Source organism: Dermacentor variabilis, chromosome 10, assembly GCF_050947875.1.
Source record: "Dermacentor variabilis isolate Ectoservices chromosome 10, ASM5094787v1, whole genome shotgun sequence".
In the NCBI taxonomy this organism is placed as follows: domain Eukaryota; kingdom Metazoa; phylum Arthropoda; class Arachnida; order Ixodida; family Ixodidae; genus Dermacentor; species Dermacentor variabilis.
Window position 1 is genome coordinate 52,496,284 of NC_134577.1, and position 60,948 is coordinate 52,557,231.

Genomic DNA, 60,948 nt, shown 5'->3' on the forward strand with positions numbered 1-60,948 from the left:
CATGGGCTATAGGCTTGGCATTTTTTCAATTTTGAGGGGAAAATTATTCTTCGCCTAATCGTTCATTTATCGCGTTAGACGGCTTCTGCGTGTCCCCGGGGACTCGTATATGCGAGAACCAGCGCCTTAGAGACACTTTATTTTTTGCCGGAAAAATGATATTTTCATGGGCTATAGGCTTGGCATTTTTTCAATTTTGAGGGGAAAATTATTCTTCGCCTAATGGTTCATTTATCGCGTTAGACGGCTTCTGCCTGTCCCCGGGGACTCGTATATGCGAGAACCAGCGCCTTAGAGACACTTTATTTTTTGCCGGAAAAATGATATTTTCATGGGCTATAGGCTTGGCATTTTTTCAATTTTGAGGGGAAAATTATTCTTTGCCTAATCGTTCATTTATCGCGTTAGACGGCTTCTGCGTGTCCCCGGGGACTCGTATATGCGAGAACCAGCGCCTTAGAGACACTTTATTTTTTGCCGGAAAAATGATATTTTCATGGGCTATAGGCTTGGCATTTTTTCAATTTTGAGGGGAAAATTATTCTTCGCCTAATCGTTCATTTATCGCGTTAGACGGCTTCTGCGTGTCCCCGGGGACTCGTATATGCGAGAACCAGCGCCTTAGAGACACTTTATTTTTTGCCGGAAAAATGATATTTTCATGGGCTATAGGCTTGGCATTTTTTCAATTTTGAGGAGAAAATTATTCTTCGCCTAATCGTTCATTTATCGCGTTAGACGGCTTCTGCGTGTCCCCGGGGACTCGTATATGCGAGAACCAGCGCCTTAGAGACACTTTATTTTTTGCCGGAAAAATGATATTTTCATGGGCTATAGGCTTGGCATTTTTTCAATTTTGAGGGGAAAATTATTCTTTGCCTAATCGTTCATTTATCGCGTTAGACGGCTTCTGCGTGTCCCCGGGGACTCGTATATGCGAGAACCAGCGCCTTAGAGACACTTTATTTTTTGCCGGAAAAATGATATTTTCATGGCTATAGGCTTGGCATTTTTTCAATTTTGAGGGGAAAATTATTCTTCGCCTAATCTTTCATTTATCGCGTTAGACGGCTTCTGCGTGTCCCCGGGGACTCGTATATGCGAGAACCAGCGCCTTAGAGACACTTTATTTTTTGCCGGAAAAATGATATTTTCATGGGCTATAGGCTTGGCATTTTTTCAATTTTGAGGGGAAAATTATTCTTCGCCTAATGGTTCATTTATCGCGTTAGACGGCTTCTGCCTGTCCCCGGGGACTCGTATATGCGAGAACCAGCGCCTGAGAGACACTTTATTTTTTGCCGGAAAAATGATATTTTCATGGGCTATAGGCTTGGCATTTTTTCAATTTTGAGGGGAAAATTATTCTTTGCCTAATCGTTCATTTATCGCGTTAGACGGCTTCTGCGTGTCCCCGGGGACTCGTATATGCGAGAACCAGCGCCTTAGAGACACTTTATTTCTTGCCGGAAAAATGATATTTTCATGCGCTATAGGCTTGGCATTTTTTCAATATTGAGGGGAAAATTATTCTTCGCCTAATCGTTCATTTATCGCGTTAGACGGCTTTTGCGTGTCCCTGTGGACTCGTATATGCGAGAACCAGCGCCTTAGAGACACTTTATTTTTTGCCGGAAAAATATTTTCATGGGCTATAGGCTTGGCATTTTTTCAATTTTGAGGGGAAAATTATTCTTCGCCTAATCGTTCATTTATCGCGTTAGACGGCTTCTGCGTGTCCCCGGGGACTCGTATATGCGAGAACCAGCGCCTTAGAGACACTTAATTTTTTGCCGGAAAAATGATATTTTCATGGGCTATAGGCTTGGCATTTTTTCAATTTTGAGGGGAAAATTATTCTTCGCCTAATGGTTCATTTATCGCGTTAGACGGCTTCTGCGTGTCCCCGGGGACTCGTATATGCGAGAACCAGCGCCTTAGAGACACTTTATTTTTTGCCGGAAAAATGATATTTTCATGGGCTATAGGCTTGGCATTTTTTCAATTTTGAGGGGAAAATTATTCTTCGCCTAATCGTTCATTTATGGCGTTAGACGTCTTCTGCGGGTCCCCGGGGACTCGTATATGCGAGAACCAGCGCCTTAGAGACACTTTATTTTTTCCGGAAAAATGATATTTTCATGGGTATAAACTTGGCATTTTTTCAATTTTGAGGGGAAAATTATTCTTTGCCTAATCGTTCATTTATCGCGTTAGACGGCTTCTGCGTGTCCCCGGGGACTCGTATATGCGAGAACCAGCGCCTTAGAGACACTTTATTTTTTGCCGGAAAAATGATATTTTCATGGGCTATAGGCTTGGCATTTTTTCAATTTTGAGGGGAAAATTATTCTTCGCCTAATCGTTCATTTATCGCGTTAGACGGCTTCTGCGTGTCCCCGGGGACTCGTATATGCGAGAACCAGCGCCTTAGAGACACTTTATTTTTTGCCGGAAAAATGATATTTTCATGGGCTATAGGCTTGGCATTTTTTCAATTTTGAGGGGAAAATTATTCTTCGCCTAATCGTTCATTTATCGCGTTAGACGGCTTCTGCGTGTCCCCGGGGACTCGTATATGCGAGAACCAGTGCCTTAGAGAAACATTATTTCTTGCCGGAAAAATGATATTTTCATGGGCTATAGGCTTGGCATTTTTTCAATTTTGAGGGGAAAATTATTCTTCGCCTAATCGTTCATTTATCGCGTTAGACGGCTTCTGCGTGTCCCCGGGGACTCGTATATGCGAGAACCAGCGCCTTAGAGACACCTTATTTTTTGCCGGAAAAATGATATTTTCATGGGCTTGGCATTTTTTCAATTTTGAGGGGAAAATTATTCGCCTAATCGTTCATTTATCGCGTTAGACGGCTTCTGCGTGTCCCCGGGGACTCGTATATGCGAGAACCAGCGCCTTAGAGACACTTTATTTTTTGCCGGAAAAATGATATTTTCATGGGCTATCGGCTTGGCATTTTTTCTATTTTGAGGGGAAAATTGTTATTCGCCTAATCGTTCATTTATCGCGTTAGACGGCTTCTGCGTGTCCCCGGGGACTCGTATATGCAAGAACCAGCGCCTTAGAGACACTTTGTTTTTTGCCGGAAAAATGATATTTTCATGGGCTATAGGCTTGGCATTTTTTCAATTTTGAGGGGAAAATTATTCTTTGCCTAATCGTTCATTTATCGCGTTAGACGGCTTCTGCGTGTCCCCGGGGACTCGTATATGCGAGAACCAGCGCCTTAGAGACACTTTATTTTTTGCCGGAAAAATGATATTTTCATGGGCTATCGGCTTGGCATTTTTTCAATTTTGAGGGGAAAGTTATTCTTCGCCTAATCGTTCATTTATCCCGCTAGACGGCTTCTGCGTGTCCCCGGGGACTCGTATATGCAAGAACCAGCGCCTTAGAGACATTTATTTTTTTGCCGGAAAAATGATATTTTCATGGGCTATAGGCTTGGCATTTTTTCAATTTTGAGGGGAAAATTATTCTTCGCCTAATCGTTCATTTATCGCGTTAGACGGCTTCTGCGTGTCCCCGGGGACTCGTATATGCGAGAACCAGCGCCTTAGAGACACTTTATTTTTTGCCGGAAAAATGATATTTTCATGGGCTATATAGGCTTGGCATTTTTTCAATTTTGAGGGGAAAATTATTCTTCGCCTAATCGTTCATTTATCGCGTTAGACGGCTTCTGCGTGTCCCCGGGGACTCGTATATGCAAGAACCAGCGCCTTAGAGACATTTATTTTTTTGCCGGAAAAATGATATTTTCATGGGCTATAGGCTTGGCATTTTTTCAATTTTGAGGGGAAAATTATTCTTCGCCTAATCGTTCATTTATCGCGTTAGACGGCTTCTGCGTGTCCCCGGGGACTCGTATGTGCGAGAACCAGCGCCTTAGAGACACTTTATTTTTTGCCGGAAAAATGATATTGTCATGGGCTATAGGCTTGGCATTTTTTCAATTTTGAGGGGAAAATTGTTCTTCGCCTAATCGTTCATTTATCGCGTTAGACGGCTTCTGCGTGTCCCCGGGGACTCGTATATGCGAAGAACCAGCGCCTTAGAGACACTTTATTTTTTGCCGGAAAAATGATATTTTCATGGGCTATAGGCTTACCATTTTTTCAATTTACGGGCAAAATTATTCTTCGCGTAATCGTTCATTTATCGCGTTAGACGGCTTCTGCGTGTCCCCGGGGACTCGCATATGCAAGAACCAGCGCCTTAGAGACATTTATTTTTTGCCGGAAAAATGATATTTTCATGGGCTATCGGCTTGGCATTTTTTCAATTTTGAGGGGAAAATTATTCTTCGCCTAATCGTTCATTTATCGCGTTAGACGGCTTCTGCGTGTCCCCGGGGACTCGTATATGCGAGAACCAGCGCCTTAGAGACACTTTATTTTTTGCCGGAAAAATGATATTGTCATGGGCTATAGGCTTGGCATTTTTTCAATTTTGAGGGGAAAATTGTTCTTCGCCTAATCGTTCATTTATCGCGTTAGACGGCTTCTGCGTGTCCCCGGGGACTCGTATATGCGAAGAACCAGCGCCTTAGAGACACTTTATTTTTTGCCGGAAAAATGATATTTTCATGGGCTATAGGCTTACCATTTTTTCAATTTACGGGCAAAATTATTCTTCGCGTAATCGTTCATTTATCGCGTTAGACGGCTTCTGCGTGTCCCCGGGGACTCGCATATGCAAGAACCAGCGCCTTAGAGACATTTATTTTTTGCCGGAAAAATGATATTTTCATGGGCTATCGGCTTGGCATTTTTTCAATTTTGAGGGGAAAATTATTCTTCGCCTAATGGTTCATTTATCGCGTTAGACGGCTTCTGCGTGTCCCCGGGGACTCGTATATGCAAGAACCAGCGCCTTAGAGACACTTTATTTTTTTGCCGGAAAAATGATATTTTCATGGGCTATAGGCTTGGCATTTTTTCAATTTTGAGGGGAAAATTATTCTTCGCCTAATCGTTCATTTATCGCGTTAGACGGCTTCTGCGTGTCCCCGGGGACTCGTATATGCGAGAACCAGCGCCTTAGAGACACTTTATTTTTTGCCGGAAAAATGATATTGTCATGGGCTATAGGCTTGGCATTTTTTCAATTTTGAGGGGAAATTGTTCTTCGCCTAATCGTTCATTTATCGCGTTAGACGGCTTCTGCGTGTCCCCGGGGACTCGTATATGCGAAGAACCAGCGCCTTAGAGACACTTTATTTTTTGCCGGAAAAATGATATTTTCATGGGCTATAGGCTTACCATTTTTTCAATTTACGGGCAAAATTATTCTTCGCGTAATCGTTCATTTATCGCGTTAGACGGCTTCTGCGTGTCCCCGTGGACTCCTATATGCGAAGAACCAACGCCCTAGAGGCACTTTATTTTTTAACGGAAAAATGATATTTTCATGGGCTATAGGCTTGCCATTTTTCAATTTTGAGGGGAAAATTATTCTTCGCCTCATCGTTCATTTATCGCGTTAGACGGCTTCTGCGTGTCGCCGGGGACTCGTATATGCGAGAACCAGCGCCTTAGAGACACTTTATTTTTTGCCGGAAAAATGATATTTTCATGGGCTATAGGCTTGGCATTTTTTCAATTTTGAGGGGAAAATTATTCTTCGCCTAATCGTTCATTTATCGCTTTAGACGGCTTCTGCGTGTCCCCGGGGACTCGTATATGCGAAGAACCAGCGCCCTAGAGGCACTTTATTTTTTGCCGGATAAATGATATTTTCATGGGCTATAGGCCTGGCATTTTTTCAATTTTGAGGGGAAAATTATTCTTCGCCTAATCGTTCATTTATCGCGTTAGACGGCTTCTGCGTGTCCCCGGGGACTCGTATATGCGAGAACCAGCGCCTTAGAGACACTTTATTTTTTGCCGGAAAAATGATATTTTCATGGGCTATAGGCTTGGCATTTTTTCAATTTTGAGGGCAAAATTATTCTTCGCCTAATCGTTCATTTATCGCGTTAGACGGCTTCTGCGTGTCCCCGGGGACTCGTATATGCGAGAACCAGCGCCTTAGAGACACTTTATTTTTTGCCGCAAAAATGATATTTTCATGGGCTATAGGCTTGGCGTTTTTTCAATTTTGAGGGGAAAATTATTCTTTGCCTAATCGTTCATTTATCGCGTTAGACGGCTTCTGCGTGTCCCCGGGGACTCGTATATGCGAGAACCAGCGCCTTAGAGACACTTTATTTTTTGCCGGAAAAATGATATTTTCATGGGCTATAGGCTTGGCATTTTTTCAATTTTGAGGGGAAAATTATTCTTTGCCTAATCGTTCATTTATCGCGTTAGACGGCTTCTGCGTGTCCCCGGGGACTCGTATATGCGAGAACCAGCGCCTTAGAGACACTTTATTTTTTGCCGGAAAAATGATATTTTCATGGGCTATAGGCTTGGCATTTTTTCAATTTTGAGGGCAAAATTATTCTTCGCCTAATCGTTCATTTATCGCGTTAGACGGCTTCTGCGTGTCCCCGGGGACTCGTATATGCGAGAACCAGCGCCTTAGAGACACTTTATTTTTTGCCGGAAAAATGATATTTTCATGGGCTATAGGCTTGGCATTTTTTCAATTTTGAGGGCAAAATTATTCTTCGCCTAATCGTTCATTTATCGCGTTAGACGGCTTCTGCGCGTCCCCGGGGACTCGTATATGCGAGAACCAGCGCCTTAGAGACACTTTATTTTTTGCCGCAAAAATGATATTTTCATGGGCTATAGGCTTGGCGTTTTTTCAATTTTGAGGGGAAAATTATTCTTTGCCTAATCGTTCATTTATCGCGTTAGACGGCTTCTGCGTGTCCCCGGGGACTCGTATATGCGAGAACCAGCGCCTTAGAGACACTTTATTTTTTGCCGCAAAAATGATATTTTCATGGGCTATAGGCTTGGCGTTTTTTCAATTTTGAGGGGAAAATTATTCTTTGCCTAATCGTTCATTTATCGCGTTAGACGGCTTCTGCGTGTCCCCGGGGACTCGTATATGCGAGAACCAGCGCCTTAGAGACACTTTATTTTTTGCCGGAAAAATGATATTTTCATGGGCTATAGGCTTGGCATTTTTTCAATTTTGAGGGGAAAATTATTCTTTGCCTAATCGTTCATTTATCGCGTTAGACGGCTTCTGCGTGTCCCCGGGGACTCGTATATGCGAGAACCAGCGCCTTAGAGACACTTTATTTTTTGCCGGAAAAATGATATTTTCATGGGCTATAGGCTTGGCATTTTTTCAATTTTGAGGGGAAAATTATTCTTTGCCTAATCGTTCATTTATCGCGTTAGACGGCTTCTGCGTGTCCCCGGGGACTCGTATATGCGAGAACCAGCGCCTTAGAGACACTTTATTTTTTGCCGGAAAAATGATATTTTCATGGGCTATAGGCTTGGCATTTTTTCAATTTTGAGGGCAAAATTATTCTTCGCCTAATCGTTCATTTATCGCGTTAGACGGCTTCTGCGTGTCCCCGGGGACTCGTATATGCGAGAACCAGCGCCTTAGAGACACTTTATTTTTTGCCGGAAAAATGATATTTTCATGGGCTATAGGCTTGGCATTTTTTCAATTTTGAGGGCAAAATTATTCTTCGCCTAATCGTTCATTTATCGCGTTAGACGGCTTCTGCGTGTCCCCGGGGACTCGTATATGCGAGAACCAGCGCCTTAGAGACACTTTATTTTTTGCCGCAAAAATGATATTTTCATGGGCTATAGGCTTGGCGTTTTTTCAATTTTGAGGGGAAAATTATTCTTTGCCTAATCGTTCATTTATCGCGTTAGACGGCTTCTGCGTGTCCCCGGGGACTCGTATATGCGAGAACCAGCGCCTTAGAGACACTTTATTTTTTGCCGGAAAAATGATATTTTCATGGGCTATAGGCTTGGCATTTTTTCAATTTTGAGGGGAAAATTATTCTTTGCCTAATCGTTCATTTATCGCGTTAGACGGCTTCTGCGTGTCCCCGGGGACTCGTATATGCGAGAACCAGCGCCTTAGAGACACTTTATTTTTTGCCGGAAAAATGATATTTTCATGGGCTATAGGCTTGGCATTTTTTCAATTTTGAGGGGAAAATTATTCTTCGCCTAATCGTTCATTTATCGCGTTAGACGGCTTCTGCGTGTCCCCGGGGACTCGTATATGCGAGAACCAGCGCCTTAGAGACACTTTTTTTTTTGCCGGAAAAATGATATTTTCATGGGCTATAGGCTTGGCATTTTTTCAATTTTGAGGGGAAAATTATTCTTCGCCTAATCGTTCATTTATCGCGTTAGACGGCTTCTGCGTGTCCCCGGGGACTCGTATATGCGAGAACCAGCGCCTTAGAGACACTTTATTTTTTGCCGGAAAAATGATATTTTCATGCGCTATAGGCTTGGCATTTTTTCAATTTTGAGGGGAAAATTATTCTTTGCCTAATCGTTCATTTATCGCGTTAGACGGCTTCTGCGTGTCCCCGGGGACTCGTATATGCGAGAACCAGCGCCTTAGAGACACTTTATTTTTTGCCGGAAAAATGATATTTTCATGGGCTATAGGCTTGGCATTTTTTCAATTTTGAGGGGAAAATTATTCTTTGCCTAATCGTTCATTTATCGCGTTAGACGGCTTCTGCGTGTCCCCGGGGACTCGTATATGCGAGAACCAGCGCCTTAGAGACACTTTATTTTTTGCCGGAAAAATGATATTTTCATGGGCTATATTTTTTCAATTTTGAGGGGAAAATTATTCTTTGCCTAATCGTTCATTTATCGCGTTAGACGGCTTCTGCGTGTCCCCGGGGACTCGTATATGCGAGAACCAGCGCCTTAGAGACACTTTATTTTTTGCCGGAAAAATGATATTTTCATGGGCTATAGGCTTGGCATTTTTTCAATTTTGAGGGGAAAATTATTCTTCGCCTAATCGTTCATTTATCGCGTTAGACGGCTTCTGCGTGTCCCCGGGGACTCGTATATGCGAGAACCAGCGCCTTAGAGACACTTTGTTTTTTGCCGGAAAAATGATATTTTCATGGGCTATAGGCTTGGCATTTTTTCAATTTTGAGGGGAAAATTATTCTTTGCCTAATCGTTCATTTATCGCGTTAGACGGTTTCTGCGTGTCCCCGGGGACTCGTATATGCGAGAACCAGCGCCTTAGAGACACTTTATTTTTTGCCGGAAGAATTATATTTTCATGGGCTATAGGCTTGGCATTTTTTCAATTTTGAGGGGAAAATTATTCTTCGCCTAATCGTTCATTTATCGCGTTAGACGGCTTCTGCGTGTCCCCGGGGACTCGTATATGCGAGAACCAGCACCTTAGAGACACTTTATTTTTTGCCGGATAAATGATATTTTCATGGGCTATAGGCTTGGCATTTCTTCAATTTTGAGGGGAAAATTATTCTTCGCCTAATCGTTCATTTATCGCGTTAGACGGCTTCTGCGTGTCCCCGGGGACTCGTATATGCGAGAACCAGCGCCTTAGAGACACTTTATTTTTTGCCGGAAAAATGATATTTTCATGGGCTATAGGCTTGGCATTTTTTCAATTTTGAGGGGAAAATTATTCTTCGCCTAATCGTTCATTTATCGCGTTAGACGGCTTCTGCGTGTCCCCGGGGACTCGTATATGCGAGAACCAGCGCCTTAGAGACACTTTATTTTTTGCCGGAAAAATGATATTTTCATGGGCTATATAGGCTTGGCATTTTTTCAATTTTGAGGGGAAAATAATTCTTCGCCTAATCGTTCATTTATCGCATTAGACGGCTTCTGCGTGTCCCCGGGGACTCGTATATGCGAGAACCAGCGCCTTAGAGACACTTTATTTTTTGCCGGAAAAATGATATTTTCATGGGCTATAGGCTTGGCATTTTTTCAATTTTGAGGGGAAAATTATTCTTCGCCTAATGGTTCATTTATCGCGTTAGACGGCTTCTGCCTGTCCCCGGGGACTCGTATGTGCGAGAACCAGCGCCTTAGAGACACTTTATTTTTTGCCGGAAAAATGATATTTTCATGGGCTATAGGCTTGGCATTTTTTCAATTTTGAGGGGAAAATTATTCTTCGCCTAATCGTTCGTTTATCGCGTTAGACGGCTTCTGCGTGTCCCCGGGGACTCGTATATGCGAGAACCAGCGCCTTAGAGACACTTTATTTTTTGCCGGAAAAATGATATTTTCATGGCTATAGGCTTGGCATTTTTTCAATTTTGAGGGGAAAATTATTCTTCGCCTAATCGTTCATTTATCGCGTTAGACGGCTTCTGCGTGTCCCCGGGGACTCGTATATGCGAGAACCAGCGCCTTAGAGACACTTTATTTTTTGCCGGAAAAATGATATTTTCATGGGCTATAGGCTTGGCATTTTTTCAATTTTGAGGGGAAAATTATTCTTCGCCTAATCGTTCATTTATCGCGTTAGACGGCTTCTGCGTGTCCCCGGGGACTCGTATATGCGAGAACCAGCGCCTTAGAGACACTTTATTTTTTGCCGGAAAAATGATATTTTCATGGGCTTGGCATTTTTTCAATTTTGAGGGGAAAATTATTCTTCGCCTAATGGTTCATTTATCGCGTTAGACGGCTTCTGCCTGTCTCCGGGGACTCGTATATGCGAGAACCAGCGCCTTAGAGACACTTTACTTTTTGCCGGAAAAATGATATTTTCATGGGCTTGGCATTTTTTCAATTTTGAGGGGAAAATTATTCTTCGCCTAATGGTTCATTTATCGCGTTAGACGGCTTCTGCCTGTCCCCGGGGACTCGTATATGCGAGAACCAGCGCCTTAGAGACACTATTTTTTGCCGGAAAAATGATATTTTCATGGGCTATAGGCTTGGCATTTTTTCAATTTTGAGGGGAAAATTATTCTTCGCCTAATCGTTCATTTATCGCGTTAGACGGCTTCTGCGTGTCCCCGGGGACTCGTATATGCGAGAACCAGCGCCTTAGAGACAGTTTATTTTATGCCGGAAAAATGATATTTTCATGGGCTATAGGCTTGGCATTTTTTCAATTTTGAGGGGAAAATTATTCTTCGCCTAATCGTTCATTTATCGCGTTAGACGGCTTCTGCGTGTCCCCGGGGACTCGTATATGCGAGAACCAGCGCCTTAGAGACACTTTATTTTTTGCCGGAAAAATGATATTTTCATGGCTATAGGCTTGGCATTTTTTCAATTTTGAGGGGAAAATTATTCTTCGCCTAATCGTTCATTTATCGCGTTAGACGGCTTCTGCGTGTCCCCGGGGACTCGTATATGCGAGAACCAGCGCCTTAGAGACACTTTATTTTTTGCCGGAAAAATGATATTTTCATGGGCTATAGGCTTGGCATTTTTTCAATTTTGAGGGGAAAATTATTCTTCGCCTAATCGTTCATTTATCGCGTTAGACGGCTTCTGCGTGTCCCCGGGGACTCGTATATGCGAGAACCAGCGCCTTAGAGACACTTTATTTTTTGCCGGAAAAATGATATTTTCATGGGCTTGGCATTTTTTCAATTTTGAGGGGAGAATTATTCTTCGCCTAATGGTTCATTTATCGCGTTAGACGGCTTCTGCCTGTCCCCGGGGACTCGTATATGCGAGAACCAGCGCCTTAGAGACACTTTACTTTTTGCCGGAAAAATGATATTTTCATGGGCTTGGCATTTTTTCAATTTTGAGGGGAAAATTATTCTTCGCCTAATGGTTCATTTATCGCGTTAGACGGCTTCTGCCTGTCCCCGGGGACTCGTATATGCGAGAACCAGCGCCTTAGAGACACTTTATTTTTTGCCGGAAAAATGATATTTTCATGGGCTATAAGGCTTGGCATTTTTTCAATTTTGAGGGGAAAATTATTCTTCGCCTAATCGTTCATTTATCGCGTTAGACGGCTTCTGCGTGTCCCCGGGGACTCGTATATGCGAGAACCAGCGCCTTAGAGACACTTTATTTTTTGCCGGAAAAATGATATTTTCATGGGCTATAGGCTTGGCATTTTTTCAATTTTGAGGGGAAAATTATTCTTCGCCTAATCGTTCATTTATGCGTTAGACGGCTTCTGCGTGTCCCCGGGGACTCGTATATGCGAGAACCAGCGCCTTAGAGACACTTTATTTTTTGCCGGAAAAATGATATTTTCATGGGCTATAGGCTTGGCATTTTTTCAATTTTGAGGGGAAAATTATTCTTCGCCTAATCCTTCATTTATCGCGTTAGACGGCTTCTGCGTGTCCCCGGGGACTCGTATATGCGAGAACCAGCGCCTTAGAGACACTTTATTTTTTGCCGGAAAAATGATATTTTCATGGGCTATAGGCTTGGCATTTTTTCAATTTTGAGGGGAAAATTATTCTTCGCCTAATCGTTCATTTATGCGTTAGACGGCTTCTGCGTGTCCCCGGGGACTCGTATATGCGAGAACCAGCGCCTTAGAGACACTTTATTTTTTGCCGGAAAAATGATATTTTCATGGGCTATAGGCTTGGCATTTTTTCAATTTTGAGGGGAAAATTATTCTTCGCCTAATCGTTCATTTATCGCGTTAGACGGCTTCTGCGTGTCCCCGGGGACTCGTATATGCGAGAACCAGCGCCTGAGAGACACTTTATTTTTTGCCGGAAAAATGATATTTTCATGGGCTATAGGCTTGGCATTTTTTCAATTTTGAGGGGAAAATTATTCTTCGCCTAATGGTTCATTTATGCGTTAGACGGCTTCTGCGTGTCCCCGGGGACTCGTATATGCGAGAACCAGCGCCTTAGAGACACTTTATTTTTTGCCGGAAAAATGATATTTTCATGGGCTATAGGCTTGGCATTTTTTCAATTTTGAGGGGAAAATTATTCTTCGCCTAATGGTTCATTTATCGCGTTAGACGGCTTCTGCCTGTCCCCGGGGACTCGTATATGCGAGAACCAGCGCCTGAGAGACACTTTATTTTTTGCCGGAAAAATGATATTTTCATGGGCTATAGGCTTGGCATTTTTTCAATTTTGAGGGGAAAATTATTCTTCGCCTAATCGTTCATTTATCGCGTTAGACGGCTTCTGCGTGTCCCCGGGGACTCGTATATGCGAGAACCAGCGCCTTAGAGACACTTTATTTTTTGCCGGAAAAATGATATTTTCATGGGCTATAGGCTTGGCATTTTTTCAATTTTGAGGGGAAAATTATTCTTCGCCTAATGGTTCATTTATCGCGTTAGACGGCTTCTGCCTGTCCCCGGGGACTCGTATATGCGAGAACCAGCGCCTTAGAGACACTTTATTTTTTGCCGGAAAAATGATATTTTCATGGGCTTGGCATTTTTTCAATTTTGAGGGGAAAATTATTCTTCGCCTAATGGTTCATTTATCGCGTTAGACGGCTTCTGCCTGTCCCCGGGGACTCGTATATGCGAGAACCAGCGCCTTAGAGACACTTTATTGTTTGCCGGACAAATGATATTTTCATGGGCTATAGGCTTGGCATTTTTTCAATTTTGAGGGGAAAATTATTCTTCGCCTAATCGTTCATTTATCGCGTTAGACGGCTTCTGCGTGTCCCCGGGGACTCGTATATGCGAGAACCAGCGCCTTAGAGACACTTTATTTTTTGCCGGAAAAATGATATTTTCATGGGCTTGGCATTTTTTCAATTTTGAGGGGAAAATTATTCTTCGCCTAATGGTTCATTTATCGCGTTAGACGGCTTCTGCCTGTCCCCGGGGACTCGTATATGCGAGAACCAGCGCCTTAGAGACACTTTATTTTTTGCCGGAAAAATGATATTTTGATGGGCTTGGCATTTTTTCAATCTTGAGGGGAAAATTATTCTTCGCCTAATGGTTCATTTATCGCGTTAGACGGCTTCTGCCTGTCCCCGGGGACTCGTATGTGCGAGAACCAGCGCCTTAGAGACACTTTATTTTTTGCCGGAAAAATGATATTTTCATGGGCTATAGGCTTGGCATTTTTTCAATTTTGAGGGGAAAATTATTCTACGCCTAATCGTTCATTTATCGCGTTAGACGGCTTCTGCGTGTCCCCGGGGACTCGTATATGCGAGAACCAGCGCCTTAGAGACACTTTATTTTTTGCCGGAAAAATGATATTTTCATGGCTATAGGCTTGGCATTTTTTCAATTTTGAGGGGAAAATAATTCTTCGCCTAATCGTTCATTTATCGCGTTAGACGGCTTCTGCGTGTCCCCGGGGACTCGTATATGCGAGAACCAGCGCCTTAGAGACACTTTATTTTTTGCCGGAAAAATGATATTTTCATGGGCTATAGGCTTGGCATTTTTTCAATTTTGAGGGGAAAATTATTCTTCGCCTAATCGTTCATTTATCGCGTTAGACGGCTTCTGCGTGTCCCCGGGGACTCGTATATGCGAGAACCAGCGCCTTAGAGACACTTTATTTTTTGCCGGAAAAATGATATTTTCATGGGCTTGGCATTTTTTCAATTTTGAGGGGAAAATTATTCTTCGCCTAATGGTTCATTTATCGCGTTAGACGGCTTCTGCCTGTCCCCGGGGACTCGTATATGCGAGAACCAGCGCCTTAGAGACACTTTATTTTTTGCCGGAAAAATGATATTTTCATGGGCTATAGGCTTGGCATTTTTTCAATTTTGAGGGGAAAATTATTCTTCGCCTAATGGTTCATTTATCGCGTTAGACGGCTTCTGCCTGTCCCCGGGGACTCGTATATGCGAGAACCAGCGCCTTAGAGACACTTTATTGTTTGCCGGACAAATGATATTTTCATGGGCTATAGGCTTGGCATTTTTTCAATTTTGAGGGGAAAATTATTCTTCGCCTAATCGTTCATTTATCGCGTTAGACGGCTTCTGCGTGTCCCCGGGGACTCGTATATGCGAGAACCAGCGCCTTAGAGACACTTTATTTTTTGCCGGAAAAATGATATTTTCATGGGCTTGGCATTTTTTCAATTTTGAGGGGAAAATTATTCTTCGCCTAATGGTTCATTTATCGCGTTAGACGGCTTCTGCCTGTCCCCGGGGACTCGTATATGCGAGAACCAGCGCCTTAGAGACACTTTATTTTTTGCCGGAAAAATGATATTTTGATGGGCTTGGCATTTTTTCAATCTTGAGGGGAAAATTATTCTTCGCCTAATGGTTCATTTATCGCGTTAGACGGCTTCTGCCTGTCCCCGGGGACTCGTATGTGCGAGAACCAGCGCCTTAGAGACACTTTATTTTTTGCCGGAAAAATGATATTTTCATGGGCTATAGGCTTGGCATTTTTTCAATTTTGAGGGGAAAATTATTCTACGCCTAATCGTTCATTTATCGCGTTAGACGGCTTCTGCGTGTCCCCGGGGACTCGTATATGCGAGAACCAGCGCCTTAGAGACACTTTATTTTTTGCCGGAAAAATGATATTTTCATGGCTATAGGCTTGGCATTTTTTCAATTTTGAGGGGAAAATAATTCTTCGCCTAATCGTTCATTTATCGCGTTAGACGGCTTCTGCGTGTCCCCGGGGACTCGTATATGCGAGAACCAGCGCCTTAGAGACACTTTATTTTTTGCCGGAAAAATGATATTTTCATGGGCTATAGGCTTGGCATTTTTTCAATTTTGAGGGGAAAATTATTCTTCGCCTAATCGTTCATTTATCGCGTTAGACGGCTTCTGCGTGTCCCCGGGGACTCGTATATGCGAGAACCAGCGCCTTAGAGACACTTTATTTTTTGCCGGAAAAATGATATTTTCATGGGCTTGGCATTTTTTCAATTTTGAGGGGAAAATTATTCTTCGCCTAATGGTTCATTTATCGCGTTAGACGGCTTCTGCCTGTCCCCGGGGACTCGTATATGCGAGAACCAGCGCCTTAGAGACACTTTATTTTTTGCCGGAAAAATGATATTTTCATGGGCTATAGGCTTGGCATTTTTTCAATTTTGAGGGGAAAATTATTCTTCGCCTAATGGTTCATTTATCGCGTTAGACGGCTTCTGCCTGTCCCCGGGGACTCGTATATGCGAGAACCAGCGCCTTAGAGACACTTTATTTTTTGCCGGAAAAATGATATTTTCATGGGCTATAGGCTTGGCATTTTTTCAATTTTGAGGGGAAAATTATTCTTCGCCTAATCGTTCATTTATCGCGTTAGACGGCTTCTGCGTGTCCCCGGGGACTCGTATATGCGAGAACCAGCGCCTTAGAGACAGTTTATTTTTTGCCGGAAAAATGATATTTTCATGGGCTATAGGCTTGGCATTTTTTCAATTTTGAGGGGAAAATTATTCTTCGCCTAATCGTTCATTTATCGCGTTAGACGGCTTCTGCGTGTCCCCGGGGACTCGTATATGCGAGAACCAGCGCCTTAGAGACACTTTATTTTTTGCCGGAAAAATGATATTTTCATGGGCTATAGGCTTGGCATTTTTTCAATTTTGAGGGGAAAATTATTCTTCGCCTAATCGTTCATTTATCGCGTTAGACGGCTTCTGCGTGTCCCCGGGGACTCGTATATGCGAGAACCAGCGCCTTAGAGACACTTTATTTTTTGCCGGAAAAATGATATTTTCATGGGCTATAGGCTTGGCATTTTTTCAATTTTGAGGGGAAAATTATTCTTCGCCTAATCGTTCATTTATCGCGTTAGACGGCTTCTGCGTGTCCCCGGGGACTCGTATATGCGAGAACCAGCGCCTTAGAGACACTTTATTTTTTGCCGGAAAAATGATATTTTCATGGCTATAGGCTTGGCATTTTTTCAATTTTGAGGGGAAAATTATTCTTCGCCTAATCGTTCATTTATCGCGTTAGACGGCTTCTGCGTGTCCCCGGGGACTCGTATATGCGAGAACCAGCGCCTTAGAGACACTTTATTTTTTGCCGGAAAAATGATATTTTCATGGGCTATAGGCTTGGCATTTTTTCAATTTTGAGGGGAAAATTATTCTTCGCCTAATCGTTCATTTATCGCGTTAGACGGCTTCTGCGTGTCCCCGGGGACTCGTATATGCGAGAACCAGCGCCTTAGAGACACTTTATTTTTTGCCGGAAAAATGATATTTTCATGGGCTTGGCATTTTTTCAATTTTGAGGGGAGAATTATTCTTCGCCTAATGGTTCATTTATCGCGTTAGACGGCTTCTGCCTGTCCCCGGGGACTCGTATATGCGAGAACCAGCGCCTTAGAGACACTTTACTTTTTGCCGGAAAAATGATATTTTCATGGGCTTGGCATTTTTTCAATTTTGAGGGGAAAATTATTCTTCGCCTAATGGTTCATTTATCGCGTTAGACGGCTTCTGCCTGTCCCCGGGGACTCGTATATGCGAGAACCAGCGCCTTAGAGACACTTTATTTTTTGCCGGAAAAATGATATTTTCATGGGCTATAGGCTTGGCATTTTTTCAATTTTGAGGGGAAAATTATTCTTCGCCTAATCGTTCATTTATCGCGTTAGACGGCTTCTGCGTGTCCCCGGGGACTCGTATATGCGAGAACCAGCGCCTTAGAGACACTTTATTTTTTGCCGGAAAAATGATATTTTCATGGGCTATAGGCTTGGCATTTTTTCAATTTTGAGGGGAAAATTATTCTTCGCCTAATCGTTCATTTATGCGTTAGACGGCTTCTGGGTGTCCCCGGGGACTCGTATATGCGAGAACCAGCGCCTTAGAGACACTTTATTTTTTGCCGGAAAAATGATATTTTCATGGGCTATAGGCTTGGCATTTTTTCAATTTTGAGGGGAAAATTATTCTTCGCCTAATCGTTCATTTATCGCGTTAGACGGCTTCTGCGTGTCCCCGGGGACTCGTATATGCGAGAACCAGCGCCTTAGAGACACTTTATTTTTTGCCGGAAAAATGATATTTTCATGGGCTATAGGCTTGGCATTTTTTCAATTTTGAGGGGAAAATTATTCTTCGCCTAATGGTTCATTTATCGCGTTAGACGGCTTCTGCCTGTCCCCGGGGACTCGTATATGCGAGAACCAGCGCCTGAGAGACACTATTTTTTGCCGGAAATATGATATTTTCATGGGCTATAGGCTTGGCATTTTTTCAATTTTGAGGGGAAAATTATTCTTCGCCTAATCGTTCATTTATCGCGTTAGACGGCTTCTGCGTGTCCCCGGGGATTCGTATATGCGAGAACCAGCGCCTTAGAGACACTTTATTTTTTGCCGGAAAAATATTTTCATGGCTTGGCATTTTTTCAATTTTGAGGGGAAAATTATTCTTCGCCTAATGGTTCATTTATCGCGTTAGACGGCTTCTGCCTGTCCCCGGGGACTCGTATATGCGAGAACCAGCGCCTTAGAGACACTTTATTTTTTGCCGGAAAAATGATATTTTCATGGGCTTGGCATTTTTTCAATTTTGAGGGGAAAATTATTCTTCGCCTAATGGTTCATTTATCGCGTTAGACGGCTTCTGCCTGTCCCCGGGGACTCGTATATGCGAGAACCAGCGCCTTAGAGACACTTTATTGTTTGCCGGAAAAATGATATTTTCATGGGCTATAGGCTTGGCATTTTTTCAATTTTGAGGGGAAAATTATTCTTCGCCTAATCGTTCATTTATCGCGTTAGACGGCTTCTGCGTGTCCCCGGGGACTCGTATATGCGAGAACCAGCGCCTTAGAGACACTTTATTTTTTGCCGGAAAAATGATATTTTCATGGGCTTGGCATTTTTTCAATTTTGAGGGGAAAATTATTCTTCGCCTAATGGTTCATTTATCGCGTTAGACGGCTTCTGCCTGTCCCCGGGGACTCGTATATGCGAGAACCAGCGCCTTAGAGACACTTTATTTTTTGCCGGAAAAATGATATTTTCATGGGCTTGGCATTTTTTCAATTTTGAGGGGAAAATTATTCTTCGCCTAATGGTTCATTTATCGCGTTAGACGGCTTCTGCCTGTCCCCGGGGACTCGTATATGCGAGAACCAGCGCCTTAGAGACACTTTATTTTTTGCCGGAAAAATGATATTTTCATGGGCTATAGGCTTGGCATTTTTTCAATTTTGAGGGGAAAATTATTCTTCGCCTAATCGTTCATTTATCGCGTTAGACGGCTTCTGCGTGTCCCCGGGGACTCGTATATGCGAGAACCAGCGCCTTAGAGACACTTTATTTTTTGCCGGAAAAATGATATTTTCATGGGCTATAGGCTTGGCATTTTTTCAATTTTGAGGGGAAAATTATTCTTCGCCTAATCGTTCATTTATCGCGTTAGACGGCTTCTGCGTGTCCCCGGGGACTCGTATATGCGAGAACCAGCGCCTTAGAGACACTTTATTTTTTGCCGGAAAAATGATATTTTCATGGGCTTGGCATTTTTTCAATTTTGAGGGGAGAATTATTCTTCGCCTAATGGTTCATTTATCGCGTTAGACGGCTTCTGCCTGTCCCCGGGGACTCGTATATGCGAGAACCAGCGCCTTAGAGACACTTTACTTTTTGCCGGAAAAATGATATTTTCATGGGCTTGGCATTTTTTCAATTTTGAGGGGAAAATTATTCTTCGCCTAATGGTTCATTTATCGCGTTAAGCCTGTTTCACATGATGCGATTTTCGTCGCACCGGAAGTGCGATTTCCGTCGTTTGCGATGAAAATCGCAGTCGCAGTGCCGACCCCCCGATTTTCGGCTGCGACCAACCGGTTGGTCGCACAGTCGCACCGTCGCACCGATCGCTGCGATTTTCCGTCGAAATTGCGCGGAGAGCTGTCAACGGAGCTATTCCGCCGGTTTGTTTTGGAAAATGGCGTCTCGCACGACAAGTGCAATGCGCGGAGAGGTGGATCGTCGAATTCGGTACGTACGCGAAGGGAGAATAAAAAAACTTGTACCGCAGATTGCATTCTCCGATTGCTATGCGTTTGTTGACACGCTACACAGCAAATGAAGTGCATTTTCACGTTTGCTTCGTACGCCTTTGGGAGTTCTCAGTGCTAGGAGGTGTTCGAACCCCAGCAGACGACGAGGTCGTCACAATTTTCTTTTGCTGAGTAGCATGCAGAAATCGCGCTTACAAAGCAGCTTGAATTACTTCAAACTTGGCAAGGGCAAATGACAAGACAGCAAAGTACCCGAAGTTTCAACGTTGCGCTGAACGCGGTACCGTTCAGTTGCATTTTCTTGTCGGTTTTCAAGCATGAATTTCCCGATGCATCTTGAAAGCTTATCTTGCCTCTTATTAAATTTGACAGAGCGAAAGTGTAGGCTATCGTAATGAATTTGCTACGATAGCATTAAATCCGTGGCTTGAATAAAACATTACATGCACGTCAAGTTGCACCTCTTCTCTGGATATTTTTTTTTCTTGCACAGAAACCAATAAACATTGACTATGTTGCGGACTTTGTATCCTTACTGCATCTGTATGAACACATGCTCTGCAAGGTACTTAACTGTAGAGCTAGTAGATTAAGTAAATTGCTTGCTATAATGGCACAGTGACAACGTACCCTCCTGCACAATTATGTAGAACTCGTGCAACAATGCGAAAAGCAGGCAAATGGCCTGTTCTAGTGGGGATAAAACAGTATAAAACGACACGCTGAAGAAAAGTAAATCAAAACTGTGCAGTGAAGTCAGCCAGTACAAGCAGTTCTTGCACGTTCACGGCTGATCAAGTGTGCAGAAACATTCATGCCTTACATGTTTCTACTAAGTTTCTAATAAGTTTGTGATCACATATATTAGTGTGTAAAACCATATAACGATATCCGCTGCGATTACTATCTTTATAAATAATGAAATACCATGCTACTTGCAAGAACATATATCACCCGAGGATTTTAGAACAAATTTCTGCATTTCAACTATACACAATATGTGGTTTATTCAATAAAATAACACAAACTGGGCTTTTTTGCAATGACAAACTTATTCCAAACTTTACTTACATACAGGCAAGAAAAAAAATTATAGACAGAAATATTGTTCTTCAATTTGCTCACCTGCCACTGTGGCTATAGCATTCTGCTGCTAACACAAGGCGAGGGGTTGTTTTGCCAGCCATGGAAGTCGCATTTCAATGGGAGTCATAGGTGAAAAAAAAAGCTCTTGCACTTAGATTTAGTTCATCACCTTTTATTGAACCCTTGCACTTCAATATACTATTGCATAGGGGGGCATCCTTATGCAAAATCTAACACCAATAGAAAGCAAAGGGCAGAATTGTAAAACAACCATGTTTCGTGATAATTCGAGTGTGTAAATATTCATTGGATCAATATGTATTGTTCAACAGCACTGCACAAATAAGCATGATCAGGTATAGCAAGTACTCTGTCAGGAAGCTGGTTCTACAGATGTATAATATCAAGGCATGAATGCTCATACTACATATACGTCGCACACATAGCACAAAGAAAACCTTTTTCAAGAGTTGTCCCTTCTGGCAGATCTGAGTGGGCCATAAGCAGCAGGAACTTTATTGCAGGACATTGTGTAATACCGCTTATGAAAGAATGAAGAGAGTTAAGAGGCTTTTAACAGGAGTACCTCATGTTGCTCTAATAAGAGGAACGATGAGCAAAAACATTTTTGGTAGAGCACTTAAATAGTAACTTTCTGAAAGGCAGAAAATTCCAGGTGAGAGTTGGAGGTACATTTGGCCCACACATACCAACAACACGGGCATACTACAAGAAACACTACAGCCTATGGTGTATTACAGTCTATGGGAAAGCTATCTTATGCAGAAATCAAGAATGATGCAACAAGCCCTCGACAACACTTCAGACTTTCTTGGCCGGTCTGGCCTCTCGCTTTCTGATAAGTCAGCTCATATCAACGTCGAAAAAAAAAGAAAGACTAGAATCAAGAACTGCCCCAGATTGCACATTGTGATCCACATAGCTGGACAAGTATGCCCACAAGACAACATCCACAAATCCTCAGCCAGTGTAAGCCCATGACGGCAGAGCCAGCACGTGGGTGAAACAATTATGCAATGCCTGGACGCAACTTCCACACCTGGTGAAAAGAATAATCTCGAAATAATGGGGGTGGACAAGTGGATACTATAGAAAATCGCAGATGCTGTGCTTGTGTCCAAGGTATGGTACGGTATGAATTACCAGCAGCACACAAAAAAGACAACTCGTTGAATACAGGCATCGGGTAGTAATAACAGGTCTTTCCAACTTTACCATGCTTGAAGACCTCTATGAGAAAGAGCTAACGAACAAGCACCTAGACAGTAGAGTTGCAGCCTGCAGCACAAATTCTTTGTCTCAAGAGCTCAGAACCTCGTCCCAAGATACTATGCCAGCTAGCATATGAGATGCAAAGACGACTACCCCTCCCTTCAGAAACACAACCTCGGGAGTGCCTGAACTTGAAACACAACAGGCCCATACCGTGGAATATGGGGGCAAACAATTAAGCCAGGGGACTATATGCAACTGCCAAACACACAGAGGAGGTTGCTAATCATGAAGATGCAAGCAAACATAAGGCACATATGGCATGGCAATAGCAGTGTAACAGTAGTATGACACTACATAAAGCTAAACCCTATATAAGTGAGTACCATTCCAGGTCATCCTACACCTAGAAAAGCTGAACTGAAAGCAATCAAAGCAGCACTTGTAGTGCAGATTACACCCTGCACAACACCCTGCATGGATTCACTAGAAACTATTTGGGCCTGCACATCACACAAGATTGTCAGGAAAATCAGGAGATTGACACGCGACTTGCAAGCACATGGCCAGAAATTAAATTACAGGATACATAACCGTGCAGATATTCCAGGACACAAGCAGGCTTATAAGCCCGACATAATAACTGAAAACTAGATGACTTTGTGTGTAATCATTATTAACTAAAGTGCAACAGATTGACAACAGACAAGAACGAGGTGCTCTGTGTGTTCACTTCGTTCCTGTCCATCGTATTTCTGTTGCACTATAGTTAATTACTATAGATTGTAACACCATAACTTGATACAAACATGCACACTATAGGATGCAGACAAATGCTCAGGACAAATGTTTGTCCAGAATGTTTGCATCCTGATACTTATGAAAGTGAACGGTTTCATTCCATGGCTGTCAATGAGACGGAGAGAAAACTTGATTGTGTTCGTGAAACAAAAATGCATTGATAAGCTTAGACATATAGTCATTGCTTAACACTTTCGAAATGAATAATTATAGCTTGCTATCGACATTGAAGCAGCCTTTCGACAGCAAGAAAAGGAATCAGTTTTTCCAGCTCTGAACATCGAATTGCAGGAAATGCAAGCAGACACAAAATTCTGCCAATATAATCTGTTTAGGAATACCAAATTGGAATAAACATGGAGGCTTGCACTTGTACTTTCTCTGGCTGAGCAATCTAGTTTGAAATGACTCCGATAAGCATGTCGTAACAATGTTGATCTAATACAGGTTAAATGCATGACTATCTTAAGAAATCTGGAAGATTGCTATAAATTACAGTGAAGAAACTATAATATCTAATAACATTGATAATAATATTTATTTCCACAGAACAGGCTAACCGTGAGAGGCGTGCGAGGCTGAGCAGAAAGCTGAAAAATTCTACGGCAAGTGCGCCTGCCGTGGGCCCACGATCCTGCATTATGGATAGCGCGTATTGATATGGTCTTCTTGTTAGAAGTTCCGAGTATAGTACCAACGCGAGACACGGGACAACAAAGTGGACGAGAAGTGTGTCTTTTAGAATGCTATGTCACAACGTACAGGTTTCTACAAAAGTGACGGTAACTGCTCGAAACATTTGATTCGTCGGCTTTTGCGCCTTTAGAAATATTTATAGAGGGCTCCCATATATATATTCGCAGCGCAAGCACGGCGATGGACGAACCAGGCTAGCGCATAAGGTTGAATTTCACAACACAATTTTCATTCCACGTCGTAATCACACAGATCGTTTGAGGCTTCGTTCAGGGGCACACGCGGGCGTTCGGGTTGGTGCTTCTTGATGCGTTTGGCGTAAGAATATGGCTAGGAGCAGGCACCACATATGCGCAATGACGGGCATTGTACACGCATCATTTCTCCAAAAGCTGACGCCGAGCACGGGTAGCGCGAGGATCTTGTTGGGCTGACACAACTTCGTGGCAGCCGAATTCCGAATACTGCATATACGGTGAGGGCAGCTATATGAACTTGTCGATAGGCCGGCCATCTTGTAGATTGTTGTAGCGCAGGCAAAACGAAACGGTCATAGAAGGTAGATAAGACAACACACAGCGCTGAACCATAGAATAAAGAATCGCTGAACCACCTGCAAACAGCTGTTTACGTGCGCGATGTCGCACTGAACTACAGAAACCGCCGTCGCGCACTCCAAGACAAACCTTAACTAACGGTTGTAAATTAGTAAACGTACATATTATTTGCTTCTAATCAAGATAAGTCAATAATATTATAGTGTAAACGTTTTATTCACTACAATAAAGTAATTATGCAGCGTGTGCCGCGAAACCTGGCTGTAAGCAACCCTGGGCGTCGCACCAGTCGCATTGTTGAAATCGCAATCATGTGAAATGAGCCCTCTAAAAATCGCATTGCGACGCGTGCGACAGCACCGATTTTCGTCGTTGCAGTCGCAGCATGTGAAACAGCCTTTAGACGGCTTCTGCCTGTCCCCGGGGACTCGTATATGCGAGAACCAGCGCCTTAGAGACACTTTATTTTTTGCCGGAAAAATGATATTTTCATGGGCTATAGGCTTGGCATTTTTTCAATTTTGAGGGGAAAATTATTCTTCGCCTAATCGTTCATTTATCGCGTTAGACGGCTTCTGCGTGTCCCCGGGGACTCGTATATGCGAGAACCAGCGCCTTAGAGACACTTTATTTTTTGCCGGAAAAATGATATTTTCATGGGCTATAGGCTTGGCATTTTTTCAATTTTGAGGGGAAAATTATTCTTCGCCTAATCGTTCATTTATGCGTTAGACGGCTTCTGCGTGTCCCCGGGGACTCGTATATGCGAGAACCAGCGCCTTAGAGACACTTTATTTTTTGCCGGAAAAATGATATTTTCATGGGCTATAGGCTTGGCATTTTTTCAATTTTGAGGGGAAAATTATTCTTCGCCTAATCGTTCATTTATCGCGTTAGACGGCTTCTGCGTGTCCCCGGGGACTCGTATATGCGAGAACCAGCGCCTTAGAGACACTTTATTTTTTGCCGGAAAAATGATATTTTCATGGGCTATAGGCTTGGCATTTTTTCAATTTTGAGGGGAAAATTATTCTTCGCCTAATGGTTCATTTATCGCGTTAGACGGCTTCTGCCTGTCCCCGGGGACTCGTATATGCGAGAACCAGCGCCTGAGAGACACTTTATTTTTTGCCGGAAAAATGATATTTTCATGGGCTATAGGCTTGGCATTTTTTCAATTTTGAGGGGAAAATTATTCTTCGCCTAATCGTTCATTTATCGCGTTAGACGGCTTCTGCGTGTCCCCGGGGACTCGTATATGCGAGAACCAGCGCCTTAGAGACACTTTATTTTTTGCCGGAAAAATATTTTCATGGCTTGGCATTTTTTCAATTTTGAGGGGAAAATTATTCTTCGCCTAATGGTTCATTTATCGCGTTAGACGGCTTCTGCCTGTCCCCGGGGACTCGTATATGCGAGAACCAGCGCCTTAGAGACACTTTATTTTTTGCCGGAAAAATGATATTTTCATGGGCTTGGCATTTTTTCAATTTTGAGGGGAAAATTATTCTTCGCCTAATGGTTCATTTATCGCGTTAGACGGCTTCTGCCTGTCCCCGGGGACTCGTATATGCGAGAACCAGCGCCTTAGAGACACTTTATTGTTTGCCGGAAAAATGATATTTTCATGGGCTATAGGCTTGGCATTTTTTCAATTTTGAGGGGAAAATTATTCTTCGCCTAATCGTTCATTTATCGCGTTAGACGGCTTCTGCGTGTCCCCGGGGACTCGTATATGCGAGAACCAGCGCCTTAGAGACACTTTATTTTTTGCCGGAAAAATGATATTTTCATGGGCTTGGCATTTTTTCAATTTTGAGGGGAAAATTATTCTTCGCCTAATGGTTCATTTATCGCGTTAGACGGCTTCTGCCTGTCCCCGGGGACTCGTATATGCGAGAACCAGCGCCTTAGAGACACTTTATTTTTTGCCGGAAAAATGATATTTTCATGGGCTTGGCATTTTTTCAATTTTGAGGGGAAAATTATTCTTCGCCTAATGCTTCATTTATCGCGTTAGACGGCTTCTGCCTGTCCCCGGGGACTCGTATATGCGAGAACCAGCGCCTTAGAGACACTTTATTTTTTGCCGGAAAAATGATATTTTCATGGGCTATAGGCTTGGCATTTTTTCAATTTTGAGGGGAAAATTATTCTTCGCCTAATCCTTCATTTATCGCGTTAGACGGCTTCTGCGTGTCCCCGGGGACTCGTATATGCGAGAACCAGCGCCTTAGAGACACTTTATTTTTTGCCGGAAAAATATTTTCATGGGCTTGGCATTTTTTCAATTTTGAGGGGAAAATTATTCTTCGCCTAATGGTTCATTTATCGCGTTAGACGGCTTCTGCCTGTCCCCGGGGACTCGTATATGCGAGAACCAGCGCCTTAGAGACACTTTATTTTTTGCCGGAAAAATGATATTTTCATGGGCTTGGCATTTTTTCAATTTTGAGGGGAAAATTATTCTTCGCCTAATGGTTCATTTATCGCGTTAGACGGCTTCTGCGTGTCCCCGGGGACTCGTATATGCGAGAACCAGCGCCTTAGAGACACTTTATTGTTTGCCGGAAAAATGATATTTTCATGGGCTATAGGCTTGGCATTTTTTCAATTTTGAGGGGAAAATTATTCTTCGCCTAATCGTTCATTTATCGCGTTAGACGGCTTCTGCGTGTCCCCGGGGACTCGTATATGCGAGAACCAGCGCCTTAGAGACACTTTATTTTTTGCCGGAAAAATGATATTTTCATGGGCTTGGCATTTTTTCAATTTTGAGGGGAAAATTATTCTTCGCCTAATGGTTCATTTATCGCGTTAGACGGCTTCTGCCTGTCCCCGGGGACTCGTATATGCGAGAACCAGCGCCTTAGAGACACTTTATTTTTTGCCGGAAAAATGATATTTTCATGGGCTTGGCATTTTTTCAATTTTGAGGGGAAAATTATTCTTCGCCTAATGGTTCATTTATCGCGTTAGACGGCTTCTGCCTGTCCCCGGGGACTCGTATATGCGAGAACCAGCGCCTTAGAGACACTTTATTTTTTGCCGGAAAAATGATATTTTCATGGGCTATAGGCTTGGCATTTTTTCAATTTTGAGGGGAAAATTATTCTTCGCCTAATCGTTCATTTATCGCGTTAGACGGCTTCTGCGTGTCCCCGGGGACTCGTATATGCGAGAACCAGCGCCTTAGAGATACTTTATTTTTTGCCGGAAAAATGATATTTTCATGGGCTATAGGCTTGGCATTTTTTCAATTTTGAGGGCAAAATTATTCTTCGCCTAATCGTTAATTTATCGCGTTAGACGGCTTCTGCGTGTCCCCGGGGACTCGTATACGCGAGAACCAGCGCCTTAGAGACACTTTATTTTTTGCCGGAAAAATGATATTTTCATGGGCTATCGGCTTGGCATTTTTTCAATTTTGAGGGGAAAATTATTCTTCGCCTAATCGTTCATTTATCGCGTTAGACGGCTTCTGCGTGTCCCCGGGGACTCGTATGTGCGAGAACCAGCGCCTTAGAGACACTTTATTTTTTGCCGGAAAAATGATATTGTCATGGGCTATAGGCTTGGCATTTTTTCAATTTTGAGGGGAAAATTGTTCTTTGCCTAATCGTTCATTTATCGCGTTAGACGGCTTCTGCGTGTCCCCGGGGACTCGTATATGCGAAGAACCAGCGCCTTAGAGACACTTTATTTTTTGCCGGAAAAATGATATTTTCATGGGCTATAGGCTTACCATTTTTTCAATTTACGGGCAAAATTATTCTTCGCGTAATCGTTCATTTATCGCGTTAGACGGCTTCTGCGTGTCCCCGTGGACTCCTATATGCGAAGAACCAGCGCCCTAGAGCCACTTTATTTTTTGCCGGAAAAATGATATTTTCAATGGCTATAGGCTTGCCATTTTTCAATTTTGAGGGGAAAATTATTCTTCGCCTCATCGTTCATTTATCGCGTTAGACGGCTTCTGCGTGTCCCCGGGGACTCGTATATGCGAGAACCAGCGCCTTAGAGACACTTTATTTTTTGCCGGAAAAATGATATTTTCATGGGCTATAGGCTTGGCATTTTTTCAATTTTGAGGGGAAAATTATTCTTCGCCTAATCGTTCATTTATCGCTTTAGACGGCTTCTGCGTGTCCCCGGGGACTCGTATATGCGAAGAACCAGCGCCCTAGAGGCACTTTATTTTTTGCCGGATAAATGATATTTTCATGGGCTATAGGCCTGGCATTTTTTCAATTTTGAGGGGAAAATTATTCTTCGCCTAATCGTTCATTTATCGCGTTAGACGGCTTCTGCGTGTCCCCGGGGACTCGTATATGCGAGAACCAGCGCCTTAGAGAGACACTTTATTTTTTGCCGGAAAAATGATATTTTCATGGGCGCTTGGCATTTTTTCAATTTTGGGGGGAAATTATTCTTCGCCTAATCGTTCATTTATCGTGTTAGATGGCTTCTGCGTGTCCCCGTGGACTCGTATATGCGAAGAACCAGCGCCCTAGAGGCACTTTTTTTTTGCCGGAAAAATGATATTTTCATGGGCTATACGCTTGGCATTTTTTCAATTTTGAGGGGAAAATTATTCTTCGCCTAATCGTTCATTTATCGCGTTAGACGGCTTCTGCGTGTCCCCGGGGACTCGTATATGCGAAGAACCAGCGCCTTAGAGACAGTTTTTTTTTTTTGCCGGAAAAGTGATATTTTCATGGGCTATAGGCTTGGCATTTTTTCAATTTTGAGGGGAAAATTATTCTTCGATTAATCGTTTATTTATCGGGTTAGACGGCTTCTGCGTGTCCCTGTGGACTCGTATATGCGAGAACCAGCGCCTTAGAGACACTTTATTTTTTGCCGGAAAAATGATATTTTCATGGGGGCTTGGCATTTTTTCAATTTTGAGGGGAAAATTATTCTTCGCCTAATCGTTCATTTATCGTGTTAGACGGCTTCTGCGTGTCCCCGGGGACTCGTATATGCGAGAACCAGCGCCTTAGAGACACTTTATTTTTTGCCGGAAAAATGATATTTTCATGGGCTATAGGCTTGGCATTTTTGCAATTTTGAGGGGAAAATTATTCTTCGCCTAATCGTTCATTTATCGCGTTAGACGGCTTCTGCGTGTCCCCGGGGACTCGTATATGCGAAGAACCAGCGCCCTAGAGGCACTTTTTTTTTGCCGGAAAAATGATATTTTCATGGGCTATAGGCTTGGCATTTTTTCAATTTTGAGGGGAAAATTATTCTTCGATTAATCGTTTATTTATCGGGTTAGACGGCTTCTGCGTGTCCCTGTGGACTCGTACATGCGAGAACCAGCGCCTTAGAGACACTTTATTTTTTGCCGGAAAAATGATATTTTCATGGGCTATAGGCTTGGCATTTTTGCAATTTTGAGGGGAAAATTATTCTTCGCCTAATCGTTCATTTATCGCGTTAGACGGCTTCTGCGTGTCCCCGGGGACTCGTATATGCGAAGAACCAGCGCCCTAGAGACAGTTATTTTTTTTGCCGGAAAAGTGATATTTTCATGGGCTATAGGCTTGGCATTTTTTCAATTTTGAGGGGAAAATTATTCTTCGATTAATCGTTTATTTATCGGGTTAGACGGCTTCTGCGTGTCCCTGTGGACTCGTATATGCGAGAACCAGCGCCTTAGAGACACTTTATTTTTTGCCGGAAAAATGATATTTTCATGGGCTATAGGCTTGGAATTTTTTCAATTTTGGGGGGAAAATTATTCTTCGCCTAATCGTTCATTTATCGCGTTAGACGGCTTCTGCGTGTCCCCGGGGACTCGTATATGCGAAGAACCAGCGCCTTAGAGACAGTTATTTTTTTTTGCCGGAAAAGTGATATTTTCATGGGCTATAGGCTTGGCATTTTTTCAATTTTGAGGGGAATATTATTCTTCGATTAATCGTTCATTTATCGGGTTAGACGGCTTCTGCGTGTCCCTGTGGACTCGTATTTGCGAAGAACCAGCGCCCTAGAGGCACTTTATTTTTTGCCGGAAAAATGATATTTTCATGAGTAATTATAGGCTTGCCATTTTTTCAATTTTGAGGGGAAAATTATTCTTCGCCTAATCGTTCATTTATCGCGTTAGACGGCTTCTGCGTGTCCCCGGGGACTCGTATATGCGAGAACCAGCGCCTTAGAGACACTTTATTTTTTGCCGGAAAAATGATATTTTCAAGGGCTATAGGCTTGGCATTTTTTCAATTTTGAGGGGAAAATTATTCTTCGCCTAATCGTTCATTTATAGCGTTAGACGGCTTCTGCGTGTCCCCGGGGTTCGTATATGCGAAGAACCAGCGCCTTAGAGAAACTTAATTTTTTGCCGGAAAAATGATGTTTTCATGGGTTATAATAGGCTTGCCATTTTTTCAATTTTGAGGGGAAAATTATTATTTGCCTAATCGATCATTTCTCGCGTTAGACGGCTTCTGCGTGTCCCCGGGGATTCGTATATGCGAAGAACCAGCGCCCTAGAGGCACTTTATTTTTTGCCGGAAAAATGATATTTTCATGGGCTATAGGCTTGCCATTTTTCAATTTTGAGGGGAAAATTATTCTTCGCCTCATCGTTCATTTATCGCGTTAGACGGCTTCTGCGTGTCCCCGGGGACTCGTATATGCGAGAACCAGCGCCTTAGAGACACTTTATTTTTTGCCGGAAAAATGATATTTTCATGGGCTATAAGGCTTGGCATTTTTTCAATTTTGAGGGGAAAATTATTCTTCGCCTAATCGTTCATTTATCGCTTTAGACGGCTTCTGCGTGTCCCCGGGGACTCGTATATGCGAAGAACCAGCGCCCTAGAGGCACTTTATTTTTTGCCGGATAAATGATATTTTCATGGGCTATAGGCCTGGCATTTTTTCAATTTTGAGGGGAAAATTATTCTTCGCCTAATCGTTCATTTATCGCGTTAGACGGCTTCTGCCTGTCCCCGGGGACTCGTATATGCGAGAACCAGCGCCTTAGAGAGACACTTTATTTTTTGCCGGAAAAATGATATTTTCATGGGCGCTTGGCATTTTTTCAATTTTTGGGGGAAATTATTCTTCGCCTAATCGTTCATTTATCGTGTTAGACGGCTTCTGCGTGTCCCCGTGGACTCGTATATGCGAAGAACCAGCGCCCTAGAGGCACTTTTTTTTTGCCGGAAAAATGATATTTTCATAGGCTATAGGCTTGGCATTTTTTCAATTTTGAGGGGAAAATATTCTTCGCCTAATCGTTCATTTATCGTGTTAGACGGCTTCTGCGTGTCCCCGGGGACTCGTATATGCGAGAACCAGCGCCTTAGAGAGACAGTTTATTTTTTGCCGGAAAAATGATATTTTCATGGGCTATAGGCTTGGCATTTTTTCAATTTTGAGGGGAAAATTATTCTTCGCCTAATCGTTCATTTATCGCGTTAGACGGCTTCTGCGTGTCCCCGGGGACTCGTATATGCGAAGAACCAGCGCCTTAGAGACAGTTTTTTTTTTTGCCGGAAAAGTGATATTTTCATGGGCTATAACCTTGGCATTTTTTCAATTTTGAGGGGAAAATTATTCTTCGATTAATCGTTTATTTATCGGGTTAGACGGCTTCTGCGTGTCCCTGTGGACTCGTATATGCGAGAACCAGCGCCTTAGAGACACTTTATTTTTTGCCGGAAAAATGATATTTTCATGGGCTATAGGCTTGGCATTTTTGCAATTTTGAGGGGAAAATTATTCTTCGCCTAATCGTTCATTTATCGCGTTAGACGGCTTCTGCGTGTCCCCGGGGACTCGTATATGCGAAGAACCAGCGCCCTAGAGGCACTTTTTTTTTGCCGGAAAAATGATATTTTCATGGGCTATAGGCTTGGCATTTTTTCAATTTTGAGGGGAAAATTATTCTTCGATTAATCGTTTATTGATCGGGTTAGACGGCTTCTGCGTGTCCCTGTGGACTCGTATATGCGAGAACCAGCGCCTTAGAGACACTTTATTTTTTGCCGGAAAAATGATATTTTCATGGGCTATAGGCTTGGCATTTTTGCAATTTTGAGGGGAAAATTATTCTTCGCCTAATCGTTCATTTATCGCGTTAGACGGCTTCTGCGTGTCCCCGGGGACTCGTATATGCGAAGAACCAGCGCCCTAGAGACAGTTATTTTTTTTGCCGGAAAAGTGATATTTTCATGGGCTATAGGCTTGGCATTTTTTCAATTTTGAGGGGAAAATTATTCTTCGATTAATCGTTTATTTATCGGGTTAGACGGCTTCTGCGTGTCCCCGGGGACTCGTATATGCGAGAACCAGCGCCTTAGAGACAGTTTATTTTTTGCCGGAAAAATGATATTTTCATGGGCTATAGGCTTGGAATTTTTTCAATTTTGGGGGGAAAATTATTCTTCGCCTAATCGTTCATTTATCGCGTTAGACGGCTTCTGCGTGTCCCCGGGGACTTGTATATGCGAAGAACTAGCGCCTTAGAGACAGTTATTTTTTTTTGCCGGAAAAATGATATTTTCATGGGCTATAGGCTTGGCATTTTTTCAATTTTGAGGGGAAAATTATTCTTCGATTAATCGTTTATTTATCGGGTTAGACGGCTTCTGCGTGTCCCTGTGGACTCGTATATGCGAGAACCAGCGCCTTAGAGACACTTTATTTTTTGCCGGAAAAATGATATTTTCATGGGCTATAGGCTTGGCATTTTTGCAATTTTGAGGGGAAAATTATTCTTCGCCTAATCGTTCATTTATCGCGTTAGACGGCTTCTGCGTGTCCCCGGGGACTCGTATATGCGAAGAACCAGCGCCCTAGAGACAGTTATTTTTTTTGCCGGAAAAGTGATATTTTCATGGGCTATAGGCTTGGCATTTTTTCAATTTTGAGGGGAAAATTATTCTTCGATTAATCGTTTATTTATCGGGTTAGACGGCTTCTGCGTGTCCCTGTGGACTCGTATATGCGAGAACCAGCGGCTTAGAGACACTTTATTTTTTGCCGGAAAAATGATATTTTCATGGGCTATAGGCTTGGAATTTTTACAATTTTGGGGGGAAAATTATTCTTCGCCTAATCGTTCATTTATCGCGTTAGACGGCTTCTGCGTGTCCCCGGGGACTCGTATATGCGAAGAACCAGCGCCTTAGAGACAGTTATTTTTTTTGCCGGAAAAGTGATATTTTCATGGGCTATAGGCTTGGCATTTTTTCAATTTTGAGGGGAATATTATTCTTCGATTAATCGTTCATTTATCGGGTTAGACGGCTTCTGCGTGTCCCTGTGGACTCGTATTTGCGAAGAACCAGCGCCCTAGAGGCACTTTATTTTTTGCCGGAAAAATGATATTTTAATGAGCTATAGGCTTGCCATTTTTTCAATTTTGAGGGGAAAATTATTCTTCGCCTAATCGTTCATTTATCGCGTTAGACGGCTTCTGCGTGTCCCCGGGGACTCGTATATGCGAGAACCAGCGCCTTAGAGACACTTTATTTTTTGCCGGAAAAATGATATTTTCATGGGCTATAATAGGCTTGCCATTTTTTCAATTTTGAGGGGAAAATTATTATTTGCCTAATCGATCATTTATCGCGTTAGACGGCTTCTGCGTGTCCCCGGGGATTCGTATATGCGAAGAACCAGCGCCTTAGAGACACTTTATTTTTTGCTGGAAAAATGATATTTTCTTGGGCTATAGGCTTACCATTTTTTTCAGTTTTGAGGGGAAAATTATTCTTCGCCTAATCGTTCACTTACCGCGTTAGACGGCTTCTGCGTGTCCCCGGGGACTCGTATATGCGAGAAGCAGCGCCTTAGAGACACTTTATTTTTTGCCGGAAAAATGATATTTTCATGGGCTATAGGCTTGACATTCTTTCAATTTTGGGGGGAAATTATTCTTCGCCTAATCGTTCATTTATCGCGTTAGACGGCTTCTGCGTGTCCCCGGGGACTCGTATATGCGAGAACCAGCGCCTTAGAGACACTTTATTTTTTGCCGGAAAAATGATATTTTCATGGGCTTGGCATTTTTGCAATTTTGAGGGGAAAATTATTCTTCGCCTAATCGTTCATTTATCGCGTTAGACGGCTTCTGCGTGTCCCCGGGGACTCGTATATGCGAAGAAACAGCGCCCTAGAGGCACTTTATTTCTTGCCGGAAAAATGATATTTTCATGGGCTATAGGCTTGGCATTTTTTCAATTTTGAGGGGAAAATTATTCTTCGCCTAATCGTTCATTTATCGCGTTAGACGGCTTCTGCGTGTCCCCGGGGACTCGTATATGCGAAGAACCAGCGCCTTAGAGACAGTTCTTTTTGCCGGAAAAGTGATATTTTCATGGGCTATAGGCTTGGCATTTTTTCAATTTTGAGGGGAAAATTATTCTTCGATTAATCGTTTATTTATCGGGTTAGACGGCTTCTGCGTGTCCCAGAGGACTCGTATATGCGAGAACCAGCGCCTTAGAGACACTTTATTTTTTGCCGGAAAAATGATATTTTCATGGGCTATAGGCTTGGCATTTTTTCAATTTTGAGCGGAAAATTATTCTTCACCTAATCGTTCATTTATCGCGTTAGACGGCTTCTGCGTGTCCCCGGGGACTCGTATATGTGAGAACCAGCGCCTTAGAGACAGTTTTTTTTTTGCCGGAAAAGTGATATTTTCATGGGCTATAGGCTTGGCATATTTTCAATTTTGAGGGGAAAATTATTCTTCGATTAATCGTTTATTTATCGGGTTAGACGGCTTCTGCGTGTCCCTGTGGACTCGTATATGCGAGAACCAGCGCCTTAGAGACAGTTTTTTTTTGCTGGAAAAGTGATATTTTCATGGGGTATAGGCTTGGCATTTTTTCAATTTTGAGGGGAAAATTATTCTTCGATTAATCGTTTATTTATCGGGTTAGACGGCTTCTGCGTGTCCCTGTGGACTCGTATATGCGAAAACCAGCGCCTTAGAGACACTTTATTTTTTGCCAGAAAAATGATATTTTCATGGGCTATAGGCTTGCCATTTTTTCAATTTTGAGGGGAAAATTATTCTTCGCCTAATCGTTCATTTATCGCGTTAGACGGCTTCTGCGTGTCCCAGGGGACTCGTATATGCGAGAACCAGCGCCTTAGAGACAGTTTTTTTTTTGCCGGAAAAGTGATATTTTCATGGGCTATAGGCTTGGCATTTTTTCAATTTTGAGGGGAAAATTATTCTTCGATTAATCGTTTATTTATCGGGTTAGACGGCTTCTGCGTGTCCCTGTGGACTCGTATATGCGAGAACCAGCGCCTTAGAGACAGTTTTTTTTTTGCCGGAAAAGTGATATTTTCATGAGCTATAGGCTTGGCATTTTTGCAATTTTGAGGGGAAAATTATTCTTCGATTAATCGTTCATTTATCGGGTTAGACGGCTTCTGCGTGTCCCTGTGGACTCGTATTTGCGAAGAACCAGCGCCCTAGAGGCACTTTATTTTTTGCCGGAAAAATGATATTTTCATGAGCTATAGGCTTGGCATTTTTGCAATTTTGAGGGGAAAATTATTCTTCGCCTAATCGTTCATTTATCGCGTTAGACGGCTTCTGCGTGTCCCCGGGGACTCGAATATGCGAAGAACCAGCGCCTTAGAGACACTTTATTTTTTGCCGGAAAAATGATATTTTCATGGGCTATAGGCTTGGCATTTTTGCAATTTTGAGGGGAAAATTATTCTTCGCCTAATCGTTCATTTATCGCGTTAGACGGCTTCTGCGTGTCCCCGGGGACTCGTATATGCGAAGAACCAGCGCCCTAGAGGCACTTTTTTTTTGCCGGAAAAATGATATTTTCATGGGCTATAGGCTTGGCATTTTTTCAATTTTGAGGGGAAAATTATTCTTCGATTAATCGTTTATTTATCGGGTTAGACGGCTTCTGCGTGTCCCTGTGGACTCGTATATGCGAGAACCAGCGCCTTAGAGACACTTTATTTTTTGCCGGAAAAATATTTTCATGGGCTATAGGCTTGGCATTTTTGCAATTTTGAGGGGAAAATTATTCTTCGCCTAATCGTTCATTTATCGCGTTAGACGGCTTCTGCGTTTCCCCGGGGACTCGTATATGCGAAGAACCAGCGCCTTAGAGACAGTTTTTTTTTGCCGGAAAAGTGATATTTTCATGGGTTTTAGGCTTGGCATTTTTTCAATTTTCAGGGGAAAATTATTCTTCGATTAATCGTTTATTTATCGGGTTAGACGGCTTCTGCGTGTCCCTGTGGACTCGTATATGCGAGAACCAGCGCCTTAGAGGCACTTTATTTTTTGCCGGAAAAATGATATTTTCATGAGCTATAGGCTTGCCATTTTTTCAATTTTGAGGGGAAAATTATTCTTCGCCTAATCGTTCATTTATAGCGTTAGACGGCTTCTGCGTGTCCCCGGGGTTCGTATATGCGAAGAACCAGCGCCTTAGAGACACTTTATTTTTTGCCGGAAAAATGATATTTTCATGGGCTATAATAGGCTTGAAATTTTTTCAATTTTGAGGGGAAAATTATTATTTGCCTAATCGATCATTTCTCGCGTTAGACGGCTTCTGCGTGTCCCCGGGGATTCGTATATGCGAAGAACCAGCGCCTTAGAGACACTTTATTTTTTGCTGGAAAAATGATATTTTCATGGGCTATAGGCTTACCATTTTTTTCAGTTTTGAGGGGAAAATTATTCTTCGCCTAATCGTTCACTTACCGCGTTAGATGGCTTCTGCGTGTCCCCGGGGACTCGTATATGCGAGAACCAGCGCCTTAGAGACACTTTATTTTTTGCCGGAAAAATGATATTTTCATGGGCTATAGGCTTGGCATTTTCTCAATTTTGGGGGGAAATTATTCTTCGCCTAATCGTTCATTTATCGCGTTAGACGGCTTCTGCGTGTCCCCGGGGACTCGTATATGCGAAGAACCAGCGCCCTAGAGGCACTTTATTTCTTGCCGGAAAAATGATATTTTCATGGGCTATAGGCTTGGCATTTTTTCAATTTTGGGGGGAAAATTATTCTTCGCCTAATCGTTCATTTATCGCGTTAGACGGCTTCTGCGTGTCCCTGTGGACTCGTATATGCGAGAACCAGCGCCTTAGAGACACTTTATTTTTTGCCGGAACAATATTTTCATGGGCTATAGGCTTGGCATTTTTGCAATTTTGAGGGGAAAATTATTCTTCGCCTAATCGTTCATTTATCGCGTTAGAGGGCTTCTGCGTGTCCCCGGGGACTCGTATATGCGAAGAACCAGCGCCCTAGAGGCACTTTATTTCTTGCCGGAAAAATGATATTTTCATGGGCTATAGGCTTGGCATTTTTTCAATTTTGAGGGGAAAATTATTCTTCGCCTAATCGTTCATTTATCGCGTTAGACGGCTTCTGCGTGTCCCCGGGGACTCGTATATGCGAAGAACCAGCGCCTTAGAGACAGTTTTTTTTTGCAGGAAAAGTGATATTTTCATGGGTTTTAGGCTTGGCATTTTTTCAATTTTGAGGGGAAAATTATTCTTCGATTAATCGTTTATTTATCGGGTTAGACGGCTTCTGCGTGTCCCTGTGGACTCGTATATGCGAGAACCAGCGCCTTAGAGGCACTTTATTTTTTGCCGGAAAAATGATATTTTCATGGGCTATAGGCTTGGCATTTTTTCAATTTTGAGGGGAAAATTATTCTTCGCCTAATCGTTCATTTATCGCGTTAGACGGCTTCTGCGTGTCCCCGGGGATTCGTATATGCGAAGAACCAGCGCCCTAGAGGCACTTTATTTTTTGCCGTTAAAATGATATTTTCATGGGCTATAGGCTTGCCATTTTTTCAATTTTGAGGGGAAAATTATTCTTTGCCTAATCGTTCATTTACCGCGTTAAACGGCTTCCGGGGGTGCCCGGGTAGTCGTATATATGCGGAGAACCAGCGCCTTTGAGACACTTTATTTTTGGTCGTAAAAATGAAATTTGAGGGGAAAATTATTCTTTGCCTAATCGTTCATTTATCGCGTTAAACTGCTTCTGCGGGTGCCTGGGGACTCGTATATGCGAAGAACCAGCGCCCTAGAGACAGTTATCTTTTTTGCCGGAAAAGTGATATTTTCATGGGCTATAGGCTTGGCATTTTTTCAATTTTGAGGGGAAAATTATTCTTCGATTAATCGTTTATTTATCGGGTTAGACGGCTTCTGCGTGTCCCTGTGGACTCGTATATGCGAGAACCAGCGCCTTAGAGACACTTTATTTTTTGCCGGAAAAATGATATTTTCATGGGCTATAGGCTTGGAATTTTTTCAATTTTGGGGGGAAAATTATTCTTCGCATAATCGTTCATTTATCGCGTTAGACGGCTTCTGCGTGTCCCCGGGGATTCGTATATGCGAAGAACCAGCGCCCTAGAGGCACTTTATTTTTTGCCGGAAAAATGATATTTTCATGGGCTATAGGCTTGCCATTTTTTCAATTTTGAGGGGAAAATTATTCTTTGCCTAATCGTTCATTTACCGCGTTAAACGGCTTCCGGGGGTGCCCGGGTAGTCGTATATATGCGGAGAACCAGCGCCTTTGAGACACTTTATTTTTGGTCGTAAAAATGAAATTTGAGGGGAAAATTATTCTTTGCCTAATCGTTCATTTATCGCGTTAAACGGCTTCTGCGGGTGCCTGGGGACTCGTATAGGCGGAGAACCAGCGGTTCCCGCATCGCAACTTCTTTTTAAAGCAATGCGGGCGCCCGGAATCGAACTACCACCGCTGGAATTCACCTGAGATCCCAAGATGAAAATTTAAACCCCTCAGCCACCGGAACGGCACAGCACCATAGCGAACGAGGGCCAGTACCTTGGAGCAAGCTGTAGCTAGCGGTAACAACCCACTAGCCCGGCTCTGTTCCGATAACAGACAAGAAGCTCGGCTTCTATCCTGACCTATGGTGATGTAGCGCGATTGGGCGGAAAGGGACGGAATGAAAGACGTGCTCTGAAAATCGCCCAATATACGTTTTTTTTCCGTGCGGCACCATGGAGAGCCGCAATACCGCTGTGGTAAAAATCCAGTAGGCACAATAGTAACGATGATCATGATACAGCCGTATTTTCTAACAAAAGTTTAATAGAGCAAACTTTGGCGCCAGCTTATATGGGAGCTGTACATGGGACTTCAACAATTTCAATTTTCAGCGGCATGATGCGTTATGATGCACATAAACGCATCAGTTGGAAACAAATGTACACAAATTGCCTTGCTAGGTTGAGACGAGCAGAAATGCTTGAAAATTTACGAATGCCATAAACATCGTAATAACTTTCCAAGCCGCAAACACCACAAATAAACCCCCAGTGCTGCCTCAAGTGTACCTTTCCTAGGAAACTGTGCACCACGCTGATTCAGTGCAAAAGTCAGCAAGTAGAACCACTACTCCTGCAATCAAAAGCCGCAATGAAGAGAGGATAGGTACGATGCTACAATGCCCGAAAAAGTTTGGTCTGGTCTACCTTCCGATAGAAGGCTTGGAGATTGTACGAAGACCCCTGTTTCAATCAAAACTGCGTAGTCTTTTAGCAGGCTACAACAGTCATGAAAACTTAGATGGGAACGCTCTTATAGCAAAGAGCAGCCGCACACTTACTGTAGGAATATTGCCGCTGGGTATGTAGCACTGATCAAGGAAAAAGTAAGCGGTATTCGAAATTATAACGTGAAAAAGACTGAAGCAGCAGTAAAAATTGGACGCTGCTTGAAATCGGTAAGAAAACTTGGCATAGCTCTAGCGAAGATGTGTACACTGAAAGGTAAGCAAGGTAATATCAGCGATTTGGAAGATATACTAAAAGCAGCGGAAGAAATCTATACCGACTTCAACAGCACGCACAGAAGCCAGGCCACCTGCATTGGCAGCAGTAATAAACAGGATACTGCGTCTCCTATAACGATGAAGTTAAAACGGCAAAAGGGTCCGGGGAAGATCGATGAACAGTGGATTTAATAAAAGGTGAAGCAGACATGATGCTTCAAAAACCTGCGGCACTTTATACGTTGTGCCTCACGACTTCAAGTGTAGCAGAGAAATGGAATACCAACATCACAACAATGCACAGGAATGGAGACGTAACGAAACTTAAAAAAAGTGTTGGGTCCATCAGTGTTGTTTCCAGTATCGTAGAAAATATTCACCAACCTCCTATAGAATAAGGACAGCATTTCTGTCAAGCAAGGGAACAGGCTTCCTTCAGGAAGACACATTCTACAATGGATCATATACATATCGTCAATCATGTAATCGTGAAACCTGCAGACTACAGTCAACCCCTCTATATGGATTTCGCAGATTACGAAAACGAATTCCTGTAGAGATATCAGAAGTCATAAAAGCATAGCGTAGGAGTACAGGAGGCACACATGAATACATTTGAAATCTGCGATTTCACAATTACCTTGATACTCCACAAAAGAAGCAGAAAATTACTTATCAAGAAGGGGGTCAGACAAGGAAATACAATCGCTCCAATGCTATGCACTGAATTCTTCGAGGTATTACTGAAGCGATTAACCTGGGAAGGCTTAAGAGTGAGAATTAATGGCGAATATCTGAGCAACTTTTGGTTTGCAGGTGACGCTATCCTGTTCAGCAACACTACGCATAAATTAGAACAAGTAATCGAGGACTCTGAAATAAAGTGCAAGAGTGGGGTTAAACGTCAATATACAATAAAATAACAAAGTTCAATAGCCTGGGAAAGGAACTAGAGTTCACGATCGCCTCTAGAATGTGTGAAAGAGTACGTTTACTTCGGTCAGTAACTCACAGGGGACCCTGACCATAACAAGGACATTTATAGATAAATGGATAGGAGTGCATACGGCAGGCATTGACAGATCCTGACTGGAAGCTTACCACTATCACTGAAAACAAAAGTGAATAATCAGTGCATTCTAACGATACTAACATATGGGGCAGAAACTTTGTGGTTAACAAAAAAGCTCGAGAAGAAGTTGAAGACTTCGCAAAAAGCAATGGAACTATATATCTTAGGCGTAACGTTCAGACAGGAAACGAGTAGTGCGGAGCAGCGAACGGCCATAGCCAATGTGCCAATCGACACTAAGAGGAAGAAAGTGGAGCTGTGCAGGGCATGTAATGCAAATGATGGATAACCGGTATACCGTGAAAGCTACAGAATGGGTACAAAGTGAAGGAAAGCGCCGTCGAGGACGCCAGATGATTATGCGGGGTGATGAAATGAGGAAATTTGCTGGCGCAAGTTGGAATCGGTTAGCGCCAGACAGGGGTAATTGGAGATCGCAGGTAGAGGCTTTCGTCCTACAACGGACATAAATGGGCTGGTCATGATTAGGCTAGGATCGAGCCCATAGCTTGTCGTTTCAAGAGAGAAAAAAAGGGTGAAGCTTGTAGAACAACGCAGCTGAGAAAAGTGCGCTACCAAACTCCAAAACAGCACTAACCTGTATGCGACATATTAAGTGGTTCATTCCTGTACGGCGATTGCTGTCAACGGAAAATGCAATAGTACGAGTACCCTTGCCGGCTACAGAATCATGACGCGCGTCTGAACAGGAGTCGGCGTATTGAGTCATCCAGATATACTGAGTGAACTCTACGTGTGGCGTCTTCGAGTGCGATTTTCGCAAGGCACCTTGAAGTCAGGTGCCACTAAGATTCCTTGTGCGTTCATGAGGCCAGCCGTTTCTGACGTTTTCTGATACTTCGGACATTTTGCTCTTCGAAGCATCCAACAACACTCACAACCACAGTATTGGGGAGTATTTAAACCTGTAATGCCCAAGCACAGTTGTACATCACAGAAAACTCAGAATTTTTCCACCTTTATTTCTCGACATGGAGGGTACATTTCTACTAAACACAATCAAATGTATGAGCGACGATAATTAGCACTCAAGGTAGTAAGTGAAGTCAAACTATTAAATTACCCTATTCACACGGGGCTCCAGCCTAATACTGTCGCTACTTGTGATCCACTTGCGACAATTCGACCTTTGCTTCCTCAAACAGCGCAATATACAGCAGGTGCGTTAGGCATTACAGGATTGAAAGGCTCCTTAACCAACTGGGTGAGAAAAACAGTATGCGGATAGCAAACACCCTTGTGAATATCTCAAAAATTTTGCACTGCTGCGGGGTGGGTGAAACTCGCAAGCGGAGTGCGCGGTCATCTTTTTCTGAAACAATTTTCACTGTTTTCGGGTTGCCTTATTTCGTCAAATAGAATATCCCCATGAGCGGCCAGTAGCGTAACATCTTTCAACAACGGTGCTTGAACGAGTGCGGTTCTTCCTCTTGCTAGTGTCTATATAGTTATCGAAGCACTTTAATAAACAGGCTGAAGTAAGCGAAACAGTTCATTTTAAACTTCAGAGAAATTATGTACTTCCGGCAAACGCTCGTGCAGGAATGCAACACTGACCACACCGATTACCAGTGTTGTAGCCCTCGGGTCTTACTAACCTTTATTTGTGTGGACACTCAACAAGCCTTCAACCAAGCGAAACTGGAGGAAAGACCACGTGTGTGCAGTGCCGATAGTTCCTGGCCGCTTCAGGCTGGTTGCCTCGGCAGACTTCGCTACACCTGCTTGACCAGCCAATAGTAACAACACCCAAATTGCGCGTTTTAGAATACCTCAATACTGCCCCGCCATCTTTCGTCTAGGAACGCAGTTAGTAATAATAGTTGCGAAGAATGCCACAAGTTTATTAACGCCATCAGTAACATGCAAAAGATACAGATTTGTGCATTGGCGGAGGCGGCAGCGTGGAAACTTGCTACAGATTTCTCCCTTCCTTTTTCCGCTCCAGGCCTTCGTAACGAAGATGAGCAGCTGATGCTACTGCGCGCAGCGGGCAACTTGGAACACTTCAACGTGCCCAGTTGCACCCGGCCTGCCTTTGTGGTCAAATATGTTATACTAGATCAATAAATTTCCACGCTGAAAGGAGCGCCAGAACACACAACCATAGCGAGGGGGTAATTATAGCAGGTTAACATCAGGTTAGGCGAAGTCACGTTAGCTGAAGAACGAACCTATAGCGAACGACAAGGACAACAGAAGTGCGTACCTAGGCAGAAGAAGGCGGGGCAGTCACGTCATGCTTAGAGACACTTTCCTGAAACTTCAAGTTTTCCGTTCCATCAGCTATCCATCCCAGCTGCGGCGTTCCACCAACATTGTACTCCTTGACTTTCCTATGCCTTTACCAATTTGACAGCTAGGTAAGCCCTGGTCCTATCGGTGCTCTATTTCGATTATCTCTCCTCGCCTTTCCCTGCCTCTAGCTCTCCTTAGAATTACCAGGACTTTGCCCAGCCAAGAGTAAATTGGTTCGACTCACGGCACTTGACATGAGAGTCGTCGTGCACGTCATCGGCGATGCACGTCATTGTCGTCTTCTGTCCTCATGGCCAGCGCTGTTTCCAATCTTTTTTTTTGTGTAAGTGTGTGTGTGTGTGTGTGGGCGTAGTCAAGCGTTGTCCACAATCGTGAGGAATGGTGTGAATGGCCACATAATAGAGACCATAAATGTGGCCGCTTTGACAAAGATTCGAGAACTGTCGTTTGAGCAGAAGCGGTTGGACCTGGGTCAGTGATGGTGCGGCGGACCACACATCAGCTTGCTCCTGGTCGAGGGACTGTCGTTCGAAGTCCTTGGTGGGGACATCCTCGTCATCATCGCCACTTGCGGTGGGCACGCTGCTCTGCACCTGTCCAAAAATAAAAAATTAAAGCATTTGAAAGAGCTGGCAAAGCCCTTCCGGCACAGATGAACGCTTGTCACGTGTTTTACTCAGTTTTGGAGAATTTGCGCACAGTTTGATGTAGAGTCAAGGCTACGGAACGCGTGAAGACGAAATTTACCGACGCCGGTTCCTAGCGCCGACCACTGCAGCTCATCTACAGCACACTTCGTATAAATTAGGCAACCGGCCGCAATGTGTTAACCTTCGTACGCCACAAAGTTCTCGCGCGAGAGCATGTGCGCCGTTCGGCAACACATGAGCATTGCAACGCACGCGCCCCTCTCCCCCCCCCCCCCGCCGCCCTCTCCCGTCTCCCACAGACTTCACTTTCCGACTCCTGCACCCCTCGGGCTGCCCTTCACGCCACAGGACACTTCTACGTGCGCTCCTGACATTCGCCGAGGCTGTCGGCCTCGCCGCCCGCCTTTAGCTCCATCACTTTGCCGCGGCGTGCTGCTGTTTCTGGTGCTCTTTCTCTCCCCCTACTTTCATTCCCTACCCCCTGTGCAGCGCGGTTGAGGTGTCCTCTGCTGAGAGACAGTTACTGCGCTGCACTTTACCCCAACCTTTCCTTCCCATATTCAAGAATCTCCTTCTCTCCCTCTCACTAACGTCCGTCGTGACGCGAGCCCCCAATACGCGAGCTCTCTCTTGTCTTCGGCCTCCGGTGCTGCCGTGCTCTGATCTCAATCCCCGGCGAGCTACGCAGCAACCGGCGTCCCAATGTACTGAGCGGTAGCGTAGTGCAGGAATGAAACCTGACAAATAGGGTAGCGCACATGGCTACATCACTGAGTCAGCCAAACATTGCAGGCAGTACAACGATTATTCGCGCTCTGTCCATGCGAAGAAATAAATTGTGTGCCCCTAATGCTTCAATTTCGCTTTTAAAATCGCTGATTTGTATCAGACTATGTAAAGACAGAAATTTGCTCACTTTAATACTGGAATGTGAACATCCTTCTATACTAATTGTGATAACGGCTGTTCATTATACGAAAACTGTTCGAAAAGTATTCGATTCGACTCGCTTTCGGTCTCAAACATTACAATTGGCAGACCACTACAAATTAGGGGTAAATTTGAAAGTAGTGAATAGTAGATACATTTCGTCTGCTGTCAACGTACTGTCGTGTGCAGTTTACAATACTGTGATATTTTAATTGCCGAGGCACAGAGTTATAACTGTGATAATAAAGGTTTTGAAATGTGTAAATCCTCTTACAATATATATATATATATATATGTTGTTTGTGTGGGTGCGTGTGTGTGTGAGCTCCCAAACTACCATCAAGCGGTGCACAGACTCCACGGTATTTAATTTCAGTGGCTGCCTAGGCACTGCAGCATCACCGCAATGAATGTGCCGAGAAAGCTGCCCGTGAGGCACATTCGCTCTAGGTGAAGCTTGATACCACCGTAAAGAACGGACGCAGAGTGGCACCTCGGCGATCTTCCTGCAAGGAATTGGAATACGCCGGAGTTTATCCGTCTTCACTCATCTGCGCCTATATGCTTTGGAGCCAGATATGAAGTTACAGCCTCCACCGGGTTTTAACCAACAGGAAGAAGCATTAATATGCCACCTGTGTATAGTTTTTTTTTACAAACGCATACTTATTCCTCCTTGGAATGGTGGAGAGTGCTAATTGCTGCAGATACGCTCATGAGGAAACCACCAAACATGTCATGCGATTGCCCGTCATTCGTCCGTCATTCAAGAATCGCTCTTACAACTGCCGTACAACTACGTTGCTTCCTGCTGTTCAAATATATGCCTCTAAAAACGAGCGCGACTGAAAGGTAATGGCGCAACAGGTCATATGGAGTCCATGCACTAACTTTGAATGAGCCCGGTAGGCACCTCCTATCTTTTGGGCGATGATCATAACAATCGTCTTCATCTTTCTCATTCACTATTTTGCTTGTGTTTCAATTGAACAAGTGGAATGGGAGCAGCAATTTAAAAATCTGAATCAGATACGAATCGAATGGTGTCAGAAGCGAAATGAATTCAATATGCAATACCTTCCGAAAACCTCTCAGTAGAGAAATTTACGTGTGGACCGTTAATATAAAGCGCTCTTTACATCCCACTGTAGTCACAACATAAATACATTTTTCTTACTATATTGCTCGTTCCGAAGTTTATTAAATACAAAAATGAGGCACTATGTGTACATGAGCAGTTCATTGCATGTTCATAAAGAAAGGACAAGACCCTTTCAAGAGGCTAGCGCGAAGCAACGATGCTTAACAGATCTTACAGTAGACCTTTAACACCGCAATCGACCTGGTGACACTGGGCAGGCTGCTCGAGTATTGAGCTTGTGAAATTTTACAGGAAGTTAACCTTCAAGAGAAAAGGTCACTGGAAAAAACGGGGAAAAAAAGTCTCCCGTTCCAAGAGCTCACCTTGCTGCTCTGGTTCGTACAGCTGCCTCTGGTGCTTTCTCCCATGCTTGACCTGCGATCAAGCGCGAAACGCAGGCATCGTCCTTGCCCGAAATCTGGGTGTACGTCACGACCAGGTCCATCTCGTGCCAACCGTCCACAGCCACGACGCACAAAATAAAACAAAGACAAAATATGCTTTGCGTATGCGAGAGAAACGGCAAAATAAATGTGCTACGAGACACTGGGTTGCTAGTCGGGCCCACTCTTCGAACTCCACCTTGTTCTAATATTGCGCTGTAGCCTTTCATTTATTCGCAAGAGAGATTGTAAGGACTTTCCAAGAGCGCTAATGTCATAGGCGCCGTAATCAGCCTGTAGCCCGTTAGAACCTAAGCCTAGTCGCGCTCATTCACATGTCTGAAAAGCTCAAATCCGAGGCATCTATCACGCCCCTTGAAAATGCCCGTCTACTCAAACTGACACAATTGATGAACGAATTTGCACCAATAGTTCTCGAGGAGAAAAACATTAAGTCATATCCTGTTCGAATCTCAACACACTGCTGTTCACTCACGTCTATGGAAAGCTGAAATTGGATGCATACAACACTGCCTCAGCAAAGGCAATTACACTCACGGTAACTTACATGAATGAAAAACCAATGTGACAAAATGTGATGTTGGCGTAAAAAACATCAGCCTATAGCTCACAAGAACCTCAACGCGCTCCTGTTCACTCACTTCTCTGAAAAGCCTGAATATCGACGCATACATTAAGACCACTGCAAATGAACATATGCTGACAGTAACTTAAACGATTGATAAATGAATTTATGCAAATTAGTTACCGCGTAAAAAAACGCTAAGCTATAGCCTGCCTGAATCTCAACGCACTACTGTTAACCCAAATATCTCAAAAGCTCTAATTACATGCATACAACAACGCATCAGCAAAGGCAATTACACTCACGGCAACTTACATGATTGAAAAACACATTTCCCAAAATGAGTTGTGGTAAAAAACATCACCTTATAGCCCATTAAAACGTCGACGCGTTCCTGTTCCCTTACGTCTCTTAAAAACCTGAATATCGACGCATACATTAAGCCCCTTGCATATGAACATATATTGAAACTAACTTAAACGATTGATAAAATAATTTGTACAAATTAGTTACCGCGGAAAAAAACGCAGCTATATAGCCTGTTCAAATCTCAACGCACTGCTGTTCATTCAAATCTCTGAAAAGCTGAAATTGGATGCATACAACGCTGCCTCAGAAATCGCTATTACACTCACGGTCACTTACATGATTCAAAAACCCATTTCCCAAAATTAGTTGTTGTGGTAAAAACATCAACCCATAGTTCATTAGAACCTCAATGTGTTGATGTTCTTTCTTTTCTTTGAAAACCTGAATATCGACTCATATATTGAGGCCCCTGCATATGCACATATACGGAAACTAAATTAACCGATTTATGAACGAATTTGGACAAATTAGTTGCAGCGCAAAAAAAACGAAACGCTATATAGCCTGTTCGAATTGCGACGCACTGCTGTTGACTCAAATCTCTGAAAAGCTCAAATTGCATGCATGCAACGCTGACTCAGCAAACACAATTACTATCACAGTGAATTACATGATTGAAAAACCAATTCGCTCAAATTTGTTGTGATAAAAAACATCCGCCTATAACCCATGAGAACCTCGACGCGCTCCTGTTCCCTCACATCTCAGAATACCTGAATAGCGACCCATATATTAAGGCCCCTACATATGCACATATACGGAAACTACATTAAGTGGTGCATAAACGAAATTGGACAAATCAGTTACAGCGCAAAAAAAAAGAACCGAAAGGCTATATAGTGTGTTCGAATTTCAACGCGCTGCTGTTGAATCAAATCGCTGAAAAGCTCAAATTGGATGCCTACAACACTGCCTGAGCAAAACGCAATTACACGCACAGTGAATTACATGAGTGAAAAACCAATTTGCACAAATGAGTTGTAAAAAACATCAGCCTACAGCCCATTAGAACCTCGACGCGCTGCTCTTCCCTCACTTCTCTGAAAACCTGAATATCGACCCATATACTAAGACCCCTGCATATGCACATTTACGGAAACTAAATTAAACGAATAATAAACGAATTTGAACAAATTCGTTGCAACGTAAAAAACGCAAGGCTATAGCCTGTTCGAATCTCAGCGCATTGCTGTTCAATCAGATCTCTGAAAAGCTCAATTTGGATACATACAACACTGCCATAGCAAACGCAATTACACTAACACTGAATTACATGATTCGAAAACCGATTTCCTCAAATTAGTTGTTGTGGCAAAAAATAGACTATCGCCCATTAGAACCTCGACACGCTCCTATTCCCTCACCTCTCTGAAAACCTAAATATCGACCCTTGTAATAAAGGCCCCTGCATATGCAGATATACTGGGGTATGTGTGCAGGGGTGGCGTAGAGGTAGAGTACTCGCGCCGCGTGCAAGAGAACCGTGGCTGGAATCTCGGTGCCGCGCAATTTTCCACCGGAAAAAAAATCTGCGTGTTGATGAAATTGCATAAACAGGCCTGGAGTACGGCCTGATCCCGGTAACGCACTCCCTCACCAGAGCAGGATTGGCCACCCTGGTGCAGTCCTTGAGCGCAGCCTCCTATATGAATACAACAATCAAACCCCGGCCCTAAGTCCCCTGCAGCTGCGAAGCAACTGACCACGGCGGCGGTCTGACCTGTGACGCAGCAGAGGGTGCTAAGAATACCTGGATCCGAACATGCCGCCATTGGAATCGCAACCTGGCAACGTTTAACGTTAGAACGTTATCTAGTGGGGTGAGTCTAGCAGTGCTGTTGAAGGAAAAAGAGGGCAGTAAATAGGATATAATAGGACTCAGTGAAGTTAGGAGGAAAAAAGAAGAATATACAGTGCTAAAAAGAGGCCGCGTCCTGTGCTACCGGGGCTTAGCGGAGAGACGAGAACCAGGAGTCGGATTCCTGATTAATAAGGATATAGCTGGTAACATACAGGAATTCTATAGCATAAAGAGAGGGTGGCAGGTCTTGTTCTGAAACTTATTAAGAGCTACAAATTGAAGATCATACAAGTCTACGCCCCTACATCCAGTCATGATGACCAGGAAGTCGAAAACTTCTATGAAGACGTGGAATCAGCGATGGGTAAAGTAAAAACAAACAAACAATGTACACTATACTGATGGGGACTTCAATGCCAGGGTAGGCAAGAAGCAGGCTAGAGGCAAGGCAGTGGGGGAATATGGCATAGGCACTAGGAATAGCGGGGGAGAGTTATTAGTAGAATTTGCGGAACAGAATAATATGCGGATAATGAATACCTTCTTCCGCAAGCGGGATAGCCGAAAGTGGACGTGGAGGAGCCCGAATGGCGAGACTAGAAATGAAATAGACTATACTCTGCGCAACATACTCCGCTTTATACTCTGTGCTACATAGTATTTACTAAGGTAATCGCAAGTAGAATCAGGAACACCTTAGACTTCTGTCAACCAAAGGACCAGGCAAAATTCCGTAAAGGCTACTCATCAGTAGACCATATTGATGATGATGATATGTAGTGTTTATTGGCACAAGGGCCACGTTTGGCCAAAGAGCGCCAAGGCAGTGGTGATAAGTTCGCAAAGTAATTATGAGTTCTATGGGGTTAATGTAAAGCGGCTGTATAGGGGCCTTAAAAATAGTCGCTCTAGAGTGCGTAAAATATGTCTGTAATAAGATTATGTCGATGACAAATGACGTGTTCTATGTGCAATAAAATTCATCGTGAAAGAGCGATGCAATACAGAAAATATATTGGATGGTGAAATTACCTGTAGCACCACTGCCTCACCAGAGCCCTTGAGACATAAGGGCCTAGAGGCATGTGCTATATGAAACAGCTATCGCAGCGGCATCCTCTTAAGAGAGGAGAAGCTACGAGTGTGTGGCGCTAATAATATGTATTACGACATCTTTCAGGAAGCCCAGGACTGCGTTGGTGTCAAACAGTGGTTCTGGGCCGAGTAACATTACTGGATGAAGGGGGATGTGCTGCCGGTATGCTAAGGGAAAATGTTTCTTTCTTTCAGATTCTGCTTTCCGACACTCCAGAAGGACGTGGAGGACGGTTAGCCTCTCCGCGCATCTACCACAGGTTGGAGGCTCGTTTCCGGTGAGTAAAAAGTTGTGTGTGCCAAATGTGTGTCCTATTCTTAGACGACAGAATAGGACATCTGTCCGGCGTGATTTTGTTACGGAAGGCCAGAATCCTAACAGTGGCTTTATCACGTGGAGCTTATTATTTGTTTCCGCGTCCCATAGGCGTTGCCAGTGGTTCCGTAGTTTCCTCCGTAAGAAGGGCTTCAGATCTGTGACAGGGACTGCGGCAGTGGAATTAACAGAATGCGATGCAACTGACGTGGCCATCTGGTCCGCCAGAACATTGCCTTCGATGCCCCTATGACCTGGCACCCAGCATATGATGACAGGCAGGTTTCCTATATACGCTTTACACAGTACGGAGTAGAGTTCATTAATTACCGAATTTTTGTGGCTACAGAAAGACATCAAGGCCTTCACAACACTAAGGGAGTCCGTATATATAACTGATTTCTGGAGTCTTGATTTATTGATATGCTTTACGACCGACAGCAGTGCGTAAGCCTCAGCCGTAAAGATACTAGTTTCCGGATGCAGTACATCGGTTTCCGAGAAGGATGGACCGACGGCTGCATAGGACACCCCGTCGTGTGACTTCGATGCGTCTGTGTAGAACTCCGTGCAGGAGTATTTGTGCTGGAGTTCCCGGAAATGCATTTGGATTTCAATCTCTGGAGCGTGTTTTGTAACTTGCATGAAGGATATATCGCATTGTATCAGCTGCCACTCCCAAGGAGGTAGCAGCTTGGCTGGATGCATTGGGCGAAGCTCGAGGATTGGGACACGCATTTCATCACTAAGCTCCCTCACACGCAGCGAGAAAGGCTGTCTTACGGAGGGACGATTATGTAAGAGTGTAGCATATGTCGTATCGTTAATGGTATTAAAACATGGATGTTGAGGATTAGAGTGGACTTTCAAAAGATATGTTTGGCTGATGTATGTTCTCTGCAGATGAAGTGACCACTCATTTGATTCTGCATATAAGCTTTCAACAGGACTTGTTCTGAAAGCTCCAGTTGCCAGTCGGATTCCTAGATGGTGGACCGGATCTAGCATCTTTAGCGCGCTCAGGGCTGCAGAATGATAGATCACGGCACCGTAGTCCAACCGTGATCGGATGAGGCTCTTGTAAAGATTCATTAAACATTTCCTGTCGCTGCCCCATGTTGTGTGGGATAACACTTTAAGTAAGTTCATTGTTTTTAAGCATTTGACCTTGAGTCACTTTATGTGTGGAATAAAAGTTAATTTCGAATCAAGTATGATGCCTAAGAACTTGTGTTCTTTGTTCACAGGAATTTGCTGACCATACATTTCGATACTGGGTTCTGCAATGAGGCCTCTCTTTCTTGTGAAAAGCACACATGAACTTTTGTTGGGGTTAACTTTAAATCGGTTTTCTTCTGCCCATTTGGACACTTTGTTCAAGCCCTGTTGAACTTGCCTCTCACATACTGTAAGGTTGCAGGATTTGAAACCTATCTGTATGTCGTCTACGTAAACAGAATAAGAAATGGCTGGCGGTAATGAAGCACGAAGGGTGTTCATTTTCACGATGAAGAGCGTGCAGGTAAGTACAACTCCTTGAGGTACACCAGTTTCCTGTATAAAAGGTCGCGACAATACTTTGCCGACTTTCACGCGGAATGTACGGTTGGACAAATAGCTTTCTATTAGGACGAGCATATTGCCACGGATGCCAATTCCCGACAAGTCTCTCAAGATTCCATAGCGCCACGTAGTGTCGTACGCCTTCTCCATATCGAGGAATACGGACAGGAAATATTGTTTATGTAGAAAGGCGTCGCGAATGTTTCCCTAAATGCGCACAAGGTGATCGGTTGTGGACCGCCCTTTTCTGAAGCCACACTGAAAGGGATCGTGCATATTGTTGAGTTCAAGGAAATGTACAAGTCTGCGGTTAACCATTTTGTCAAAAAGCTTACAAAGACAATTTGTAACAGCTATCGGGCGGTAACTTGCCGCCAAGGAAGGGTCTTTACCCTGCTTAAGAACAGGGACCACAATTGCTTCTTTCCATGTGGATGGGAGGTATCCCGCAGCCCAAATAGTGTTGAAAAGTGTGAGAAGTGTAAGTTGTGTGTCAGTATGTAAGCTTTGATCATTTCATACACGACTCTATCAGTGAACTAGGGTGGTTGCTTGGGCTAGTTGGTAATTGATGATCAAAAATAACGTACAGCGCGAAGGACAAGGACAGCGATAGACGACATACACAGCGCTGACTTCCAACAAGATTTTATTGCGTTGCCACATCGTGTGTATATATACAAGAAGAGGCATGCGCAGAAAATTTACGACAGTCACAGGGGTTGTCATAACAGCAAGTCATTGAACTAAGAACATGGTCACCTGAAAAAATAAAAATTACGATTACTATCTGTTTAGAAACGCGACTTCACCAGGGGTCAGCGCGATTGAGGGCGCACTAACGCAAATACGGCCAAGTTTTCTGATGAACTCAGCTTCCACAATTTCCCGGGTGAGCTGTGAGCAGTGTCTTGCTAAAACTTGCGTATCTTCAAAGAATGGCACGCAGCCGCAGTCCCGGCAATGGATGCCCAAGTGGCCTTGTACAGTGCTGCGGACGTTGTTACAGTGCTCTCTTAGTCGATCGTTTAAGCACCTGCCCGTCTGTCCTACATATTTACTACCGCAAGACAGGGGAATTTGGTAGACTACATTAGTTGTGCACGTCACAAACCATTTTCTGTGCCCGACAGAACAACAACTCTGATGCGATTTAGGCGCGTTTACACGCTTACAGAGCCTTGCCAATTTTTCCGGGGCTGAGAAAACGACTGTGATCCCTGCACGCTGCCCAATTTTCTTCAGCCTATGGGATACATCATGCACATATGGCAGCACTGCAAACCTGCGTCTTTCAGTCCGCTGGTTCCCTGATTGAGCGGGATCATCACGTTTTGTGCGCCTCAGAAGCTGTTCCGCTATGGCTGAAATTAAGGGTAAAGGGTAACCAGCCCAAGAAAGACGATCAACCTGAGCGGCAAGACTAAGTTGCATCTGGTGTGGGCACGATTTATTGAGGCTGTTAATGAGACATAACTTTATAATACCTCGTTTAACGAGTTTTGAGTGTGCGGAGTTAAAGGGCAAGAGTGGCTTCTTACTTCTCGGTTCGAAGCACCAGCACACATGTTTGTTAGCAAGGCTCAGCCTGAGGTCTAGAAAGCGCAAGGAATCATCGATGGGGACCTCATGCGTAAGTTCTATAGGCTCCAGCTCTTTTTAAAGAAATCGAAGACTTCAGAAACAGCAGGCTCAAAAGCGCGTTTAGTGCAATCAATAAATATCAGGTAGTCGTCCACAAACCTGCACACCTTGACAACAGGGGACGCGGCTAGGTGACCATGAATATTGCGATCATGATGAGCTAGGTAAATATCACTTAGTACGGGCGCAAGACATGATCCTATACAAACACCTTTCTTTTGTATGAAATTTTGTTCATTCCATGAGATGTAAGTTGATTTCAAGTAGAAGGTGAGCAATTCAAGAAAGCCGCTAACAGAAACACCTGCGGCATTCTGAAAGCCAACTGCTCCAAAGTCATCAATGCATTCTTCAACAACCAGAAGCAACTTGTCATGCGGAAGTGAATAGTACAGATCTTTAATGTCGATCGAGAACATCTTGAGTCCCTTTTCATTCTCTTTTAAAAAACTAATAACTTCACCAGAATGTCTAACGAGAAAAGGATCGTCAATGGTTAGAAGGTTTAGTTTATCTTGCAAAAACAAGCCAACAGCTTTTTCGATGCCCTGTAACGGGAGTTCTGCCCTTTCTGGAGCGTTCGAGGGAGTCTCGACGCTCCTTAGGCGTTTGGTGCGCCTTGAGGATAGGTGTAGTGTCCATTGCCTCTTGTGAGGCGCCGGACACGTGCTCTTGCGAGCGAGAAGTTACAAGGGAGAGTCCTGCCTTGGAGGGCAAGACCCCTGCGCCCACCAGCCCGGAGGTCGATGGGGCACCCTGCGGGATTTGGCTGCGCCGGCTGTTGCCAGCGCTGGAAGGGGCCGGGGAGGTTGGGGCAGCCTCGGCTGCGCCAACCTTCGGGGTCGATGGCCCCGTTTGCTGAGTAGGCGGAGCAGCGCTAGCTGCAACCACCGTGGGGGCAGATGGCGTAACTGCCGACTCACTGCCTGTGGGTCGGACAGCCGCCGGAGACCATTGTGGCGCTGCCCCCTGACGCGCCACTTCGGCAAAGGCGTTCTTTGGCAGGAAGGACACCCGCCTGCGTGCCTCTTTGAACGATATGTTTTCCTTAACTTTGATTGTAACTATGTCTTTCTCTTTTTTCCAGGACGGGCACGACCGCGAGTATGCGGCGTGCTCGCCTTCACAGTTTACACAATGGAGAGTGTTCTTGCAAGCTTCAGAATTATGCTCGTGGGCACTGCACTTCGCACAGGTTTGACGGCCTCGGCAGCTCTGCGAACTGTGGCCGAAGCGTTGGCATTTGAAACATCTAAGGGGGTTTGGGACATATGACCTAACACGGAGCTTGATGTACCCGGCCTCTACAGACTCGGGCAGAATACTTCAGCCGAAAGTCAATATAAGGTGTTTGGTCTTGATTTCCTTGCTGTCACGCCTGATCTTAATTCTTTTAACATTGATAACATTCTGATCACTGAAGCCCTCCAAGAGTTCATCCTCAGTGAGCTCCAGCAAGTCATCGTCCGAGACAACACCGCGGCTTGTGTTCATGGTACGGTGCGGGGTTACTGTTACTTGGGTGTCTCCAAATGACACAAGTTTCGGCAGCTTCTCATACTGCTTCTGGTTTTGGAGCTCCAAAAGGAGATCACCACTTGACATTCTCGACACCTTATATCCTGTACCGAAAACTTCGGTCAGACTTGGATACAAGGAACGGTGAAATGGATCGCACTAGTTTGTCTGGCTTTTCTGAGTGAATCACGTGGAATCGCGGAAAGTTGTGCACTTGTCGTCCGAAAAATTGGAAGAGATCTTCGGTGCGCCCTCGTTTCTGAGGGCGATCAGGAAGTTTGGGAAAAGAAGTTTCCATGAAATATATAAAAATTCGGCAACAGCGCCGACCGCCCACCACGGAGCCCAACGAGGGGACGCGGCAGAGCTTGCATGCAAGTCTGCACGACGCCAGCCGTACGCCGCCACTATAACCAAATATGGTGTACCCAAGGTTGCATAGCCACACAGGGTTAACCCTTGCCGCCAAGAAGAAGGAAGTGAATAGAAGAGAGAAGGAGACAGAAAAGGTGGAAAGTAAGGGAAAGACGAAGGTTGTAGGAAGAGAGAGACATGTAAAGGCGACTGCCGATTTCCCCCGGGTGGGTCAGTCCGGGGGTGCCGTCTACGTGAAGCAGAGGCCAAAGAGGTGTGTTGCCTCCGCCGGGGGGCCTTAAAGGTCCGAACACCCGGCATTGGCTCAACCCCCAGGATCCCCCTTTCCCCGGACAAGGCTAAGCCGCGCACGGCTACACGCGGGAGGGTCCAACCCTCGTGTGCTCGGGTACGTGGTGTCGCAACACACCAAACGCCTGCTTACGCAGACGCCCCTGCGGGGAATAGACCATATTCACACTATCAATCAGGTGATAGAGAAATGTGCCGAATATAACAAACCCTAATATATAGGTTTCATTCATTACGAGAAAGCGTTTGATTCAGTTGAAACCTCAGCAGTCGTGGAGGCATTACGGAATCAGAGTGTAGAGGAGCCGTATTTAAAAATACTGAAAGATATCTATAGCGTCTGCACAGCCACCGTAGTCCTCCATAAGGAAAGCAACAAAATCCCAATAAAGAAAGGCGTCACGCCGGGTGATACGATCTCTCCAATGGTATTCACAGTCTGTTTACAGAAGGTGTTCAGAGACCTGGATTGGGAAGAATTAGGGGTTAAGAGTTATTGGAGAATATTTTAGTAATTTGCGATTCGCTGATGTTATTGCCTTGCTTAGTAACTCAGAGGACCAATTGTTATGCATGCTCCCTTACCTGGAAAGGCAAAGCAGAGGGGCGAGTCTAAAAATTAATCTGCAGAAGACTATAGTAATGTTTAACAGTCTCGGAAGAGAACAGCAGTTTACGATAGGTAGCGAGGCACTGGAAGTGGTAAGGGAATACATCTACTTAGGGCATGTAGTGGGCGCGGATCCGTATAATGAGAGTGAAATAATCAGAAGAATAAGAATGGGATGGCGTGCGTTTAGCAGGCATTCTCAGATCATGAACAGCAGGTTGTCTTTATCCCTTAAGAGAAAAGTGTATAACAGCTGTGTCTTACCAATACTCACGTACGGGGCAGAAACCTGTAGGCTTACGAAAGGGGTTCTACTTAAATTGAGGACGACGCAACGAGCTATGGGATGAAGAATGATGGCTGTAATGTTAAGGGATAATAAAAGAGCAGATTGGGTAAGGGAACAAACGCGAGTTAATGATATCTTAGCAGAAATCAAGATAAAAGAAATGGGCATGAGCACGACATGTAATGAGGAGGGAAAATAATCAATTGTCATTAAGGGTTACGGACTGGATTCCAAGAGAAGCGAGCGTAGCAGGGGGCGGCAGAAAATCAGCTCGGTGGATTAGATTAAGAAGTTTGCTGGGACAACATGGCCACAATTAGTACGTGACCGGGGTAGTTGGAGAAGTATGGGAGAAGCCTTTGCCCTGCAGTGGGCGTAACCAGGCGTATGATGATGATGGTGATTATGATAATGATGATGACGATATTGATGATGATATGCACATTTACTGAAACTAACTTAAATCATTGATAAACGAATTTGGGCAAACTAGTTACCAGGGAAAAAACGCAAGGCTAAGCCTGTTCGAATCGCAATGCACTGCTGTCCACACAAATTTCTCAAACGCTGCAAATGGAACCATACAACACTATCTCAGCAAACGCATTTAAACTTACGCTAACTTACATATTTGTAAAACCAATTTGCCCAAATCAGTTGTGGTAAAAAATATCAGCCCAGAGTTCATTAGAACCTCTACGCGCGTACGTTCCCTCACTTCTCTTAAAACGTGAATATCGATTCATGCATTAAGGCGCTTTCATATGCACAGGTACTGAAACTAACTCAAACGATTGATAAACGAATTTGGTCAAATAAGTTACCCTGAAAAAAAGAAACGCTAGGCTATAGGAATCTCAACGCACTGCTGTTCAATCAAATTTCTGAAAAGATCAAATTGGATGCGTACAACACTGCCTCAGCAAACGCAATTACACTCACGGTGACTTACATGATTGATAAAACAATTTGCCCAAATGAGTTGTTGTGATAAACAACATCAGCGTAACCCCCCTTGGCACCTAAACGTGCTCCTATTCCTACACTTAGCAGAAAAGTAGAATTTTAAGCTTACGTCACGCCCCTTGCAAATGAACATATGTTGACACTAAGTTAAACGATTGATAAACGAATTTCGACAAATTAGTTGCCGCGGAAAAACAAATCAGGCTACAGGCTACTTCTGTCTCAACGCACTCCTCTTCACTCATGTCGTGTTATCAAAATCAAAAGTATTCGAGTTTAGTGGTGTGAAATCGTTTTATGTGCAATTGCGTTGGCAGTGCTAAAGGCAATGGAAAGATCACTACGCAACACGTCACGTCTCCGAAGCGCTCACCTGGCTGGCTTGACTCTTGCTGTCCGACCCAGTGCTGCCTCCCAGGTGTGACCTGATGATGACGCAAGAAGGGCCAGCATCGTCTTTAGCCCCGCACGTGCGTGCACGATAGGAACATGTTGAGCTCGTGCCGTTCCTTCCAAATGAAAAAAAACAAGACAATGCTCAGGTATGTGAGAAGCACGCTGGAGGAGATTAGAGCGCGGAACCTTAATCTAATCTGTACGCCATCATATAGCGAGCTTGGCACAGAGCCAGAGACGCTTTCGGCCGTTTACTCGCGCACATTGAGGTGAGCGCTTCCGGAAGTGATCACCCCAGATTTTGCTTCCGAACCACTGGCTGACCGCGGCGCGATGACAGTTATCCAGCTACATAGTCCCATATACAGCAAAGCCAGCTGACGTGCAGTGGTATGGACCGTGGTATTCTATGGCATGGCATTATTAGTATGATGGCCAGTGAATGATGTACATTAAAAGAAAAACTGACAAACGCAAGCGAAGCACACGAGCACAGCGCCAAATTTCAACAAATGAATCATTGTGAAAAAGGCGAGGAAAAATACTGCATCTCATCAGAGTGGAGAAACGAAACGAAGGAACCACAGTTTTAGGTTGTGCAGAATGGCCTAGGTCATCCAGAATATGATACCGTAACTCCCCACGTGACGGCACAAGCGGTGTCATGCGCTACTAACGCGAGACAAACCCCACCATATGTTTTTTTTTACCTCATCTTTGTCGTCAAAATTTATTCCTATTAATATGCACGATTAGAATTTTCCTTATCTTTAGGCGATTGCTTTAAGCACGAAAACTGGACGCTCACAGTATATTCTAGCATTTGGCAGATTCTCATTGGACCTTTGCGCCACGCAGCGTGCAGTTTTGCCCACGTCATGTCTGATGACCAATTGTCGAATGTGATACACTGCATCTATGCCCATGCCTGGTAAGGACTGCGGTGCTTGAGATGAGTTTTGCTACAAGGATCAATTTTTCTTTAGAACCCTTCCAGAATTTTGGTGCCCAAATTACCACATGGATATCACTGCGCTGTGCAACTTTTTTTTTCTATTATAAGCTTTCGTGTTAGTCGTAAGGTATGACCTTTATGGTAAGACCGAGCCGACCACATGCTACAGCAGGGTTTTATAATCATACACAGACACAGAAGACTAAGGTAAGGTTAAATGGCCCCGCACCAGGATGTCTAATCCCGATTGGTAGTCAGTCTAGAGAATCGATGAAAGAAAATGTATGTCAAGGCCAATCAGTCAAAGGAAGCCGTGATCATCCATAAGACAATTTACAGGAATATAAAATACGCTTAAAACCATACGGCATCACGCATTTCGATATCATCAGCGGTATCTTTGAAGTGTGCACAATTATTCTTTACTTGGATGGTAAAATATTGGGCAGAGGCCCTGCGATCAACCTTAACCTTGAGAAGCAAAATGTTCGAGCTCTCGTTCAGGGACTGGAAGACGGAGAAGTGGATTGTTAGGGCGGGCCGTTATTACAGTTGACATTAAGAGGAAAAGATGGAGCTGGGCAAGGCATGTAATGCGTAGGGCAGATAACCGATAGTTTATTGGAGTTACACAATGGGTGCGAAGGGAAGGGAAGTGTTATCGAAGACGGCAGGTAATTAGTTGGCGTGATAAAAATAGAACTCTGGCCGGCATAATAGGAAGTCAGCTCCTGCAAGTCAAGGGTGATTGGAATTTGCTGGGAGATGATATGCTCGGAAACTGCTGGTGATGAGGATGACTGCTTTATTTTTTTTCCTTTAGGTAAGCTCCCTTTTTTATTGCTAAACTTCTTGCGGTCTCGTTCACTGATAGACGCAAAGAAGTGGAAGAGGTAACCAGACGAACCAACACGATAAGTTTGGGAAATAAACAACAAAGTTAACGGACAAATACTCGACAAGAAAGGACATATTTATTATCCTTTAAAGACTCAAACGGGGCATTACATAACAGATTAGCCGGTTGGAGTTTGTCGTGCGTGAGCGCGGCATTAGTTGCGCTATAGCGTAAAGGTTTATGGTGTCTCAAAAAGGGGGGCGAGATATAACATTGTGTTTGTCCTGTTCTTGATTTATTTTGTGAAAAGATCATGGAATGCTTGCGTGCTTCGTTTTTAACAGTCCGTTCACGCACAATAAGTATATATGTGCTATATTACCAAGGAGCCAATGTCGTAAATATCCTTATCAGCAGCAAGAAGGCAAATACAAGTACACTGTAAGTACATGGAGTCAACAATTGTGTAGGATAACTTGTTATATGAAATAGCAAGGTTAAGACCAGACACCTGATGGTTGCGCATCCCCATCAGCTGGTGGTTTTGTTCAAGACGGCGTAGCGTATATATAACGGATTTATAAAAAACAAACAGCGCGTATGAAACATAATGAAGTACGCAATGTCTACGATGGACCGAAGTATAATTTTGCTTCCTGTATCACCACGTTGTTGCACAACCTGTCTCCATCTGGCTCAAACAAGCAATTCGAAATGTCTTATGTGTGTCACATGAAAACAAGTTGATGCTAATGCTACGCATATGTCGCAATTCTTCGAAGCCTAAATGAAGTGTGCAATTAAATGCTACACAACTAACGTCGATGCGTGTTCATACTGATAGTGTGGAGCATCTAAATTCAAATAATGTTTATCCAT

At 43.8% G+C, this 60,948-nt stretch overlaps 1 protein-coding gene across 1 annotated transcript; it reads right to left on the reverse strand.

The window, feature by feature from the left end:
* Window positions 1-41,779: 41,779 nt before the first annotated feature.
* LOC142559536 (uncharacterized) lies at window positions 41,780-58,339 on the reverse strand. Its single transcript, XM_075671119.1, has 3 exons — window positions 58,254-58,339; window positions 46,398-46,449; window positions 41,780-43,946 (listed from the first exon to the last, which is right to left on the reverse strand). The coding sequence occupies exons 1-3, from the start codon at window positions 58,331-58,333 to the stop codon at window positions 43,641-43,643; spliced, it is 438 nt and encodes a 145-aa protein (XP_075527234.1). The 5' UTR covers window positions 58,334-58,339; the 3' UTR covers window positions 41,780-43,640.
* Window positions 58,340-60,948: the final 2,609 nt, after the last annotated feature.

Bases quoted from the DNA above. Each gene is read 5' to 3' on its own strand.
- LOC142559536 (XM_075671119.1), bottom strand. From the start codon at position 58,333: ATGCTGGCCCTTCTTGCGTCATCATCAGGTCACACCTGGGAGGCAGCA. The intron at 46,450-58,253 runs GTGAGCGCTTCG...GCTTGATCGCAG, and splicing joins GCAAGAGTCAAGCCAGCCAG to GTCAAGCATGGGAGAAAGCA. The intron at 43,947-46,397 runs GTGAGCTCTTGG...ATTTTTGGACAG, and splicing joins GTACGAACCAGAGCAGCAAG to GTGCAGAGCAGCGTGCCCAC.